General features: G+C 40.3%; 2 pseudogenes; both read left to right on the top strand.

Moving 5' to 3' along the window:
- The first annotated feature begins 28,225 nt into the window (after nt 1–28,225).
- On the top strand, nt 28,226–28,879 carry LOC148028301 (chaperone protein dnaJ 10 pseudogene; annotated as a pseudogene).
- An 8,550-nt stretch (nt 28,880–37,429) lies between these two features.
- On the top strand, nt 37,430–38,054 carry LOC148028300 (chaperone protein dnaJ 10 pseudogene; annotated as a pseudogene).
- Nucleotides 38,055–72,089: the final 34,035 nt, after the last annotated feature.

The raw sequence follows: 72,089 nt of genomic DNA, 5'->3' as shown, positions 1-72,089 counted from the left end.
GTGCCTTGCATTGCTAATCAGATGTACAAATGCAGCAATGCCTATTGCTGCCAAACTCTGATGAGACCGTTCTGTAAATCCTGTCAACAGATGTAAAATTTTCCCCACAATAGGGTTGACAACACCATAAAACTTCACAAAGAGATCAGCCACAAGTTGCAATGCTAGAGTGCAAGTCTCGTAGAGCCATGCTTCTACTTCAACGTCATTTTGTTCACCCTCAAGTTCCTCATCTGATTGTTTAGGAGCTGCATCGTCAAACCCCCTGGAGCTTGTGGAGAAGTGCTTAAGGGATCGCTTTGACGGCTCGCAAGTCCACAGGAGGCAAGGCCGCTATAATGCTACAGAAATTCAGGAATCACTTGTTGGACAGGGTACAGAATATGTGATAAATGAGATAGGAGAGCACTTGTTGGACAGGGTATGGAATATGTGATAAATGAGATAGGAGAGCTCCATCTCCTTCCTATTCACTCTTCGAACCATCATTTAGTCATCAGTATGCAAATCTTTGTGAAGACCCTCACATCAGCTCTTCCCCTTGCCTTTCAACAAACACTCTGACTCTGTACTTCTAGCTTCATTGCACTCCAGTTTTCTCACAATGGGACTACTGATGTTCTTACTGTCTCTAAGTCAGGAGACAAGGTCACTGTAGATAATCTGTCTGAATTGTCAATCAGCAGAGCTTCTGTCTCGAATGGTGAAGGTAAGGGAAGGAAAGATGATGATACTACATCTGGGATGAAAGCTAGAAACAGAGTGGCAATTTTTCGGGATCGTGAAAAAGATAAGAAAGTTCCACAACCAGAAGACTCTGATGGTGGAGGATGAAGATGACGACTCAAAGTCTGACGGAGAGGAGCTCGATGAAATTCCTGTCCAGGAATCTCGCTCCAATGCAGTTTACAACTCCATCGTCCTCCATGAAAAGCTTAAAGAGATCAGCTGGCCTGGTGACTTAGACTGGTTGCAAACTCTAACAATCGCATACAGCGAGCCTGGTGACATCGATGTTAACGGCGACTTAGTCTGATGGTGGAGGAGGTCCTGGTTGCGAGGCCGGATCATCCACAGATCGCACCAGGATGTCCATCACAAATGGCCTTCGTCGCACCTCGACGTTAACAAGGACCTAGTCTGATGGTGGAGGAGGTCCTGGTTGCGAGGCCGGATCATCCACAGATCGCACCAGGATGTCCATCACAAATGGCCTTCGTCGCACCTCGACGTTAACGAGGACCTAGCCTGATGGTGGAGGAGGTCCTGGTTGCGAGGCCGGATCATCCACAGATCGCACCAGGATGTCCATCACAAATGGCCTTCGTCGCACCTCGAAGGACATCATGGACGATTTCCAGACCCTCCGCGAGAAGATGATGTCTCAGTATAAGGACACCATTGCAAGACCCTCCGCGAGAAGATGATGTCTCAGTATAAGGACACCATTGCAAGACAGTATTTCACAGTCACAGGCAAAGAGGCCGACGATGCCACCATTGAGCGCATGATCGACACCGGTGAGAGCGAGACCTTCTTGCAGAAGGCCATCCAGGAGCAAGGGAAAGGGCAAATCATTGAGACGATTAAGGAGATCCAAGAGAGGCACGAGACCGTGAAGGAGATTGAGAAGAATCTGATGGATCTGCATCAGATCTTCTTGGACATGGCGGCCCTGGTCGAGGCACAAGGTGAGCAGCTGAACAATATCGAGGCCGCGGTGCAGAATGCCTCATCCTTCATCGACAAAGGCAACAAGAAACTCGAGGAGCATGGCTAGCTTGGCAGGAAATAACAGCAGATGCACGACACACAGTCCACTGTCACATGTACAATCGAAAGAGGCTCTTGCATCAGCATCCAAAGCCAGAAGGCTTTCCTTTATGAGGCGAGCTTCTATGAAGGTAGATACTCTGGTCTCAAGGAGCAGGCACAGCAGAAGAAGCAGAACATTGAGTCGGTGAAGAAATGGAGGAAGATGAGACAGGACAACAATTTTGCTTTCTCTTCACCAAAATACCTCCAGCCATAGTTGTGTAAACTCCCAAGAAAGCTGCCATTAATGCTTCTACATGCAGTCCTTGTGGTCCAGAGATGTTGTGTAAACTCCCAAGAAAGCTGCCATTAATGCTTCTGCATGCAGTATGCCTTCAACTCCAGTTACATAGAAATGATGCATGTAATTAGATCTTCCATGAAAATGACCTCCCCAGCCAAATCATAATCATGAAAATGATGGAATTAAAGCATGCCTTGGATCAAAGCAAGGCTCTGATACCAATGTAATGAAAGGTCCTAGACTGCCATAAAATCTAACTATGGAACAATGGAAAATGAAGAAATCACCACATTAACCTATGGTGAAAACATGAATACAAGAAAGGATTCTTGGAACACACCCCAAGCTGGTGCCATGGAAACTCACCTCCATGTAGGTGAAAGACAAGAAAACCAATGTGACTACCAAGAAAACTTACATGAATAACATGTCCAAATGGCAAAAGGCCCCTAACTTTGGCTAGGGCTGCCTATTTATAGCAAACCCTCAGCCCTAGACCTCTAGTTTTATCACAAAGGCATTTAGCCTGCTGTCATTGTTTTCCATTGGCCTAATTTGCTTCATTACATCATGTGGCTATTTTGTAGGCCATTTGATATGCCCATAAAGCTACCATAAACTGTTGTCCCAGTCACTATGTGAGGCAGAGACAACTTTTGTTAGAATACCTAGCAAGATCTTGTTTGTGGATTCATCTTGACCATGTTCTTGTAGATAATATGGAGAGGACTTCCTATGGATTATTGGGAAGGTGGATAACAAGTGAGCGATCACTTCGTTGATAAAGTGTGTGCCTTGGTCACTAACCAACTCGATGGGGCTTTCGCAGACCCTGAGATTAGTTGCTCCTTGGTTGTGGTCCTTGCATCATTTTTGTGAGTTGCTCGAGCTTCTACCCACTTGGTGAGATAGTCTGTGGGTGGCAACAATGATGTATTTGGCTTGAACACAATATTAGTGAGTTTGGGGATCTCCCAAAATTTCCATTTTTTGAATATTTAAAAGGTGGCACTTGAATTATATTCCCATAATTTCTCAAAACCATATGATTGACCTATCATTGGAAAGCGCTTGAAAAATGAAATCTATTGAACTATATAGCGCTTGATTTGGAGTTATAGTGTTCAAGTTATGACAAATCCAAATATTTGACCACATGTCCCAAACTTATGGGAAATTTCCATATTTCCCAATATGGTGTTCCTGGGAGTATTGAGTTGCATGATTGACTAGGCCAATGAAATCGATTCTCTATTTCTTAAATGCTTGGTGTGTGATCATTGGGGTCAATTCCATTTTGTCCTTATGAGTAGGAACTTTAACCCGATGGCACTCATCACAATGCTTTACAAACTTAGCTGCATCGTGGAATAATGTTGGCCGCCACAATCTGTACTGGAGCACCTTGCATGCAGTAGTGTCCCCACAAAAGTGCCCTCAAGCTATTCCATTATGTGCTTCTTTGAGTACCTGATATACTTTGTACTCACAAACACATCTCCTTAAAAGTCCATCCTGTCCTACCCGATACAGTTAACCTACAATCAAGTGATATGGTTGGATGTTCAAGATGAGTCTTTTTACTCTATCTTTCTCTATTGGTCATTCCGGTAGTCTATTCTCGAGTATGTGGACTATGTCATCCACCCAATATGGTGTGAATTATGCTCTAAACAATTCTTGTTTGTTTGAGATTTTAAAAAGATGTGCATCTGGTAGGTTATCACTAATTCCTTGTCCACCACAACCTCTCCTGTGGGTATGTAAGGCATATGATCTACCATATAATGTTGTTTTCCATTGTGTACGACCATTGAGAAGTAAAATTCAAGAGCAAAAGAAATTATCGAGCAATGCATCCCATTGTGCAAGGTTTATTCATAAGATAAAAAAATGCTTGATGGTACATAAATAAGGTAAAGGGAGTCACTAGAAAATAGTGTCTAAACTTTTTTATAGCGAATACCATTGCTAACACTTCTCTCTCTATTGTGGAGTAGTTCATTTCCGTCTTAGTGAGTTTTCTACTTCTAGCAAAACTCACTAGATAGTCTAGGTTATATTCGCCAGGTTGGCACAACACTGCTCCCATTGTAAATTTTGATGCATCAATGTGTAGGTGAAAGGTGGTGGACCAATTTGGGGCTCTTAAGATAGTAGCTCAGGTCAGAGTTTATTTAAGCCTTTCATAGACCTATTAACGCACTTTAAGGGGTTCAATGAGAGACTGTATTTTCGACAGCATTCAAAGACTATTCAGAGCTTTTCCAACTGGTCTTCCTAGTTGATCTGAACACATAGGTCATTGAAAAAGACTTCCAATCATTTCCTGAGCATTTCCTTGAAGATGGCATACATGAGGCACTAAAAGGTAGCAGGAGCATTAGTTAGTCCAAATGGCATGACTATGTAGGCAAACACCCCAATTCGGTGGCGAATGTTGTCTTGTGCCTATCGTCCAGATAGACTTGCACTTGGTTATAGCATGAGAAGCCATCTAGAAAGTTGTAGGCTTCCTTTCCTACCACTCTATCTAGTATGTGTTCCATGTATGGTAGCAGATAATTGTCTCATTTGGTGTTGGCTGCATTGACTGTCTTATAGTTTACGTACACTCGAATCTTTCCATTATTTTTCATGTTTATGAATATGGGTGATACCCAGTCCATATGCTCTATCTCGTAAATGAATCCTGCCTTCAATAGCTTATCAATCTCTTTTTGAAGGACATGGATCTCGAGCATGATTGTAGCTATGGAGATTGGAATGTAGTAACTAAAACCATGACAACATAGGTAAATGACACTAACTATTACTTGATTGAATTAGATTTCAAGATAGAATGCTTGGACTCATAAACACAATCTTGAGTAGGACATGGCAAGGACTCACAGTGAAGTACAAAGTACAATAGCATTTTTTTCAAAGGTGAACCAAGTACATGCTTTTATAGCTTTTTAGCTTCTCCACTCTCCTCACTTTGCTTATGGGATACAACTCTCCTCATCATACAACATACATCATTTGACCTATTTTCCAACCCCCCCCCCCCCTCAAATGATGAAATTATACACTTGCTGGCTTCCCCTCCCCCCCCCCCCCCCCCCCCACATGATGACATGGTCCAAGACACTAGCTCACGGGCAGCCGAGTCAAGTCAAGCTTGAAATTTTACATTTTGGCAAGGGTTTTCTTTCAATACCAATCCGCTAAGGGAAAGAAACATCCACTATGGGAAAACCATGATTCATTATGGGAAAGATACAATGAAAATTTATTTATAATAATCTATCACAGTTTTTGATGGTGGTGGAACCATCTTCTTCTTCTCCTTCATTCATAAACTGACCTTGATGGTGATCATGTTGCACATGTTGTGCTCGCTTCTTGTGGAAACATTCACTAGCTACATGGCCAGTCTTGCCACAGTAATGACAAATAATTTGGTCCTTGTTGTTGTTGGTGGTGAATCCTCGACCACGTCTTTTTTCTACATATGTACCCTTTGTGTACAAGAGGTTATCCCTTGAGCTAGTTTCTTTTGTTACAACTATATATATCATCTCTCACTTGACTTGGGTCTCACCTATATATACTAACTCTACATCAATATGAATCATTCTTTGGGAGCATGTCTTGTGTATCTCTCTTGTACTCTCTCTCTCTCTCTCAACATGGTATCAGAGCTATGGATGCGTAGCAACAACAAGGAAGATAAGTTGTTTCATTGTTTATACTTGATTGAATTCTTTGCACAGGTGATGATTTGATACATGAACTTGTTCAAATTAGAAGTATTAGTTAATCTTCTCGTCTTTCTTATCCTAACAAACATTGTTCTTATTGTGATAAGAAAGGTCATGTGACTTCTGATTGCTAGGCACATCAATATGATGAGGAGCATGGAGTTACTACAAAGCAACCTCGCTCGTCCAAAAGTTTTCCTCCTTGTGATTATTGTGCACATACAGATCATCCATCTCGTCATTGTTATAAACGCAGATATGATGAAGAACGTTCTCGAGCTTATATTGTTCAACAAACTAAAACTGATGATGATCATACTCATCAGGAGCTCAATTTCGTCCATTATGATATCTCTCCAGAAAAGGTACTTCATGTTCATGATGGTTCTCTATTCATCATTGATTCAAGTGCCACTGGAAACATGACATACCAATCGCACTGGCTTCACAATTATCATTCTCTTCCTATCAAGAAGTTTGTTTACCTTGTGGATGATACGACTTGTCAAGTGAAAGGAGTGGGTGATTTATATCTAGGGACTGTTTCATCCACTAGAATATTAAGAGGAGTTCTTCATGTTCCAGATTTGCAAAGAAATCTTCTTTCTGTTGCTCGTCTAGTTGATCTTGGTTTGTTTGTTGGTTTTGATCATAATCAATGTCGTATAGAGAAAGACGGGCACACTATAGCAGTGGCTCCTCGACATGGTAATCTATTTGAGTTATCATTGAATGATATAGTTGCAAATGTTGTTACTGCCCCTGGAGATGCAGATTGCAAATTATGGCATCAACGATTTGCACACTTCGATTTTGCCAAAATTCTTGATCTTCATCCTCATGGTCTTGTGCAAGGTATGGATCTTAAATCTCATCCACGTATGGGAATATGTGAGTACTGTGCACTTGGAAAACACCATCGTTCGCCTTTCCACACTTCTACCTCATCACATTCATGTGCTCTCTTGGATTTGGTTCATACCGATATTTGCGGTCCTTTTCCTGCCTCAAAGTCTCAATATCGATATTTTATAACTTTCATTGATGATTTCTCACGGTACACACATGTCTATCTTCTTCGACATAAGTCTAAGGCTTTATCTATATTCAAACAATACAAGATAAGTGTGGAGCTTCAAACTGGATTCTCTATAAAGACGCTTCGCAGTGACAATGGCGGTGAATATGTATCCAATCTATTTGATGACTTCTATAAGGATCAAGGTATTCATCATGAGTTTACAGTTCCTTATTCTCCTCAGCAAAATGGTGTTGCTGAGCGCAAAAATCGCACGATTCTTAATGCTATACGTTGCATGCTTATACACTTTGGTTTGTCTCGAAAGTTTTGGACTGAAGCACTTCTAACAGCTGTTTTTATTCAAAATCATATTCCAACTACTGCACCTGCTGGTAAAATTCCTATAACAATTTGGACAGGGAAGACACCTTCAGTCTCTCACTTTCTCACATTTGGCTGCATTGCTTATATTCATGTGCCCAAGGACACTCGACATAAGTTGGATCCTCCAGGTTTGAAGGTTATTTTTCTTGGTTATTCAGATCATTCCAAAGGTTACAAATTTTATGATCCTTCTTCTCAAAAGGTTATCATTAGTCGTGATGCTATATTTGATGAAAAGACTATGGGTGGCACATGGTCGTCAGATGTTTCAGATGATACACAATCTTTGCTTAGTGCATTTCCTTACTTGCTTTGTGATTCTACTAATTCTTATGATCATAAACATCCTCCACCTCCAAAGAAGATTGATGAAACTTTGGAGATCTATGTTGATCTTCCTATTGAGATAGAGCATGGATTCTATTCTATTGAATATGATGTCTTTGATGATGCTATGTCTGTCCAAGAGGATCCAATATCGTATATGGAAGCTATCAATTTGTCTCAAAGGGATCAATGGCAAGAAGCTATGCAAGCTGAGTACGATTCTTTAATCTCCAAAGGTACATGGATTCTTACTGAACTCCCCCCAAATCGTGTTCCTATCAAATGTAAATGGGTTTATAAAACCAAGACCAAAGCTGATGGATCGTTTGATGAGTTCAAAGCACGACTTGTTGCAAAAGGTTACTCACAGATTGCAGGAGTAGATTATCAAGAAACATTTTCTCCCGTTGTGCGCTCCACAACTGTTCGTATGATTTTGGCTTTTGCAACACTATTTGATCTAGAAATTCACCAAATGGATGTTAAAACAGCTTTTCTCAATGGAGATCTTGAAAAAGAAATCTATATGGAGCAACCTGAAGGTTTTATGATTGCAGGAAAGGAGCATCTTGTATGTCAGTTTCATCGTGCATTATATGGATTGAAGCAAGCCTCTCGTGCTTGGTATATTAAGATTGATCAGTTCCTCACATCTAAAGGTTTTGTTGCATGTTTTGCTGACCCAAATCTTTACATCAAAAGGGAGGACAAATATTTTATTATTCTTGCTCTATATGTTGATGATACTATTCTTGTGTCAAATAATATTGCTTTCTTGGATGCTATGAAGAAGCTTTTATCGACTGCATTTGAAATGGTGGATCTTGGTGAGATACATTCTTGTTTGGGTATTCAAGTTTAACGACACTGACAACAAGGCATTCTTCTTCTTCGCCAGACAAAGTTTATTAATGATATTGTTAAGAAGTTTGGGTTGACAAATGCGCACTCTACTAACACTCCCATTCTTTCAAGCTCTACCAAGGGTACATCTACAACACGCAATGAATAATCAGCCATTCATCAACCTTTTGCTAATCTTGTTGGTTGTCTTCAATTTATTGGTTTAAACACAAGACCAGATATTTTATTTGCAGCTAACTTTTTTGGATAGTATCTTTCTTCCCCTTCCACTATTCATTGGAGTGCTGCAAAATGTATTCTTAAGTACCTCAAGGGTACTAAGGAATTTGGTCTTATTTATCGTCGTCGAGAGGATTCTTCTTTATCTTCTTCAACTTCTCTTGACCTTATTGGATATACAGACACTGATTGGGCAAGTTCACACTTATCCATGCGATCTACAAGTGGGAATTGTTTCTTTGTAAATGGATGTTTGGTTTCTTGGTCCAGCAAGAAACAACGATGTGTTGCAGTTTCTACAACTGAAGCCGAATATGTTGTTGCATCATTAGCAGCTCGCGAGCTAGTTTGGCTTCGACAACTACTTGCAGATTTGGGACATCCTTCATCATCTAGTACACCTCTTCGATGCGATAACCAAAGTGCTATTAGTCTTACCAAAGACTATATACAACATAGTAAATCAAAGCATATTGCTATTCATTATCATTATGTTCGACATGAAGTCAAGAAAGGTTCCATTATGGTGGAGCATTGTCCCAGTGATCAAATGGTTGCAGATATCTTCACAAAAGCTCTTAGTGAAGCTCGCTTTAGCTCATCAAGACATGAACTTGGTATTGTTCCAAGTTCTTGTCTCACTGATTGAGGCATGTATCATTGTATTCAAGAAAATTTTATAGTAAATCATTTTTGTATCGTAGGTATGTGTAGGGGCTCGGGTTTTTCCCTTGTTCTCCCCAAGGGTTTTTTCACTCGCAGCCAGAGACCTTTGTTTGAGTGGGGATGTTACAACTATATATATCATCTCTCACTTGACTTGGGTCTCACCTATATATACTAACTCTACATCAATATGAATCATTCTTTGGGAGCATGTCTTGTGTATCTCTCTTGTACTCTCTCTCTCTCTCAACATCTTTTACATCCTTGCTTTTAAATTTGCTTTCTTCATCAAGCAGTGAGAGTGCTCAATGTCTTTGGGTGAGAGACTAGGAATATTACTTAGTGTGGACACAAGATTCTCATATGGTTTATGATTAACACTAGCAAGTAGCACTGCTATTGCCTCATCCTTAGTGTGGACACAAGATTCTCATATGGTTCATGATTGACACTAGCAAGTAGCACTGCTATTGCCTCATCCTCATCAATGTTCTTTTTAAGAGTTGCAAGATGAGTTTTAAGGTTCTTGAACTTATTGATGTGTATAGTCATAGATGAATTGCCTTTAACATCCAACTTATAAAATTGCATGAGTAATTTTACATTTAAGCTCTTTGCTTGTGTACGAAAGATCTTGTCAAGCTCTTCCCATGCTTTCTTTGCATCATTGATGCTAGAGATGTGGTGTAATACATCAACTGATAGACCCCAGGCAATAATACCTAGAGCTTTGTTGTTAATATTTTTCCATTCCTTTGTCTTAGGCTAGACTTCTGCAACACCTTCATCTTTAGCATCTTCCTTCTCGTCATCTACATCTTCTTCCTCATCTTCAAACAAGTCCCACAAGTCTTTCTGCATAAGGTGTTTCATGGTCTTCTCCTTCCAGGCATGAAAGCATTCTCCATTGAACTTGGTTATTTGTTGAAGCTTTGCCATGCTGATCAGCTTCAACAAAAGAGTTGTAGTTCAATGTGTCAAGAGACACAAGAAGATCAGTTTCAATTGAAACTAGTTGAGTATCAAGAGATACTAGTTATGATGAGCTTGATTGTTGACTTGATTCTTCCAAATCTTCTTGAAGATTTTCCGTTTGTTGAAGAACATACAGGTATGAATGATAGAGGTTTCAATAGGATAGGAAGAGTAAGTAAATGAGGTGAGAGAGAAATCTTGGTTTGAGACAAGCTATGGCTGTCTTTGCTAGGGTTTTGTTCTCTCGTTTAGTTTTTAGCTCGTATTTGCATGACCAGTGGTGTATTTGTGCCAAGAATCGGTGAGAAGGTAGCTTATATGATAGGCTAAGAAAGCCTTATGGTCACAAAGTGTTTTACTTCACGTGCTGGATAAACTGACTGCATGACCAATGACAAGCACAGATCTACAGATGACGACAAAGTTGAGCAATGTCGAGTGCTGCGATGGAAAATATCGAGCTTTATCAAGCCAGATAGGTGCGCCCTAACCAAAAGGATATTTTCCTACATGAGATCATAGAAAAATATGGTGTGTGGAGAGAGATCCAAGAGCTCCAAGATAGGTAGATAAAGCTTGGTTGTGGCAAACAATAGGAAGAAGGACTGTAAACTAAGAGATGATATTAAATGCTTAACCTAGATTGACTAGATGTTATGAGGAACTGGAAAAAGAACTAAGCAATGCTCGACTGGCTCCGATACCATGTTGAAGGACATGGATCTCAAGCATGACTAAAGCTATGGAGGATGGAATGTAGTAACTACAACCATGACAACATAGACAAATGACACTAACTATTACTCGGTTGAATTAGGTTTCAAGATAGAATGCTTGGAAGCATAAAAACAATTCCGAGTAGGACATGATAGGGACTCATAGTGAAGTACAAAGTACAATAGCATTCTTTTCAAAGGTTAACTAGGTACATGCTTTTATAGCTTTTTAGCTTCTCCACTCTCCTCACATTGCTTATGGGATACAACTCTCCTCATCCTGCAACATACATCATTTGACCTATTTTCCAACATCTCCTCCTTTACAATGTGTGCATACTTAGGATTCATTGCATATGGTCATTGCTTGACTAGTGTTGTGTCAAAGGTCATCATTAGGAGAAATATGGACTCTCTTTTTTGCCCCTTAAAGGGTTTCTCTCACCTCTCTCTTTCTAAAAAGAGATTCCAAAATAATACTAGAATAAGAGATCTTCTACAATCAAGAGAATCTCGTATTTGTATTTTCAATAGATTTCACCTATTATTTTATTCTCAAACTATAGGATAAGGTCAGTTTTTCTCCAAATCCTCATAACTAAAAAAATGCAATTCAATTTTTTGTAAAAATGGATCCAATCATTAATATATGACTCTTTAATGCCCTCATGACTTTTCAACATGAAAATATATTAGAATCATTCTCATTTTTGCTTCTTAAAAGGGTGGAAGTTAAAAAACGATATAAAAGGACGTACACGTCATATTTTAAGATTATTTTTTACCTAGAGACGCCTTTTTGACTCGAGATTTTCCTTGTAAATTTTTATTGTTTTTGGACAAGTATATGCCCATTTCTAGGCATTTCTTCATTCTCTCTCAAAGCTCTAGTTTTGTCCAAAATTTTGTGTAAAATATTGTTTCTTGCATACGAATTCTTTTGAAGTAATACTGAGTACTATCTACAACACTCTCTACCCTACTATAAGTAATCTCATGAGAGGTTTTGATAGCATTTGCTGAAATAAAATAATCTCTATCTACAACACTCTCTACCCTACTACAATAAATCTCCCTCTTCAATATTGTGCTATAAGATATCTTCCTCTTCAACACTCTATATTGCAAGCAATCAAGTGATAATGGAGGTATCTTTATTTTTTAAATCTCTGTGATGTTATTATTCTTCATATCTATTGTTTAATCCTTAAGTGTCAATTTGTAGAGAGAGAGAGAGAGAGAGAGAGGGGGGGGAGAAGGGAGGGGGAAGAGAGAGAACGATGTGAGATAAACTAAGAAAATAAGTGATAGAGTGACAGAGAGTAAATTAGGATAGGAGATAAGATGATATTATTGTTCTCCACCAGCCAAGCTTCTGTATAAATGTGTTTAAATATATTTGATCAATTCTTCTTGAGAGAGAGAGAGAGGGAGAGAGAGAGAGAGAATATTTTGGATAGAGCGCAAGATAAGATTGGATGCTAATTAGAGGTAGATTAAAAGCTAAGATTACATGCAGATTAGGGGCTAGTTAGGGTCTATCATGACTGAAATCAAGAGAAAGAGACAAGATCCAATTGGGTAAAAGATAACACAGATATAGTGAATCAAAGGGGTGGAATTGTGTGATTTGAGGCAATCCAGAATTAGTTGCATACTATTGGATTGATGCTAACCTGTTGCTCCTAGATATTTAGATGTTCTTGCTATTGATTAAAAAATTGGCATCGACTCCTTAGCTTACTATTAATCAAAGGGGTGTAATTGTGTATTGTTAAAATTGGCATATATTTTTCTTTATAGGATGCAGGTGCAGGATGTACCAAGAGAAAGAGAGATATCCACTTTCAATTGGAGGATGAATATGCACCAATGTTCAAAACAATTGTAGAAAGAGATGATGCAATAAGATATAGGATGCAACAAGAAAGAAATGCACGGAAAAAAAACATGGACCTTTGGGTTGATGGGTGCATTTATCCACCCGATCCAGTCACACAAAGGCTACCACAATTTAAAGGGCTTACATAATTTGTAAAGTTTATTTGTGAAGGCAATGAAGGATTGTATGGATACACATGCAGACTTGTCACACAAGGATTAGCAGGGGTTCATCAAGCCTTGACAAATATGCAGACAAGATTACAAGGGAATATGCAGTCTTTGATGGAAAATGATAGATTATTGGCTAAGAAGGATAGGGAGAACCATAGCCTACAACAAGCAATGTCTGTCATTGAAGATGCTATGCAGGCTACACACGTGCAAAATATGGAGCTATAGTCTAAAGTTATGGACTTGGAGAATGAGAATCAAAACATAAAGAGGAAGCTCACAAAAACTTTGGAGATTGGGTCCACTTTAAAAACCAAAGAAGCATGTTGGCGCATCCAATTAGTTAAACCAATTCACCAATTAACCAAAGGAAGTGGACAATATCATAGATGGATATATGCTCAATCTGCTACAATGAGAAATATGTTCCCTCATGTAGAGAATGATACTATTGCCAAAGTCCTAAGCAAGGATATGGTAAAAAATGCATTGGAAAATTGTAAATTCAGGGACATTGTAGATGGTGTCACAAGTGAACATCTTAGGGATGAGAGTAACTTGTTTACTGCTACAAATGCTCAAGGGTTATGTGACAAGGTGGGAATGAGTTCTGAGTCATATAGTATGCTCTATCAACAATTGGATACATGATTTAAGAAAGTCTTCAAAACTAAGCGAGTAATGCCTCTGCCAAAACCATTTCACGTGAAGAAGGCTTGAAAACAACTAAATGAAAAAGTTTTAGAACTAATTGGTGAGCCAACGCATTTGGAAAATACACACAAATTGAAGTATGGTTCCAAAGAAGTTGCATTGTATTGAATGCATCTAAAAACTTTGTATTAGGATATATGTAGGGTTCAAATTGCCATGGTCAAGTTCTACAATATGTCTATGGAAGAATGTAGAGGCAAGCTTAAGTTTTTCCTCAAACTTGATGAGAGTGAGATTATTAAGGGGAAAAAACTTGAACGTGTGACTATAACACTTATGAATCGAGCATTGGATCCCAACATCGATGAAAACCATCCTTTATACTTCAATGTATAGTCAGAGAATGAAATATGGTGGCTTGGAATACTCATTAATAATAGCAAGAGGCACTTCCCAGATGGAACACACTTGCAATAACCCGATCGTTGGACCGCCCAAGCCCTCCTTGCACTGTAGGAAGCTGTTGAAGCTTACGTCATTGGCTTGTTCGAAGACTCAGTCTACGCAACAGTAAATGCAAGGAGAGTCACCATCATTAATAGGGATTTGTGGATAGTGAGGTTCTTCTGGAGATAGAAGGACAATCCTCACAATGATCAACAATGATAGGGGTGTACTACCAAATTATATACGTAATGTAGCTTCCAAAGAGATTTTGTAAAACCTTGGTTGTAATGGATCCCATGTGAAATGTTATGAATATGAATCCAATTTTTTTGGCACATCTTATTTTTGTTCATTCACTTGTTATTTATTTTATTTATGTCTTTGAGTTATCGTTACATGCGTTTGAATGAATATATATTCCGCATGAACTCAATAAAGCACTATGTATTAAATTTCGGGTACGAATCGTGTTGCATATAAATCTAATAAATAAATTTAATATTCAAGTAAAAAAGAATAATAAATGATGCGTATGATAACCTATATTGCACGCAAATCCAACAAATATCGATTTTCATTACTTCAAGTGAAGGTTACAAATTACATTACATTGGTGATGAGATATCATTTAGCACTAAGTACATCTACTCTCTCCTAAGCTTCTTTGAGCTAGACTCCCCATGGTCAGAGTTATTATTGATTACATGCAGCAACATTTTACCCTAGTAGTTCCTACCTAATGAAATTGGGGACTTCAACACCAGCAACCATGCCAGACCTAGTACTAGAGAATACGTAGAGGAGCTTCGAACATCAAAGCAACACTACTTTCACCAAGCTAGAGTTTTTTGGGATGGTCTTGAAGGGCCCAGACTTTGTTTTTTCCCTCAATTTCAAAAAGTTCTCAAAAAAAGCTGGAGAGGATGTCTTATGGAATACAAAAATGTCACTCATAAGCTGGCTGATATACTCCTTCAATGTCAAGTCCTGCAACCTTCCTTGGCTACTGGATTGGCCACCTTGTCTAGATCAAAATTCATCTATATAGACAATGTGCTGCATCACACAAGTTCATTGTTAGACTCATAGTGTCAAACTCACTATGCATGGAGTGTGGTAAAGATAATCGGATTTGCCTTAAAATTTACTAGTGGGCCTCTAGGGCATCGGGAGTGTACACTCAAATTTTGCTGGGATCGGGCCCCTAGAGCTACCCTGACCGGAGGCTCGCGTTTGGGGGTCTGGCTACTCTAGGGGGAGCTGCCTTGGCAAGAGGCTCGTGTCTAGGGGATGCAGGCTCTCATCTGGGGGACTGATCCCCCAGACGTGGGCCTCCGCCTAGGGCAGCTCTAGGGGCACATCAAATTTTGTCGGGATCGGGCACCTAGAGCTCCCCTAGCCAAAGGCTTGCATCTAGGGGCCTGAATCTGATACCCTAGCCAGATGCAGATTCAAGCCCCCAGACGTGAGCCCTGGGCGCAAATTTAGGTCTCTCAAATTCGAGCTCTAGATAGGGCAGCTCTAGGGGTCCGATCTCGGCAAAATTTGATGTGCATATGACCTAGGGCATAGAGACCCTATTGGTAAATTGATAACATTAATGCAATAACATTACCTTCTTTGCATCATCTATTTGTTGGTGTAATGGAGCATCCAGGTCTGCTCCTGCAGCTCGGCCACCCTCGTCTCTCTCTCGGGAAGGTACTGCATAGTCGAGTCGAGGTCCAAAAATGCTTTCTTGTAGCCGCTCGAACTCCTCATGTGAGATCTCATACTGTGGCGCCGCATTCTCAATCTGCTCTTGGATGCTCACAATGGTAGAGATGTCATCGACACTCATGCCATTATATCGAGCCACCTCATCAACATGTGATGGTGCATCTTGTATATCAAAATCTATAAAATCATCAGGTGCACCATGCACCATGATACAATATAGCTCTTCTTCCCTTAGCTCCAAAATTTCTACTACATCATGTAGAAGTAAATATTCCACCCTCGAGATTCCACTCCCTTGATGATGATAGCATGGAGAGAAGCAAGGGGTGACTCATCGCTTGTCGGCATTTCAGTAGGGCAAGGAGGTGAGTGCACAATGGCTAAGCTTTGTGATGCCTCTACTCTCTCGAATCGAGTGTGATCTCTTCAGGATCCCTCTTGAAACACTCTAGCTGTGGCCGAGAGGATGTGTTGATGTCTTTCTCACTATTGTATTGCACCTTAGTGCACAAAACATATATGGAAAATGCTGCATTGTGCTCGATGAGATCCATGGTGGCATGGTCCTAGGATGAGGTGGGCACTGCTCTTGGCACAGAGATACTACCCCACGTGCACGAGGGCTCAATTTATTACCTTTGCATGGCTTGATCAAGCACATAGACTATATAAGGAAATCTATGGGGACCCATCTGAGAGCAGAGTCCAGAATAGAGCACGTGAGAGGGTTTCTCGCATCACAAAATGATGCCAATATACTAGAGATAGGGTCTACGGCAAAAAGTATGCTCTCTAGACTCAAGGTTGCACAAAATCAAGGGTATATCTTGTCTCCTATGTGTGTGTAGCATGTGGAGCTAATCCATGCTGTGAAGGCCAAAGTGGTAGCCATTGCACACAAAGAGAGAAGGGAGGAGAGCACAAGTGTAGGGAAGTAGAGGATGAAAGTGAAAATGTAATATTCCCGCTCATGAATATTGACTTTCCGCACACCACGTAAACCTTGTGCAAAGGTTATCTTCCATATTGGAAGTGCCGCCAGTGTAATCTGTAACCCGCATGCGAGAAATCGAGACCTCCGCATTGGCAAAGCGAGCCCGGGGTTTCAAAATCCGCAAACCGCGGGTAAACAGCCTCTTGGGAGGGGCAAAAAGGATATTATTAAAGCAAATTTTTTTATGATTATCCCTTTCCCCCAGCCGATGCACGGCTGTGGAGGAGAGGGAGTGTGGGGGAATGGGCTTAGTGGAGTGGTGGTTGCATGAGGGAGGGGGGAAAAGCCATGCAATGGCCACGTGTGGAGCTCCCCTCTCCCCCCCTTGGGCTATATAAACCCCCCCTTAGCCTTGTGGGATGGTAAGAAGGAGGAAGTAGTGAGCTGCCATGCTACGTGGAGAGTGAGGAAGGAAGCTACAGTTGTCGCCATGCTGGAGAAGTCGCCACCGTGGAAGTCATTCGTCGTCGGATTGGGGGATGCCGCTGCCTGTAGCATTGATAGACGCCGCCATAAACATCCTCCCTCACGCCATCATTCCTCTTCCACGTCGTTTCCTTAGTACCCCCTCCCTCTTCCATGTGGATCTGCCCACAGACAGAAGCTTCCTTAAGAAGCTTCTAAGGGGGCTTCTATAAGCCCCTTTCACACAAGCCACCCATAAAGTCCATTCGCACTAGCCACCCCGGGGTTTTGAGGAAACCCATTTTGGTGGAAGATTTCCTACGCACGGGGGAGGGAAAAGACCCAGCGTCTTTAAACCCTATTTTCCGCGTGGTCACCCGGTTTTAAAAGAGGCGCGTAAAACATCGTTTTCGGGAGCCTTCTTGTGAAGCTTCATTTTCACAAGCTTCCTTGTAAAAGCCCCATTTCCCAAAGCAAAGCTCCAAATCCCATACATCCAAATCCCATAAGCCCAAGTCTCGCAGGTCCAGCCTTTTAAAGATCCGAAGTCCCATGAAGGTATCTCCTGAGTAGAAGGGAGAAGGGCAAGATCTTGAGGCCGCATACCAAGGTGAGTAAATTCGTAGTCCGCGAAGGCAAACCGAAAGCCGAAATCACACCTACGATGGCCCCTAAAAAGTCACAAGGCGCGGCTACAGGAGGTTCATCTCCTACTATTCACGTGGATATTTCCCCAAGCCCACAAGTCCAAGTTTTTACTAATTTTGATTCCACGCAAAAGTATTGCATTAATCACAATAACTTCATGGATTAGGAAGCACCTATGCATGCCCAAATTCACCTAGTCAAGTTAAATGCAATTGGAAGTAAATCGACTATTTGATCAATGATTAGAATTAGTTCATGACATGAAATTGGGTCATTGGTATTTTCCATATAAAGAAATTGTCTATCCATTTAACGTCCTTAAGAGTATGTTGCCATGTCGTGCATGTCAAAGTGACGACCTAGAACACCTATTGCCTATCATTATAAGGTTGAAATTATTAAAGTGCACCTTTGACTAGGCATGGAAAGATTAATCGTATGTTGCATTTTTAGACAAATCTTCTTTGTAATGATTCATTAGGGAAAGTCATTAACCCTGTAGGAAATAGAAGAGCGCACAAATGGTTCTAGGAATTTGCGTGTGGCATGTGATTGTAGATTGGAATAGGTTAACTCTAGTTTTTTTTTTTGCATGAATTTCACTACATTGTAGTTAGGAAAGGATTGCATGTAGCACATTCGTTGTACGAAAAATTTCATTCATCAAGAGTGTACTTAGGGAAAGGCTGCATGGTTTATTGAAGTATGAAATCTTGAAAGCTTAGAAAAAGAATTGTGGGCATGATGCTTGAATGCAAGTCCTAGTAGGATCAATGGAAGTTATGCCAAAATTTAACATGTGTTTTGGTCTTAACAAGAAAAGTTCTGGATTGTGAATCTAGTCATACGTAGAAGCAATGAATCGCATGCTTACGTGAATTGTGACATGTTGCAACTTTTTTTCTTGTTTAGATCAAGTTTACATCTCTAGGAATGGTTCTTCCTTGTCGCAAGACAAGTAGATCGAATTACCTAAATAACCTAACACGCAAGGGATTCGCATAGGTTGGTTCAATCGATACGATAAATACCCCAAGTGCTAACTAGGGTTTAGCAGGATAAAGACTCCACCTAGTTTCCCACTTATTGCCAAGTCGAAACCCTCATACCCAAAGGTCCTACCTACATTCACGGAATGTAGGGAAAATTGCAACGTCGCATGGTCTTGTGGTTTGATCACAAGAAAGCTGCCATTCCTTGGAATGAGGTTGGCAAGTTCTTGCACAAGTTTAACTTGCAAGAGGTTGAGTAGTCATCCTGGTATATCACCTTTCTTGGGAAAAATCTCCAAGTTAAGGGAAATTAGGTATTTACTTGGAAGCAAAGGATCAATCAATAATTTGGGAGCGACATGGTCACCAGGATTTACTATTAATAAAACCTTATAAGGTATTGGTTAAGTTGGGTTAATAGGGTACGGCCCTAACCCAAGGACAAAAGAGTAAACAAACAAACCCCTGGGAATCTTGCCATGTGGCAATTGATCCCGGATTGAATGCTGGACACATTCCGAGAGAAGGATTCACTCCTTAGTAGTTGGCCAAGTAAACGATCACTGGAATTGATTGTGCTTGTAACAGTTTAGGAGCACTATTTGCATTATTTGCTCAAGGAACTAAAGGATGGAAAGATATTTAATGCTTCAGGTTGAAGGCCTGAAGGGAGAGGCAGCATCAGTTACCCCGGATTGTCTGCTTGACCCTAACCAAGGGGGTTGTTATCCGTGCCGGGAATGAGGACCGAACCCGCCGCATGAGGTCTCTCCGTTGAGCGCTACTTGGAGCAGGAGGACGCTTGGGTGCCAGGGGGGGCTCTGGCTATAAATCCCTTGCCTTCTGGGCCCTGCAAAAGAGGCCAACATGACTCAAGATTGGATCTCGAGGCCCGCATACTAGTTTACAGGTAGAATCTTGGATTAGTAATCCCTATGGATTGTTGGATAGCCTTTGGGCAGATTATGGATTACCTTTAGGCAGATTATGGATTAGCCTGTGGGTTGGACTTTATGGATGTATTCTTAAGATAAATAAGATAACCTGTTGTAAAGGAACTTGTTTGACACTGTTTTTCTATGTCAAGTGCTAAGGTTACATGAAGGAACCAGTGTCAAATGGACTAATTAAGGAAGCTTCTTGATGCATGTCCAACTAAATGTGGTAGGTAATTTGACAACTAAAGCAACCTTGAGGAAAGTGCGGTGGATGTGGCCATGGGTCCATCCTACGGATGGGTAGTCCCACTTGGCCGGGAACTTTTCTCAATTATAATGGACAACAAGGAGCTCTTGTCAAAGGAAATGAATAGCAAGGGAGCTGACCTACTAAAATCCCGATTTATGCTATTTTAGGGGAACAGAATGGGACTATGCCTTATGGGCAGAGAGGTTGAGCCTTGCATCCATCTGGTTTCCCATTCTCCTCGAACCAAGTGCAGCATGAATCCGCCTCGTCCCTGGCGTTCCTGCGTAAAGTAGTTTGCTTGGGGTTCGACGCTAGCTGTCTTTTAGGAAAATGACCATTAGGGCAACCCTGATTGAGGTCGGTCCTAAGTGAGAACAGTCAAAATACTTCTGCTACGTGGCAGACGTGGAAAGTCCTAGATCGCAAACCCTGTAACATTCCATGGGAGTGCTAGGCAGAGCTTTCTAGACTCTCTTTCTGATGGATTGCTAAGACGTGTCCTGAATGCGGACAGGTGGATATGTTAGAGTTTGTATCAGAGTGAACCAACGAAGGATCTCTCTTTATAAGAAATCTTAATAAGAAGAAGTAAAGAAAATGTTGCTGTTAAGAATATTTCCTTACTTTCGATGCTGTCTTGCTGAATTATGAAGCATGGAACAGGTTCTTAGTGTTCCAAGTCATATTTATGACTGCGATGCATTCCTCAAATTATCGACGAAGGATCGATATGATGAACATCCTAGACTGCATTTATAATCCATCACCCTTGTACGTGGAACGGAGATGGACTGGTGACTCAAGAATCTACTACATAGCTAGCCACCGGTTTGCATACCTTCGAACCAACCTAAAGAGAATCAAGTGGTTGGAGGACGTGAAGATCATGAAGCTGTTCATTTTTGTTGAGGCTCACGTAAACACAACTTTACATGTAGAAGATGAAAGGGTCGAGCTGAACTCATATGTATACGAGAAAGTGACCTGCATAATTTCCCCCAACAGGATCAAGGTATTGGGACGCTACGAGTAGAATGGGTACCAAAGGAAAGGATACCCTGATCTTCTGATGACTTATCGATTCCTGACCCCTACATCAAGTACGACCGTGATTCAGGAGAAGAAGTTTTTTCTCAAGCAGATCAAGCCACCAGAATTTGACACAAAAGGAAGGACTGTCCAAGCTGATGTTGAGGTTTGGATAGAGTCCATGGAAGATTACTTTGAAGCGGCCGGTACTGCACCCGCCAACCAGGCAATGCTCACCAAGCTGAAGCTCATTGACAAAGCCAGGCTTTGGTGGAAGCAATGGTGCAGAGATCAAGGGATCTCGGAAGGATCCGTTACCTGGGAAAAGCCGAAAAAAGCTATGCAAGGAAGATACTTACCACTTGCATATTGCATGCAGAAAATGAATGAGTTCTACGAGATGAAACAGCTGGGTCTGACACATACTACTCAAAGTTTGTCTCACTTCTGAAATATGCGCCACAAATGGATATGACACAACAAGTGTCGAAGTTTTGTGCCGGTTTAAACCCACCTGTGAATAGCCACCTTGAATCTATGTGCCCAACAAATCTATAGGACGCACTCATTTGAGCTCCGCCCATAATTCAGGAGGTGCAAGCTAGGCCAAGAAGTAACGAGACTTGGTCTTCTAATGATCACAATAGAGGAGCATATAGGCCCCAAGCAAAGAGAGTTCAAGGTCAAAACCAAGGACAAAGAAAGAAAGCAAGGACTAATAATGTCAATAACTTTGTCCCTACCCAAAGTCATAGCTGCAATCTCCGTTGTTTCCACTGCAACAAGCCTGACCATTTCAAAAGGCAATGTCCCAAACTTGGCGGAGGACAACGTCAAAGTCCTTTCCAAGGAACTAGTCGTGGCCAAGGAGCCACCACTCGAGGAAGAGGAAGAACCGCCTGTGTTGCCAATAGGGAATTGTGCAAAGAAGAAGACCCGACCATGGAATCAGAGTTTGAAAGGGCAATAGTCCATGCTGCACTTCACAAGAAAGGCCCAAATTGCCAGTTTTTGGTGATTCAAACACCATTAGACTATCAAGGTAAAGGCTTCAAAACCTTGATTGATTGTGGCAGTACGCATTCCTTTATCTCACCAGCTTGTGCAAGAAGATTAGGAATAGCCATAGTAGAAGCACCTACCTTGCTTGTGGAATTAGCAAATCGTCGTGAGGTCACTTGTACCAGGAAAACTGCTAAGGTGGAATTCTTTCCGGGAGGAAAGTCGACTTCAGTCAAATTCAGGGTCATAAACCTAGGTATCCATGAGTGTTTGCTCGGAATGGATTGGCTTAAACCTAGTGATGCCCACATTCATTGTGGAAAGGGCCAAGTTTCCTTTTGAAACTCTGAAGGGGAATTGGTCATAACTCAAGGAGAGGCTGGAAAGCCAAAAATTCAATTGGCCAAAGCATCTCAGATTATAAAGAGAGTTAGAAAGGGACTACCTATCTACTTGATTAAGCTTAATAAGCTAGATCAGAAGCAGGAGTCTAGTGAAGAACCTTCATGGCTAAAGGAGTACGCAGACGTATTTCCTAAAGAGATGAAAGAATTTTCACCTCAAAGGGAAGTGGATCATGAGATCAAGCTAGTGCCAGGAGCTGCGCCAATTGCAAAGAGGCCTTATAGAATGTCCATCCTGGAAGCAATTGAGCTAAAGGAGCAACTCAAGAAACAGTTAGATCAGCACTACATCTATCCCAGCAGTTCACCATGGGGAACTCCAGTGTTGTTCCAGAAGAAGAAAGATGAAACGCTTCAACTATGTATTGATTATAGAGGGTTGAATCAATCAATTGTTAAGAACAAGCACCCTATTCCTAGAATAGATGAGCTTCTTGACCAAATTCAGGGTGTGAAGATCTTCTCCAAGATTGATCTCAGGTCTGGATACTATGAGATAAGGATCAAGGAAGAAGATATCCCAAAGACGGCTTTCAACACAAGATATGGACACTTTGAGTTCCTAGTCATGTCATTCGGGCTTATGAATGCACCTGCCACCTTCAACAGGTTAATGCAGGATATCTTTAGGCCATATCTTGATGACTTCGTACTCATCTTCTTCAACGACACCTTAGTCTATTCCAAACAGGAAGACAATCATGAACCCCAACTTCGCATTGTCCTTGAGACAATGACGGCACACAAGCTTTATGCTAAGATGAAGAAGTGTGCATTCTTCAAATGTCAGATTAAATATCTGGGATTCATTGTATCAGTGGAAGGAATCTCAGTGGAACCGAGAGATGTTCTAGAATGGCCAATACCAACGACTATCAAAGAATACATAGTTTTCTTGGATTGACAAGATGGTATAGGGTCTTCATCAAAAACTATGCTTTGATTGTAGCAACTCTGACGGATTTATTGAAGAAGCAAACATCGATTGCATGGTCAACTACCGAACAATCTAGCTTTGATATATTAAAGTAAAGTTTGGTATCAGCACCTATCTTGAAACTTCTGGACCTCAATAAGGAGTTCGAAGTAGTAACTGATGCTAGCACACTTGCCTTAGGATGTGTGCTCATGCAAGAAGCTCATCCTCTAGCATACTCTTCAAGGAAACTGAAGAGCCATGAGAAGAATTATGCTACCCACGATCTAGAACTGTTAGTTGTCATCCATGCTCTAAAGCTTTGGAGACACTACCTATTGGGTAACAAGTTTACTCTAGTGACGGATCATAAAAGTCTCAAGTGGATCTTTACCCAGAACGAGCTCAACATGAGGAAACGTCGGTGGATTGAAGTGCTGGAGGAGTATGATTTTGAAATCAAATACCAACCTAGGAAGGAGAATGTGGTTGCTGATGCACTCAGTCGCAAGGCATTCCTTAATTCTCTAATCTTGCAAAATCCATCAACAGCTAGATCTCTAGCCACAAAGGTATCCATGCCAAACAACCCAATACTTGAGCTAGCTAGAGAAGAAGCATGCCATGATCCAACCTATCAAAATATGCTAAGGGAGATCCTTATCAAGGATCAATACCTGAAGCTATAGGCTAAGTATCAAGAATTCTCTATCAATAGTGGACTTGTCTACTATAGAACGAGATTATGTATACCGACAAGCCAGTCACTCAAGCAAAAGATACTATGGAAAGCTCATGATTCCCTTTTCTCAGGACATCCCGCCTATGCCAAGACCCTCAATGCAGTCAAGAAGAGCTACTTTTGGGATAGGCTTAAAGGTGACGTTCTCAAATATGTCACTGAGTGTTTGTCTTATCAACATATCAAAGCCGAACATGTCAAAATGCCAGGAAAGTTGCAACCACTTGACATTCCCCAAATGAAATGGAAATTCATCAGTATGGACTTTGTTGTTGGTCTACCCTAAGTTCAGGGAGGATACAACTCCATTATGGTTGTGGTTGATATGCTTACTAAGGTTGCACACCTTATTCCTGTTAAGAAAAACTATAAAGCCTCAAACATTGCAAGGTTGTTTATCAAGGAGATATTCAAGCTACATGGGTTGCCCAAAAGAATCATTAGTGATCATGATTCTCTCTTCACATCACACTTCTGGAGAGCTATCTTTGAAGCCATTGGGAACTCAACTCTGTTTTAGTACAGCCTACCATCTCCAAACTGATGGTCAAATGGAGAAGTCAATCAAGTCATCGAGGATATGCTAAGGGCACACTGCTGCTGTGAACCAAAAAGGTGGATTCAATACTTGCCTTTGGTTGAATTTGCCTACAATGCTTCTTACCAACAAAGCATTCAGATGACCCCTTTCCAAGCATTGTATGGGCATGACTGTCAAAGTCCCCTAAACTTCTCATATCCAACCTTGAGGGTTGAAGCTTCAAGGCAAATGCTGGAAGAGATGGATGACCAAATGAAGTCAATTAGACAGGACATCCTTGCTGCCAAGGATAGATAGAAGGCATACATGGATTTGAAACGTCAAGATAGAACCTTCGACGAAGGAGTCATGGTCTTCATTCGCGTACAGTCAAAGAAGAGTTCCCTATCCTTAGGAGATTACAAGAAGCTAAGTCCGAGGTATTGTGGACCATACAAGATCCTCAAGTGCCTAGGATCCAATGGTTATAGACTACAACTCTCTGAGAACCTAAAGGTTCATAATGTATTCCATATCAGCCTACTGAAGAAGTATGTACCTAATCCTAGCCATGTACTTGATGACCAACAAGTTGTAATGCCTAGCCAAGGAGTCCTTGAGCTACGGCGTGACAGGATCTTAGATGTTAGGGAGAGACAACTGAGATCCAGAACCTTGAGAGAATGCCTCATCCAGTGGAAAGATTATCCCAAGGAGGATGCCACTTGGATGGATGAAAGCACTCGCAACCAAGAATACCCCCAGTTCTTCTCGAGATGAGGACATCTCGATTTCTCCAAGGGGGAGAGAATGTAATATTCCCGCTCGTGAATATTAACTTCACGCACACTGCGTAAACCTCATGCAAAGGTTATCTTCCGTATTGGAATTTCCGAAGGTGTAATCTGTAACCCGCACGCAAGAAATCGAGACCTCCACATTGGAAAAGTGAGCCCGGGGGTTCAAAATCCACAAATCGCGAGTAAACACCCTCTTGGGAGGGGCAAAGAGGGATATTATTAAAGAAAATGTTTTTATGATTATCCCTTTCCCCCAGTCGATGCACAGTTGGAGGAGAGGGAGTGTGGGGGAATGGGCTTAGTGGAGTGGTGGTTGCATGAGGGGGGGGGGGGGGGGGGAAGCCATGCAATGGCCACATGTGGAGCTCCCCTCTCCCCCCTTGGGCTATATAAACCCCCCCTTAGCCGTGTGGAGGGGTAAGAAGGAGGAAGTAGTGAGCTTCCGTGCTGTGTGGAGAGTGAGGAAGGAAGCTGCAGTCATCACCATGCTGGAGAAGCCACCACCGGTGGAAGCCATTCGCCGCCGGACTGGGGGACCCCGCCGCCTATAGCATTGATAGCCACCGCCATAAACATCCTCCCTCACGCCATCATCCCTCTGGCCACGTGTGGAGCTCCCTTCTCCCCCCTTGGGCTATATAAACCCCCCCTTAGCCTTGTGGGGGGGTAAGAAGGAGGAAGTACTGACCTTCTGTGCTATGTGGAGAGTGAGGAAGGAAGCTGCAGTCGTCGCCATGCTAGAGAAGACACCACCGGTGGAAGCCATTCGCCGCCGTACTGGGGGACGCCACAGTCTATAGCATTGATAGCCGCCGCCATAAACATCCTCCCTCACGCCATCATCCCTCTTCCACATCGTTTCCTTAGTACCCCCTCCCTCTTCCACGTGGATCTGTTCACAGACAGAAGCTTCTCTAAGAAGCTTCTAAGGGGGCTTCTATAAGCCCCTTTCACACAAGCCACCCATAAAGTCAATTCCCACTAGCCACCCCGGGGTTTTGAGGAAACCCATTTTGGTGGAAGATTTCTTGCGCACAGGGAAGGGAAAAGTTACAGCCTCTTTAAGCCCTATTTTTTGTGTGGTCACCCGATTTTAAAAGAGATGTGTAAAACACCATTTCTGTGAGCCTTCTCGTGAAGCTCCATTTCCGCAAGCTTCCTTGTAAAAGCCCATTTCCCAAAGCAAAGCTCCAAATCCCATACATCCAAATCCCATAAGCCCAAGTCTCGCAAGCCCGGCCTTTTAAAGATCCAAACTCCTGTGAAGGTATCTCTTGTGTACAAGGGAGAAGGGTAAGATCTGGAGGTTGCATACCAAGGCGAGTAAATTGGTAGTCCGCGAAGGCAAACGGAAAGCTGAAATCACGCCTACGATGGCCCCTAAAAAGTCACAAGGTGCGCGTGCAGGAGATTCATCTCCTAGTATTCACGTGGATATTTCCCCGAGCCCACAAGTCCAGGTTTTTACTAATTTTGATTCCACGCAAAAGTATTGCATTAATCACGATAACTTCATGGATTAGGAAGCACCTATGCATGCCCAAATTCACCTAGTCAAGTTAAATGCAATTGGAAGTAAATCGACTATTTGATCAATGATTAGAATTAGTTCATGACATGAAATTGGGTCATTGGTATTTTCCATATAAAGAAAATTTCTATCCATTTAACGTCCTTAAGAGTATGTTGCCTTGTCGTGCATGTCAAAGTGACAACCTAGAACACTTATTGCCTATCATTATAAGGTTGAAATGATTAAATTACACCTTTGACTACGCATGGAAAGATTAATCGCATGTCGCATTTTTAGCCAAACCTTCTTTGTAATGATTCATTAGGGAAAGTCATTAACCCCGTAGGAAATAGAAGAGTGCATAAATGGTTCTAGGAATTTGCTTGTGGCATGTGATTGTAAATTGGAATAGGTTAACTCTAGTTTTTTTTGGCATGAATTTCACTACATTGTAGTTAGGAAAGGATTGCATGTAGCACATTTGTCCTACGAAAAATTTCATTCATCAAGAGTGTATTTAGGGAAAGGCTGCATGGTTTATTAAAGAATGAAATTTTAAAATCTTAGAAAAAGAATTGTGGGCATGATGCTTGAATGCAAGTCCTAGTAGGATCAATGGAAGTTATGCCGAAATTTAACATGCGTTTTGGTCTTAACAAGAAAAGTTAGGGAAAGTGAATCTAGTCATACATTGTCGTATTGCTGCGCATTCGAGGTGTGAAAACCACCCAAACGTTGTGTGTGTGATTTGATACTTTGTACATACTTAGTCGTTATGTTTGCTCTTTCATTCCATGCAGAAAATATAGTGAAGAGGGTTTGGAGCAAGAGGAATTAATCAACAATGCTCTGGTTGACATGTATGCTAAATGTGACGTAGAAGAACAAGGAGTTTTTGATAGATTGGTAACTCGATATGGAATCTCATGGGCTACACTTATTTCAAGATATGCCGATTATGGGCTTTGTGAGGAAGTACTAAATTATTTCCAAGAGATGCAAATTGAAGTACATTGGTGGATACGTATGCCAAATGTGGGAGCTTGCTTGATGTTCAGTACACCTCAGAATGGTTCAATACAGCTGGTAGGAGCATCAAGATAGGCTTGATTGCGAGTGTCATTGTATCACAGTGGACTTGGGCAGCTACTATTTTGCAAAGCTCTAATGTTGCATGGGAGTATGGTGTCAGTGGCCCTTTCTGGTGTGCGAGTGGGGATATGGTGAAGGAGACCGAGTTCTATGATATCCTAGGCGTAAGCCCTGATGCGAGCCTTGCTGCCATCAAGAAGGCTTACTACGACAAGGCAAGAAGGGTGCATCCGGACAAAAATCCAAATGATCCTCAAGCTGCTTCGAATTTTCAGTTGTTAGGAGAGGCATATCAAGTATTGAGTGATCCTCAACAAAGAGAAACTTATGACAGATATGGAAAATCTTCTCTTACCAAGGAAAGCATGTTGGACCCTCTAGTTGTGTTTGGAATGTTGTTTGGCAGCGAACTCTTTGAGGAGTACATTGGCCAGCTGGCAATGGCAACTATGGCATCTCTAGATTTAGGAACAGATGATCCAGTCAGAGCTCAAGAGAAGATGAAGGAGGTACAAAAAGAGAGGGAAATGAAACTTGTGGAAATTTTGGAGAAGAAGTTAGAATTGTTTGTCAATAATAGACAAGCATTTATAGAATGGGCAAAAGAAGAGGCTCATCGTCTTTCAGAAGCAGCTTTTGGAGAGCCTATGCTGCACACAATAGGTTACATCTACAAGCGACAAGTGGAAAAAGAGCTTGGGAAAAATATATTTCTCATGGGTGTTCTTTTTTTCGTTGAATGGGGCGCAGGGAATCTTGGAATGGGGAGGCTAATTAGCTGATTCAAGAGCTAATTTTGACAATGAAGGGGATCGACTGTATAGGAAAAAGCGACGCGAATTGAACAAGATTAGAGGAGAATGTTTATCTCGGCGACTGGGAGAGCTCAGAGGAGAAAAAAAATCTTGACCAATAACAAACATAAGGGCTTTTCTGGTTCAGAAGGGGCTGTGTTATAGGCCGCTTGATGGAGAACGAAAGGAACGACTGGAAGAACGAAAGGAACGACTGGGAGGACGAAAAGGACGCGAATTCAACGGAGATGGGGGGGAATGTTTTTCTCTGTTGACGAGGAGGAAAGCACTGGGTTCCGGCTTGACAAGCCATGGCTATCTTGTTGAAGGATCAAGCCAACAGAGGGCAACAAGGAGGTCGCTGGCGAAACTGCACAAGAGCTACTCAAGGAGAACAGAAGATGACGATCGAGTAATTGGTGATGTTGTTGCTGATTAAGAAGCCAAAGTTGATGACGAAAGTGGTGTGAGGACTGAAATTGCTGCAACGACGGACACCATGGAGCTTTCCCTGACTGGCTGAAGCTGTTGCAACAATGTCATCAAATTGAAGAGTTCGTGAACTCCGAAAGGCCCTACTGGTCTAAGCTTGTGCACTTACAGAGAGAGAGAGATAGAATTGGAATCTTCTTCATTGCATATGAAGCTTCCACTGGTTGGTTTTGTGGAGTTGAATGAACCTTTCTCGCACTAAAGAAGAATTGCCAATTTAGGATCGCTCTCCTCCACACTCAGGATAATTGTGCTCTTTTCCCCCCCATACAATTTTTAACAGAGAACTGGAGTCACGGAAGACAGAGAACCAGCACAAATTTCTACACCTCTTTCTGGAATCCGAAGACACAAAATTTTTCTCTTGTGAATGACATCATGACAAGAGAAAATGAGAGATTTTGATTGATAATTATTGCTCAAAAATAGTCCAGACTTTCTATCAAGTGCTCTCTGTATCTTCTCTTTAAGCCCATCAAGAGTGCAATTGAAGAATTAATATCAAAAACAACACTTTGAGACTTCAATTCTTGTATAAACAGAGGCCACTAATTTCAGTCACATTAAAAGACGATTCTTAAGAGGATCTGAATGTATTGTAACAAACAATGCTGCAACATGGACATTACATTTATCTGAACATGTCTGCAAGGTCTGAGGATGTTCACAGCACCACATGAAGTCCTAATACTCTCCACTAGGAAACAGAAATGTTCTATCATGCTGCTTGCTCATCAAAATGTTTACCAAATCTCTGAAGAATGTGTTGTAGCTAATCAGACTTTGTTCTAGTTTTTTTTAAAAAAAAATTTGAAAAGAGTTCTACCAAAGGAGACTGTAGAAAAAGTTGAGGGCATATCAAAGGGACGTGAAGGACTTCAGTTTTTGAGCAGCCAATTTATAAATCAAATTTGTTTTCTTTATGAAGCTGAAGCTGTTGAAGTTGAATAGGGTTGTAAATGTCACGCTTGATTAATCTTTTATCCTGAAATTTATGAAGGACTTCTGAAGTTGCGACATTGCTTTCGAAACCCTTTGACATCTTTGGTGAGCCCGACATGAAAGCGTCGCAGAAATTTCAGGATGGGAGATACTTCAGCCTCTATTTCAACCTCTTCTACAATTCCAGCTACGTCTACTTCAGCTCCATCAATGACTGCTGCGTCAAGTACTTCAACAGAGGATCTAAAGTAGATTTTGCAGAATATGTCCATGTATATGCAGCTCCAAAATCAGCAGACACAATTGTATATGCAGGAGCAGCAACAATTGCATCAACAGCAGTTGTCTTAGCAAAGGCAACTCTATTTGGAGCAGGAGAATGCAAACAGCGCGACTAAGGCTATTGAAGCAGTTGAGAATGAGAAGAAGCTATTTGACGGCCGTAATGTTTCAGCATATTTGAAGACATATGAGATCAAGATGGGGTTTTTTGGAGTTCCAACTGGACTTATGAGTAAGTATTTCCTTCGTCTTGTCACACCCACCTTGAGGGCAAAAGTGACTGATCTTTTTATTCAAAATACACATTGGCAAGATTTTAAGAAGGCCCTGAAAGAAGAATATTTCCTTGAGGACTTTGGTATGGCTACTCGACGGTCATTCCGAGAGTGGATCTACATGCCAAACAAAGGTCTAGCTGCTTCAGAGTTGATTCGAGAATTTGAGGAAAGGTATAGTCAGCTTGATGCCATTGAACAAAGAGCATTGGATGTTGAAAAAGTTGAGCTTTTCTTGCAAGCTGCAGATCCTGCTCTTCAAGAAGAATTGGATGAGCTTCTTGAGGATCGCACGAAGCCTATGGGTCTTAAAACGGATTGGCAGGATGCTCAGGATGCAGTCTTGACTTTGACCAAGAGGAGGATATGGAAGACTCGCCTACAGAATGGTTTCATGATACCTACACCATCATCTGCTTCTATGCCTGCTTCTATCCCTGTTATTTCTTCTCCTCCTCAGCCAGTTTCTTGGCCTATGCTAGTGCCTACTATTTCCACTCCACCTATTCCTCCTGTTCCACGACCGATGCCTACACCTTCTGCTCCAAAACCATCCGCTCCATCGGTGCATACTTCTCTTGATGACATAATCAAAGGCATAACAGATTTGACACTGGAGTCAGTCAAAGCCGAGTTGGTGGGAAAGTTGAAAGAGCAGTTTGCTTTGACTGCGCCTACTACTTCTTCCAGTGCTCCTACTGCACCTAGGAGTGCTCCTAGTGCACCTAGGAGAGATCGGAGATGTATTTGGTGCGATAGTACAGACCATCAGCATTGCAGGGATTGTGAATCTTTTCAGGATGCAAGGAGAAAGAATTTGGTATATTGGGGGCAAGATGGTAAGATTTGGTTGAGTGAGACAGGAGCTCCACTTGCTACCAACTTTGGTAAAGGTGGAATGAAGAAGTTAGTGGATGATATGGCTGCGTGTACTTCTTATGTGACAGCTAGAGGTGATGCTTCTGCATATGGAGTCCAGATTGAGAAGGGATCAGAGACTCAGTTAGCACTATGGACTTATGCTATGGAGACTGCAAACAAGGGGAAAATTCAGCAAATTGTTTTGATTAGTGCAGGCTCTAGCATCAAATCAGAGACAGGTTGGGATTCGCCTATTGACAAGTACTCTATTTATGCTTATTTGGCTAAGTCTCAGGGAGCAGATGCACTTGTTGAGGAGAAGCATAAGAGGGATGAAGAAAATCCAAGTGCAGCTAAGAAGACTAGAGGGGGTGAGTTTGTTACTCCACCTACTGCAGGACCGTCTTCAAGACCAGGGCCAGATCGACAGATGGAAGATGCTCAAAAGAGAGAAAAGAGGCAAGAGCCTAGAGAGAGAAAGCAGCCAGCGTTTAGATTGATGTCCGATTTTGAGACATCTACAGACATGAAGAAAATCTTTAATGACAAGATACTTGGCAGTGAGGTGACTTTCACTATTTCTGAGGTTTTGGGCATCTCGAAAAGAGAGTTTCAGGATCAGTTTCAGGAGGTTTTAAAGAGGAAAAGACATGCATTGTCTACCACTGATACACAGGGAGTTTTGATTGGGGAGTTGGATGAGGATGAGGATGAGGTTATGGTTGAAAATGCTTCTGTTTTTCCGTAGGTAGAGAAGAGGGTTCAGCCTATGCATTATGTTGAAATTGATGAGTCTGTCTTGATACCACGTAGTCACTTTTCGCGGAGCCATTAGGCTAGGGAAACTATAGAGACAATGGTAAAGATTGGAGAGAAACAAGTGCCTTATGTTGCATTGGTGGATCATGGTTCAGAGATTAATCTCATAGTTCGTGGAGTTTATGAGAGTAACAGATGGCCTATGGATGTAGAGCATGGGTGGCGTATGAGAGCTGCCAATAACACTGTAGGTGATTTGTATGCTGCCTGTCCTAGTGTCAGGGTTTCTATTGGTGATGTAGAGGAGGATTTTCATTTCTTTGTGCAGGATTCATGCTCTTATCCCATAATTCTTGGTCAGCCATTCATCACAGAGATGCGCATGGAAACAAAGGTAATGGATGATGGATCTGCTTATGCACGGATTCGCAGTAAAGATGGCATGAGAGCAGTTCAGTTTATGACTATGTGTGTGAACCATGTTAGAAACAGGGATACTCTCAGAGATGTACCTTTGCCCACTGTGAGGGATTCGGGTTTTCATTAGGTGCCGCCGTTTTGCGAGACGACGGTGGTACAGAGCAGAGGAGATTGGAGTTCTCACCTCTTGGCAGCAGTGTTTTCTCCTCCGGTTTTGTTGGGATTTCAACAAACAGTTCAATGAGCTATCAGAAGACTTCTAGGTTGCCTAGAGCTGCCAGGCAGTATATATGCAGGAAGGAGAAAAATTTGAAAAATGCAAGAATTTTGGAGGATGATGAGCACATAGATGGGATGTATGACAGTGTGATTTGTGCAGATACGATCACAGAGATGGGAGATATGCTAAAAACTGATATGCAGAATTGTCACAGTAATGTATTAGTGCAGTCCCTGGACATGTTTCATGAAATTGCAGATTTTGTGTCACAGATTGAGTCAGAGGCGGAGGTAACTCAGCAAAGAGTGTTGAGTGCTGAAGAAATTTAGCAAACAGAGTTTCCAGCTGGTTATGATCAGCTTTCAGAGACATAGAGGGCTGAAAACTTTCAGCCAACAGAGTTTACTGCTGAAATATTTCAACATCCAGAGTTTAGGGCTGTTCCTATGCAGTCCATAGAGCAGAGGGCTGAGGATATTCAGCCATTGGAGTGTAGAATTGCTGATTTACAGCAAAATTTGAGTAATGCAGAAGAGCATAATGAAGCCAGGGTTGACACGAAATACAAAACTGTGGATAAGAAGGTGAAGCCGGTAGCTGTATCGCTTCCACCTGACAGTGATCAGCAAATAGAGAGGGCTGCCAAACAGCCAATTTTGAGGAATCCGGAGCATATTGGTCATAAATTTTCAGCAGAGACTCTTGCTGAATTGAAAATTGGAAATGGTGATTTCTTGCTACCCATAGAGAAGTAATGCTTTCAGGAGATGCTTGAGCGACATGGAAGGGGATTTGCTTTTTTCCCACATGAGATTGGATGTGCGAATCCTGATATTATTACTCCTATGGTCATTTTTACTATTCCTCATATTCCATGGAATTTCCAACCTATTCCAGTGCCTAAAGCACACTTGCCAAAACTAATTGATTTATTGAATGAGAAAATCAGGATGGGAATTCTTGAGCCTTCATCTGCACCATACTCAAACAGGTGGTTTACAGTTCCAAAGAAGAATGGTACTCTCTGATTTATTCAGGACATGCAAGCTGGTGAACAGAGTTACTATCAGGAATGTTGGTATAGGCCCAGTTGTGGATGAGTTTGCAGAGGCATTTGCTGGATGTGCCATCTATTCTTTAGGTGATTTGTATTCAGGATATGATCAATTTCAGCTGGCTTTGGAAAGCAGGGATATAACCACCATGAGAACTCCTATTGGGCTTGTCAGGATGTGTACCTTGCCTCAATGTGCCACTAATTTTGTTGCGCATATAATGAATGCCATGCATAAGGTCCTTCGAGATTACATACCTCAGCTTACTATGCCTTTCTTGGATGATGTGCCCATTAAGGGGTGTGCAGAAGAAGAGAAGAATGAGAGTCTAAATGAGCAGGGATGTAGATACTTTGTGGCTGATCATATTTCAGCATGTGAGAAGATTTTGGCCAGGTTAGAAGAAGTGAACTTGACACTTTCAGGGCAAAAATCTGTTTTTGGAGTGAATGAGGTTGTCATTGTTGGACATATGTGTGGATATTATGGCAAGAAACCCTCACCTGATTAGGTGAATGCTATAGGCAAGATTGCGAAGCATTGTTCTACCACTTCAGAAGTACGGAGATTCATTGGAGCTTGTGTGTTTTATATGATTTGGATACCTCATTTTGCACACATAGCAGATTGTTTGTATCAGCTGCTTCGAAAGGGGCAGAAATTCTATTGGGATGAGAGCCACACTAGAGCCATGCGGAAATTGAAGAAGTTATTGTAGAATGCTCCTACTCTCAGGAAAGCGGATTATAATTGTGGAAAGCTTATTGTATTGACGGTTGACACTAGTCCAATTGGCATAGGTTGGGCTGTGGGTCAAGATGATGCAGATGGAAATAGGTATGCTATTCGGTTTGGGGCAAAACTCCTAAATGAGAGACAGAGGAGATATCCGCAAATCAAGAGGGAGCTACTGGGGATTGTCACGGCTCTCAAATGTGACAAGGAGTACTTTATTGGAGCTTCAGTTGTGGTAGAGTCAGATTGCTTGCCATTGATTGGTATGATCACGAGTTGCTCTCCTCCGGATATAGCCATGTTGAGATGGATTGCATACATCAAGTCATTAAATCTGGAATTTAAACACATAGCATGGAAGGATAATCCAGTGGCAGATATATTGTCTAGAGCCAGATATGATGATGAGGAGACTCTACTTGTGCAGAAGAGGATGATGCAAAAATTTCAGCCACTATGGTTGATCATGTTTGTCATGTCTATGATATTGTGGCTTTCATAGAAGAACTCTATGTTGGAGATTGGTTGCAGATTGGCAGGTACCTTAGTACACTAAGCAAAAGAGATGAATGGACAGATGAAGAGTTCAAGTAGATCAGAAGGAAAGCCTATGGTTATTTTCTCAAGGACGGATTTCTTTGGAAGCATCCGAAGAAAAGAGGCGGATTACCTTTGCGGGTGTCTGCGATAGAGAGACACAGTTACAGGTGATGAGGGAGTTTCATGAGAGTCCTTGGGCTAGTCATAGAGGAGTGTGGGCTACTTATGAGAAAATCAAGGAGAAATATTGGTGGAAAGGCATGTACAGAGATGTTTCTCACTTTGTTGAGACTTGTAGAGACTGCCAGATGTATTCGGTAGTGCGTCATCGAGATGAGCTTCATCCAACCTATCCACTATGCATTCATTATAAGTGGGTAGTTGATTTGGTTACTATGCCCATGGGTCTATGGCAGATGAGGTATATTGTTTTGGCTAGAGAGGATCTTGCCAATCATGTTGAGGGCAGATCTTTGAGAATGAAGACCACTAGTGCAGTGTGTAAGTTCTTATTGGAGGAAATTTTCTACAGGTATGGTTGTGTGGGTAAGATCACTGCGGATCGTGGTGAATTGGATGCAGATGAAGCTAGGGAGTTTTTCTCTTAGCTAGGAATCAAGTTGGCTCTAACTACAGCATATAATCCAGAGGGAAATGGGAAGAGTGAAAGAGGGCATCCGCCGATAGTGAAAGCATTAGCCAAAGCATGCAGAGGACTGATCGGAGAATGGCCGAGACTTCTACCATTTGCTTTGTGGGCTGATCGTACGACTCATAGTGTTACCACAGGATATATGCCTGCAGAGTTGATGTATGGTCAGAAACCGGTTATGCCAACTGAGACTTGTGCTTTGACTTGGTCAGTTTTACCTTGGCAGGAGGATTTGACGAGAGAGGAGCTCTTAGCTCTTCGGATTCGACAGTTGGAGAGGAGACCAGAGGATATTCAGCTAGCTATTGACAGGTTGAAGGTTATTAGACTAAGAAATATGGTAGGTTTGACAGCAGGCATTGCTTGCGGCCTAGAGCAATAGAAGAGGGAGATTGGGTATTGGTCTTTGATAGCAGCCTTGAAAATCAGCATACTGCACTTCGAAAGATGGTGAAAAGATGGTTTGGGCCGTACATAGTCAGACATGTCTTTGATAATGCAACATATGAGTTGACAGAATTGGATGGGACAGTGCTTAGAGTGCCTATTGCTGGAAAAAGAATCAAGATTTTCAAGAAAAGAGATGATGAGGATTATGCATTGGAAGAATTTTCAAGAGAAGAGCAATGAGAAGAAACTCCAATGGAAGAGACAAATGATATGACAGATAATCTTGTTGATATACCGGAAATGCATAATGAAGAGATTGATATATTTGTGGATCTCGATGATAATGATCATGGGTAGTTGGCCCATCCGGAGGATGCGCAGGATTAGAAGGGGTGGATGTCGTATTGCTGCGCATTCGAGGTGTGAAAACCACCCAAAAGTTGTGTGTGTGATTTGATACTTTGTACATACTTAGTCATTATGTTTGCTCTTTCATTCTATGTGGAAAATATAGTGAAGAGGGTTTGGAGCAAGAGGAATTAATCAACAATGCTCTGGTTGACATGTATGCTAAATGTGACGTAGAAGAACAGGGAGTGTTTGATAGATTCGTAACTCGAGATGCAATCTCATGGGCTACACTTATTTCAAGATATGCCGATTATGGGCTTTATGAGGAAATACTAAATTATTTCCAAGAGATGCAAATTGAAGTACATTGGTGGATATGTAAGCCAAATGTGGGAGCTTGCTTGATGTTCAGTACACCTCAGAATGGTTCAATACAGCTGGTAGGAGCATCAAGATAGGCTTGATTGCGAGTGTCATTATATCACAGTGGACTTGGGCAGCTACTATTTTGCAAAGCTCTAATGTTGCATGGGAGTATGGTGTCAGTGGCCCTTTCTAGTCTGCGAGTGGGGATATGGTGAAGGAGACCGAGTTCTATGATATCCTAGGCGTAAGCCCTGATGCGAGCCCTGCTGCCATCAAGAAGGCTTACTACGACAAGGCAAGAAGGGTGCATCCAGACAAAAATCCAAATGATCCTCAAGCTGCTTCGAATTTTCAGTTGTTAGGAGAGGCATATCAAGTATTGAGTGATCCTCAACAAAGAGAAACTTATGACAGATATGGAAAATCTTTTATTTCCAAGGAAAGCATGTTGGACCCTACAACTGTGTTTGGAATGCTGCTTGGCAGCAAACTCTTTGAGGAGTACATTGGCCAGCTGGCAATGGCAACTATGGCATCTCTAGATTTAGGAACAGATGATCCAGTCAGAGCTCAAGAGAAGATGAAGGAGGTACAAAAAGAGAGGGAAATGAAACTTGTGGAAATTTTGGAGAAGAAGTTAGAATTGTTTGTCAATAATAGACAAGCATTTATAGAATGGGCAAAAGAAGAGGCTCATTGTCTTTCAGAAGCAGCTTTTGGAGAGCTTATGCTGCACACAATAGGTTACATCTACAAGTGACAAGCGGCAAAAGAGCTTGGGAAAAATATATTTCTCATGGGTGTTCTTTTTTTCGTTGAATGAGGCGCGAGGAATCTTGGAATGGGGAGGCTAATTAGCTAATTCAAGAGCTAATTTTGACGATGAAGGGGATCGACTGTATAGGAAAAAGCGACGTGAATTGAACAGGATTAGAGGAGAATGTTTATCTCGGCGACTGGGAGAGCTCAGAGGAGAAAAAAAATCTTGACCAATAACAAACAGAAGGGCTTTTCTGGTTCAGGAGGGGCTGTGTTATAGGCCGCTTGATGGAGAACGAAAGGAACGACTGGGAGAACGAAAGGAACGACTGGGAGGACGAAAAGGACGCGAATTCAACGGAGATGGGGGGGAATGTTTTTCTCTGTTGACGAAGAGGAAAGCACTGGGTTCCGGCTTGACGAGCCATGGCTATCTTGTTGAAGGATCAGGCCAACAGAGGGCATCAAGGAGGTCACTGGCGAAGCTCCACAAGAGCTACGCAAGGAGAACAGAAGATGACGATCGAATAATTGATGATGTTGTTGCTGATTAAGAAGCCAAAGTTGATGACGGAAGCGGTGTGAGGACTGAAATTGCTACAACGACGGATGCCATGGAGCTTTCCTTGACTGGCTGAAGCTACTGCAACAATGTCATCAAATTGAAGAGTTCGTGAACTCCGAAAGGCCCTGCTGGTCTAAGCTTGTGCACTTACAGAGAGAGAGATAGAATTGGCATCTTCTTCATTGCGTATGAAGCTTCCACTGGTTGGTTTTGTGGAGTTGAATGAACCTTTCTCGCACTAAAGAAGAATTGCCAATTTAGGATCGCTCTCCTCCACACTCAGGATAATTGTGCTCTTTTTCCCCCCATACAATTTTTGACAGAGAACTGGAGTCGCGGAAGACAGAGAACCAGCACAAATTTCTACACCTCTTTCTGGAATCCGAAGACACAAAATTTTTCTCTTGTGAATGACATCATGACAAGAGAAAATGAGAGATTTTGATTGATGATTATTGCTCAGAAACAGTCCAGACTTTCTATCAAGTGCTCTCTGTATCTTCTCTTTAAGCCCATCAAGAGTGCCATTGAAGAATGAATATAAAAAACAACACTTTGAGACTTCAGTTCTTGTATAAACAAAGGCCACTGATTTCATTCACATTAAAAGACAATTCTTAAGAGGATCTGAATGTATTGTAACAAACAATGCTGCAACATGGACATTACATTTATTTGAACATGTCTGCAAGGTCTGAGGATGTTCACAACACCACATGAAGTCCTAATACTCTCCACCAGCAAATAGAAATGTTCTATCATGCTGCTTGCTCATCAAAATGTTTACCAAATCTCTGAAGAATGTGCTGTAGCGAATTAGACTTTGTTCTAGTTTTCAAAAAAAAATTGAAAAGAGTTCTACCAAAGGAGACTGTAGAAAAAGTTGAGGGCATATCAAAGGGACGTGAAGGACTTCAGTTTTTGAGCAGCCAATTTATAAATCAAATTTGTTTCCTTTATGAAGCTGAAGCTGTTGAAGTTGAATAGGGTTGCAAATGTCACGCTTGATTAATCTTTTATCCTGAAATTTATCAAGGACTTCTGAAGTTGCGACATTGCTTTCGAAACCCTTCGACAACGTAGAGGCAATGAATCGCGTGCTTACGTGAATTGTGACATGTTGCAACTTGTTTTCTCGTTTAGATCAAGTTAACATCTCTAGGAATGGTTCATCCTTGTCGCAAGTCAAGTAGATCGAATTACCTAAATAACCTAACACGCAAGGGATTCGCATAGGTTGGTTCAATCGATACGATAAATACCCCAAGTGCTAACTAAGGTTTAGCACGATAAAGACTCTACCTAGTTTCGCACTTGTTGCCAAGTCGAAACCCTCATTCCCAAAGGTGCTACCAACATTCACGGAATGTAGGGAAAATTGCAACGTCGCATGGTCTTGTGGTTTGATCACAAGAAAGTTGCCATTCCTTGGAATGAGGTTAGCAGGTTCTTGTGCAAGTTTAACTTGCAAGAGGTTGAGTAGTCATCCTCGTATATCAAATTTCTTGGGAAAATTTTCCAAGTTAAGGGAAATTAGGTATTTTCTTAGAAGCAAAGGATCAATCAATAATTTGGGAGCGGCATGGTTGCCAAGATTTACTGTTAATAAAACCTAAGGTATTGGTTAAGTTGGGTTAATAGGGTACGGCCCTAACCCAAGGACAAATGGGTGAACAAACAAACCCTTGGGAATCTTGAAATGTGGCAATTGATCCCGGATCGAATGCTGGACGCATTCAGAGAGAATGATTCACTCCTTAGCAGTTGGCCAAGTAAATGACCACTGGAATTGATTGTGCTTGTAACAGTTTAGGAGCACTATTTGCATTGTTTGCTCAAGGAACTAAAGGATGGAAAGATATTTAATGCTTTAGGTTGAAGGCCTGAAGGGAGAGGCAGCATCAGTTACTCCCAACTATTTTCCTGACCCTAACCAAGGAAGTTGTTATCCGCGCCGGGAACGTGGACCAAACCTGCTGCGTGAGGTCTCTCCGTTGAGCGCTACTTGGAGCAGGAGGATGCTTGGGTGCTAGGGGGGGCTCTGGCCATAAATCCCTTGCCTTTCGGGCCCTACACAAGGGGCTAATGTGACTCGGGATTGGATCTTGAGACCCGCATACTAGTCTACGGGCGGAATCTTGGATTAGTAATCCCTGTGGATTGCTAGATAGCCTTCGGGCGGATTATGGATTGCCTTCGGTCGGATTATGGATTAGCCTGTGGGCTAGACTTCATGGATGTATTCCTTATATAAATAAGATAACCTGTTGTAAAGAAACTTGTTTGACACTGTTTTTCTATGTGAAGTGCTAAGGTTACGTGAAGTAACCAATGTCTAATGGACTAATTAAGGAAGTTGCTTGATGCGTGTCCAACTAAATGTGGTAGGTAATTGGACAACTAAAGCAACCTTGAGGAAAGTGCGGTGGATGTGGTTATGGGTCCGTCCTACGGATGGGTGGCCCCGGTTGTCCGGGAACTTTTCTCAATCGTAATGGATAGCAAGGAGCTCTTCTCAAAGGAAATGAATAGCAAGGGCGCTGACCTAGAGTTTAGGTTACTAAAATCCCGATTTATGTTGTTTTAGGGGAATGGAATGGGACTATGCCTTATGGCCAGAGAGGTTGAGCCTTGCATCCCTCTCATTTCCCATTCTCCTTGAACCGAGTGCAGCATGAATCCGCTTCGTCCCTGGCATTCCTGCATAAAGTAGTTCGCTTGGGGTTCGACACAAGTTACCGTTAAGAAAAAGACCATTAGGGGAAACACTGATTCAGGTCGGTCCTAAGTGGGAATGGTCGGAATACTTCCGCTACGTGGTAGACGCGGAAAGTCCTAGATCGCAAACCCCGTAACATTCCATGGGAGTGCTAGGCAGAGCTTTCTAGACTCTCTTTCTGATGGACTGCTAAGACGTGTCCTGAACGGGAACAGGTGGACACGTTACAGAAAATGAGTTTGGAGTTATAGCTTTTACGTATCTAGGGTTTTAAATAAAGGTTCTTTTTTAACCCTAAAGTTTCAAATTAAAACTCTTACCTTAGTTTCTTTATTTCAATACTTTAAAGTAACCGTTAAAATTACTCATAGAGACAAATGCTTCATTCTACATTACTATATCCTCGTATATACTTGGATCACTAAGTATATGCAAGTCCAACTACATAAAATATAGAACATTTTTAAGAAAAGAAATTTTAAAGACCTTCAAAATCCCTTGGATCTTATTTAATATTTAATTTTGATAACTAAGTACAAAAATGAGCTATAATATACCATTATGCAAACACAATATTGCATAAATTATAGAACTTCAGCTTCCAATTAAATTGTGATTTTAACGAGCATGATTGACTAATTATAGTATATATTATCGCACGCTTGGATCATAGTAAACTAAGATTATCTAAATTGAAAGTACTCAGAATTTTAAAAAAAAATTATATTGGTTCTTTATAAAACAAAATTACAAGGATTCCACTATCTCAAGGATGTGTGGAGAAGCACATTGTTTACATGTCATGGTTTGCTCACTACGAATCCTGACTTTTTTATTATCTAACTTGAAATAGAAGTTACATAGGGGCTTATTGGACATTAATTGGATTTCTTATCTCAAAAAAGAAATGGGCCAATGGCTCTCTGCGGTGCTTACCACAAAAGAATTATGACGATTCCACAAGATAATGACATCTACGAGAGCTATATGTGTCTCATCTCGGGTATCTTGATCCAAGCTGATCCACTCCCCTCGCAAAAGTCGCCATCTTCTATACCGAAAGAAAATGTACAAAGTTTTTCTAACGATGAAATACCTATAATAAAGACAAAAATAATGGTAAGTAAATGATAATAACACAAGAATTCATCTAAGCAAGACTTATGTCAATTAAATCAAGGCATTCAAAGTAGTAAAAAAGATTTATGTGAATGTGAGATCAGATTGGTTGACCCTGCATTCAATCATCTCATCAAAATGTGTTCTTTTGACTTGCCAAGACTCACCCAATAGCTGACTCATCCATTCCTTGAATGGACACTTGCATTGATAAGTAATCTTTGTTTTCTTCAAAACATCACATGAACCAAAAAAATGTGCAAACAATGAGAATGGAATAAACCAACTAATATGCACATCTTTGGAGCCTGTGGTGGATTTTATAGCACTATTGTGTGAGATTTTATCTTAGACTTACATGCTCCTGACAACTCCAAGCTACCAATCAACCATTCACCACTAGATAGTGGTGGCAATGAGATATGCTACAATCTTTGGCTTTCTACTACATACAATGAATTATAAAAATATATATTTTGAGTTGCAAGTTGACTTGTAGAGTTATTATTATAGATCAAAGAACCTATGTCTTCATGCCAAACATGTATCTTGCCGCTCAAACATTCCACATTCTGCCATTCATGCAAAGTTGATGGATATAGAGTTATCAGTAAAATAAGATTGAATTAGAACACGGCAAAGATTTTTAAAAACAACTCTAATGCAAAAGACTAAACAATGATAAAATTTAAAAACTTATTGTTTTGTTTATAATTTGCAATGTAGTTCTTGTCGTGCACAGAGATTTGTTTATGCGTATAAACATGTTGGATCAACGCTTCTGTTACTATACTTGTTCCATTGAACACTTTTTTGAGCTCTAAAATTCTACCTTTTCAATGTTTGCGAGGGTTTGCAACATCCTTACGCCTCACCTTGAAACTCCCTCAAGTACTTGGGTGCATCAAAATCCAATCCAACTTAAAGTACTTATCACAAATCCAATTACCACCACTATCTTTCCTATTGACGACTTCCACTGCAAGTATGTTACTGATGTTTTTCCTTCGTGAAGATATCTATGATAAACAAATAGAAAAGTTACCTATCAACATGTGTATAATTTGCAAATGTTCTCTCCAAATGAAATGAAATTTAAATAGAGAAATTAAAAAAAAAACATTGTACCTGCAATTCTCTTCACAAAGAAGGCCATAGATGTTGAACAAGAAGTTGACTTATAACAAGACCATTGTTCCTCACTGACAAATTCCTAGAGTAAAAAAACAAAAGAAATATTGAGTCAAAGCATACATATAACTTACATAGGCTTTTTCCAAATGAGTTGAAACTTAACCATAGGGCAACAGAAAAAAGTGGCAATATACTTGTGGCTCTCTTTGCAAAGAAGCCCAAGGATATTGAAGAAGTTGAGTTTTTAAAAAATCATTGTTCTCCACCCTCAAAGACTTTGGGAGTTAAAAAACAAAGGAAAACTCAGTATGCATATAGCTTGCATACATTTTTTCCAAACGAGATAAAATTTAACCATGGAGCAACAAAAAAACAAGACAACATATCTGTAACTTTGTTTAGAAAGAAACCGTAAGATGTTGAAGAAGAAGTTGAGTGTTTAAAAGATCATTGTTCTTGACCATAAGAGACTCCTAGAGTACCAAAACAAAAGAAATTACATGTTAGAGAATGCACATAACTTGCACAGGTTTTATCCAAATGAGATAAAACTTTACCATAGAATATCCATGGAAGACAACAATATACCTGTAAAGTTTTGTGAAGAAAATCTTAGGGCTTTGGTAGAACAAGCTCTACTCTGATAAAATGTGTGAAACTCACTTTTTGTTTGTGTAGAGGAAATGAAATTTCATAGGGTTACAGATAGGGCAAGCAACAATGAGGCTATAAGATTTCGTGAGGGGAAAGAAAAAGCGCAGAAAGAGAAATGATAAATTTGAGATCTACCTAAGAAAGAGGGGGAAACTGAGAAGGGGAGAAATGAAAAGTAAAATATAAAAATTTAAGAAAATGAACATTTGAGTCACGAACTTCTAGGAAGTGTCACCATTGTATTCCCCATATTTTTCCTTATTTTATTGCTAAGGGAAGATTTCAGCCAAGATATGACTAGAAGATTCATGCTACATGAATCTGGAATCCTAGCTCTCCCATTGGTTAGGCCTATATTTCTTTATTCACTCCTTAAGGGGCAAAAAAGAGAGTCCATATTTCTCCTAATGGGAAATATTATGAGTCACAATACTCGGATTCATTCCCTTCAGTTTGTTTAAAGACCATGCAAACACATTAGTGAATTCCCTTAGGAGATTTATGTGATCATGCTCTTCCTTCTCGGTTACGTTGTCCACTATGTACACTAGTTAAGGCTTGTCCACCCCTCTCACCAAGTTGATCTCATTCGCTTTGGTTGGTCCTTTGATGGGTTCACTTGCTTGCCCTTTCCGTTTGGCTCCTACCAGCACCACTATTTTATCACCCTTTTTTTACCTCGTGAAGTGCTTGGGCATGTCCTACGTTTTCTTCTGCCATTCAGCTTCTATCGACCTTTGCTATTTCCTTTTTTCCTCCTTTCACCTCCTAGGCCTTAGGTGGACTATCAATTCTTGCCAAAGTGAGAGGTTTTGTCTAATCAGTTCTAACAATGACAATGTCATAGGAGTTGTTATAAGTGTGGCTAGTCCATCTCTCTTTCCCTTCTCAGCTTCATGGACTCCTTTCCATTGTCCTTGAATCATTTGTGTATTCCTGACCCTCTCATTTTGCACATGCAGCTATTCATGTGGTGGCATCGTCTCTCTTGCTCTGAAATATGTGGGTGAGACTGGTGGGCTCATGGTTGAGAGTTCCTCAATCTCTTCCTCAACTATAGGTTTGCCATCTTAAAGGTGAGCATGTGCTTCTTTTATCCACTCCTTGACCTTATCTACAACCTTCAACTAGTGGTTGGGGTCAGGGTACTCTCCAACCTTAGGGATTCCCTTCTCTCTCATCTTAGGAGCGGATGTTTTTGTGCTTCCGCATCCGTAATTTTCTTTCCTTTGGTTAATGTGGTCTTAATCTTGGTTTTGACCGTTCTTTTTATATCTATTCTCTTTTTCCTTCATCATCAACGCTTCTTCCCTATGGAGAATGCATCCAGGTTGCTCGGCCCAAGTAGTGAGATACCGGCTTGCTTCTTTTGAGCTCATATCATGACTTTTAGGGGAATATGTATAGCACCATTGTCGTCTGACTTGACACAAAAAGACCGAATGGCACAAATGGTACAATTACTGAGCTAGTGGAGGGCTTCTGCCTAGGGCAATCACAAATGGATGTGTGGCTCCACATTCGGGCACCTCATGTCAGTCTTCTCTCTATTTTCTTGCTCCTTTTTAGGGTAGGGAGAGGAAATATTAAATCAAGAAACAGTTATGATCTCACAAGAGGACACACGGTTAGAACCAATTGACCAACCTTTACTTGCTCGAAGGCATCCCTTTCCACACTCTACACATAGGAGTCGTCATGGTGGTAACTTCTCTCATCTCAAGTTTTCTAACAGACATTGTTCTTATTGCAATAGAAATGGTCACACTTCATATGATTTCTGGGCAAAACAATATGATGAAGAACATGGTATTATAGATAAAGAACCATGTTTATCTAGATATTATTCTCCTTGTGACTACTGCAAAAAGAGCGATCATCCAACCCATCTATGTTTCAAGAGGTGTTTTAATTCTGGATCGTAATAGAGAATATATTGCTATACATCAAAACTATTGAAGAAGCAAATTGTGTGAGTTATTCTATATCTCTGGAAAGGATTCTTCATGTTCATGATGGATCTCTTTTTATTATTGATTCTAATGCTACAGGAAACATGACATATCAATCCCAATGGTTACATAATTATCGTTCTATTTCTGACACAACAACCTGCCAAGTCAAAGGTATAAGTGATTTATATCTCGCTACTCTTTTTTCAACAAGAATTCTGCCTGGAGTTTTACATGTCCCAGATCTACAAAGGAATCTTCTTTCAGTTGCAAGACTTATGGATCTTTGTCTCTTTGTCAGTCTTGACCAGACCAAGTGTTGCATTGACAGAGATTGCCAAACCATAGCTGTTGCTCCTCAAAAAGGTAATCTTTTTTAGTTATCTTTAAATGAATACGTTGCAAATGTTGTTAAACATGGCATTATCACTTTGTTCACTCTGATTTTTCTAAGCTTGTCGATCTTTATCGATGTGACCTTGTTCAAGGAATGGAATTCAAAGCTCGTCCTCATATGAGTGTTTGTGAATATTGTGCACTTGGAAATCATTTTCGTAAACCCTTTTCCATTTTCACCATAACTCATTCTAGAGCTTTATCTTATTCACACTAATATTTGTGGACCTTTTTCTCCATCAAAATCTCAATATCGGTATTTCGTGACTTTTATTGATGACTTCTCAAGATACACCATTGTTTTTCTCTTGCGACACAAATGAGAAGCCTTATTATCTTTTAAGCAATATCAAAAATATATAGAATATACACTTCCCTACTCTCCTAAACAAAATGGTATTGTTGAATGTAAAAACAAGACTATTCTCAATGCCATGCGATGTATGCTCATTCATTCTGACTTATCTCGATGTTTCTGGGTTGAAGTTGTCTTAATAGCAGTATTTGTGCAAAATCATATTTCTACAACTACTCCTTCTGGTAAAATACCGATTACTACTTAGACAAGTGAAACTCCTTCTCTTTCATATTTTTGAACCTTTGGATGTATTACTTATATTTATTACCCAAAGAGACTCAAAGAAAACTTAGTCCTCCTTCGATTTGAAAGCTATTTCCATTGGACATTCAACTTTTTCTAAGGGATACAAGTTTTATGATCCATCTTCAAGAAGGTATTCATAAGTTGTGATGCCATTTTCAATGAGTAACTTATGGGCAGCACATGGTCTCAGGAGGATGTTGGGCAGACATGGTGAGTAGAGGACATTGATGATACAAATTCATTACTCACTTCTTTTCCTTTTCTATTTGATGATGAACCTCCTTCACAAGATAATATTGACTCTTCAAATCAAGATTCACAACCTGCACCTATTATTGCTTATGATAACCTTGGTGTTGATCTTCCAATTGATAATGAGCATGGTACTTGTCATGTTTATGATGCTGATATTCTTGAGAATGCTCTCAATATCTATGAAGACCCTGTCTCTTATAGTGATGCCATGTCATCCCGACAAATGAAACAATGGCAGGTGGCCATGAAAGCCGTGTATGAATCTCTTCTCTCTAAAGGTACATGGGTTCTAATTGAGTTACCACCTAGACGTATTGCTATCAAATGAAAGTGGGTTTATAAGACTAACACAACAACAGATGGAACATTTGACAAATTCAAAGCAAGGCTAGTTGCCAAAGGTTTCTCACAAATTGCAAGAGTTGATTATCAAGAAACTTTCTCACTTGTTGTTTGTATTATGAGTATTCAAGTCTTGTTATTTTTTGCTATTGAGTTTAATTTGGAGATTCACCAAGTGGATGTGAGAACTACTTTTCTTAATGGTGATTTAAAGGAAGAGATATACATGGAGCAACTAGAGGGATTTGTAGTCAAACACAAGGAAGTTCTTGCTTGTAGACTTCATTGTGCCCTCTATGGTCTCAAATAATCTTCACGAGCTTGGTATCAAAAGATTGATCTCTTCCTTACAAAACAATATTTTATCTGTTGTTCTTTAGATCCTAACTTATATGTCAAGCGCTCCAATGATAGGTTTGTTATTCTTGCTCTATATGTGGATGATACCATATTTGTTTCTTATAATCATCCTTCAACGAGTGAAGAAGGTTTTATCTTTTGTGTTTGACATGGTTGATCTTGAAGGCATACACTCATGTCTTGGTATTCAGATTCAACGCTATCGGGAAAAGGGTGTATTATTATTGCATCAAACAAATTTCATTGAAGATATTATTCAGAAGTTTGGTTTGGGATCTACACATCCTACTAGTACTCCTTGTCTTGTGAGCTCTATCAAAAACTCTCACTTTCTAAAAAATGATGGACAACTAGCATTACATAAACCTTATGCTAATCCTATTGGATGTCTTCAATTTGTTGGCTTAAATTCTTGCCCGACATTCTTTTTGCTACAAATGTTCTTGGACAACATCTTAGTTCTCCATGCCTTAAACATTGAACTGCAACTAAACAAGTTTTGAAGTGTTTGAAAGGCACTAAATATTTTGGGTTGGTTTATCGGCATCAACAAAACTCTGATTCTTTACATTCACTTCAAATTTTGGATTATGCAAATGCAGATTGTGCAAGCTCTCACTTATCTATGCATTCTACAAGTAGAAATTGTTTCTTTATCAATGGTTGTCTTGTTTCTTTGACTAGTAATATATAGTACATCAATATGGGATCTCCTTCTTCATCCGTCATCATAAGAAACATAAGGGTTAAAATAAGAATATTCCTCTAGAGGTTCCTCCAGAAAGTGCACTGGAGATTCGCTTGGTGGATGGATAACAATAGGTGTTGAAGGTCAAGGGATTCCCATAGGGTTGATATCTATCGTCAGGGCGCGGCTTGCTTTGAATCGTTGGCCGCAGAGAGGGCCAAAGGAGTTGTCTAACCCCTAGATAATATGATTGCCTATGTAAGGTTGTTGGTAAGGCAACCATCTTGGCAATCGATAGTGTATGGCGTCATGCTCAAATCTTCAACAATTGGAACAAGGCCTTGATCTGGAATCAAGGCACTCAGATGGCATGTAATTTCCTCCCTCCATAGTGTACACAGTGCAGGTGGGTTTGCATAGGTCATCGTATTGACTCTTGCAGTTTAGCCACCTCCTCTTTGAGATCGGCTATAGCTTGGGTGTACTCAACACTCTTCCCTTTCTCCTATTCATTTGAGATTGCTCGTTCACCAGTTTCTACCATTCTCTCGGTGTTCCTAATGTAATTGCTACCTTGTTGCACGGTCCAAAAGCTTCTCTCCCTAAGCAAATCCTCTACCCATGTAGCTTCCTCTCAAAGACTCTCGCCACACAATCATGTCTCATATGTCCTCTTTGTCTTTCTTAATGACATTCATCAGCTTAAAAATAAGGATATCTGAGTATCCTACCTGCAAGAATCTCTTGATAAAGAGATCCTTCAACTAGGTGAAGTCATTACGTTTAGCATTGTGTAGATTGGTGAACCTAGTCCGCGTCCCTTGTCTCCCAACAAGCAAAGACTGAATGCCTATGCCCACTGAGTGGGATCCATGAGGTTATTAGCCTCACGTACTTGCTCAAACTACTCCAGGAAGCTGCATGGGTCATTCCTCACCTGGTATTTCTCAAGTTTCTTTGCAACTATGGGTATTTTTGTTTGACTCTTGGAATTTGGGGTAACTCCCAGCCTAGCTAGCAATGATGCCACCAAGGCTGCCCCACTCTACTTAGTGCTAGTAGTATCTAGCAATCTCTTGGTGAGTAGCTCGCTAAGTGTAAGAAGATGAGCTTCTAGAACTCTCTCCCTATGGGCATTGTCTCCCACTCTATTCATACTCAATATGGCTAGGATCTTGTGAAGCTCATTGAGCTCTCTCTCATGACACAGCCTCTAAGGCTTCTGGTCCTAACTACAACTTGCCATGTGCATTGCAATGCCATCCTTGGTAGTTTCCTCTCGTCCTCAAGGTCAGCTATTATGTTTGCCACGAATCTTCCATGGTAGGCTATCCTTGTCTATTGGTTGTATTGTGTGACGAGTTGCTAGATGTCATTGGGGTGCTCAACCATGCTAATGTCAAGTAGAAAATTCTCATTCAAGATGGTGCGTGCCATAGTAGCTGCCTTTGAACCCACAATTGACCAACAAGTATATCTTTGGAATCAGACAAGTATCCCTCAATGTATCTCTTAAAGTGAGGCACATGTGTCAGTAAGAAAGGTGTACGAATTGTCATTTAGCACGATTAAAAAGGTTGCATAAGATGAGGAAAAGAAAAGATCATGCTTGTCCTTAGCTTCTCTAAAAATTTGTTGAATATTGCATGAATATCTTCATGTGTATAACCCACCATGAGAAACCCAAGCAGGATCATCTTGAATGTCCCTCGTGCAACAAGCAATGAGAGATATGCAAAGAGATAGCGATTTTCTGATCCACAATTATCAAGTTGAAGTGGTAAGTTATTTGGCAATCGTTTGAAACAATGATGGCCATCCTGTGGTGTATTATCTTCCATGCATGCTTTATTTTGTGTAACACCTTGATGGTGGTCTAGTTCTTTTCTCAAGTTGAGGGCTTTTAGTAGCATGGAGATTGATCTTGACATTCCATCTATATGTAGATTACCATTTGCATGCCTATGTAGTTGCTCCAAGCTCCTAAAGCACAAGGACAATGAGGCAATTGTGAAATTAGGATCACGAGGCCATAGATCAAGTGAAAAATGTCCATATTTGCCTTCTCCATGCCCATGTGTAATCATGCATGTTAAGGAAACTGGTAGTTGAGTAGATCTTTTAGTCTCTTTTTATCAAAGCCTTAACCTAGGGATAATTTTCTTCTGCTGGTCCATCTTATCATATATGATTTACAAGTTTTTCTCTAAATCTAAGGCCAAGCACCAATCGTAGTATATGTTCTGATAACTTTGTTGTTGTAGCATGTGACATTGACACTTTTTAGAAGCACATTTTGCTCTTGAAGACACTTCGTTATTGCAGGTTGCTCTTTAATCTTTGAGAAATAGTATATTTAGAGAACTCACTTGTCTTTGCTAAGGCTACATGCTTGAACTTTGTGTTCCAAATACAATTGAAGGTGGACAAGGACATTTACTTACATCCAATACCATCCAATGTTGCATTTACTTTTGCCCATATATCTACCTGCTTGTAAACATCTGGGATGACCAATTGTGTCTCCCTTGATCCATCTTGCATTATTCTACTCTTATGTGGCATTTTCTTTGCATTCTTCTTGATAAAGTATCTAAGGATGGCTCTTTCCATCTCTGTGTGATTCCAAGCTGCTCTTATTACCCCCTTGTTTTCATACATTGCCCTCCTCACGACATGCTCAAATTGTATTTTGTACCTATAAAAAGATGTCTTTGGGATTCCATGAATCTCATACCTTGCCCTTCCACATACCACTTGTCCTTGTTCCCACATGATCAATCCTAGATGATGATGACTCAAACTTGTCATAAACATAGTTTGTTCAGTCTTTGAATTGCAATCCCCAAAAGTATTTACATAGTTGTTGCATTGCTTCTCTACTAGCAAATTGACAACACTTTTCTTGGCAATAATCAATTGTGGAAACCTATGAAATGGAGGCCATAGAAGTTCTGAAGTTTTTACCTATAGGGGAAAAAATTTTAGCCTTTCTATTGACCATAAAATATGATTTTTTTTGAATAAAAATTGATTTTTTAATAGAAATAAAATCTTCATTGGTACCTTCCATGTTTTTTACACAAGTATTTGTAGAGATAAATTGCATGTATGATTTCTATGGTAGCAGCAGTGTTCCATCATCAAATATTACCTCTTTAAGTGGTCATCTTTTCAAAGTGACATAGTAGAGGTTGTCACCTATACATGTTCCTGTGATTTGATCAAGGGCTTCATCTACCATCACACCAACATCCTCTTCTCCCAATAATTCAAAGTTTATCACATCATATAAAAAAGCCAATAATATAACCCCTATCCCAATACACATCGTGTTGCCTTTTGTCCATAGCATCACTCTATGTTCATTCCAACTTTCACGAATGGTAAGCATATCAATATCCTCATAAGGTAGGATATGGTTTGATTGGTAATCATCTCCTTCATTGTGAATTGTCATTGAGTTTGACACAACCACTACATCTTTCTTTCCCCATTTTGCAAAACCGCCTATACAGCTTCATGAACCTTCATTGCATCAATTGGTGGGAATGGCAAATATACCGCTACATTTAGACATTTATCAAAATAGCCTCTGAAATATATCCACCTTGAAGTGTTTTTCCATGGCATGTCTCATTTGGATGTATTGCATGCACTCTCCCAAGTGCAACAATCTCATGATCAACTAACAAATTCACAGTTTCTCCAAAAAAAATTTCCTGATCCATGACACCTATACAAGTGAGAAAATGGAGATTTTATAATTTGTATATTATCACCTCTCAAAAAAAAAAGTAATGAAATTGCTAAATACAATGAAGTATCAAGTTTCATTGAAATGAGTTCAACATCCATAATACAAAGTATTAATGGATACATCTTACAGAAAGGGGATAGATTTGACCATATGGCCAAAAATTAAATTTCTCATGAACTATGCCCTAAACTAAAGAAGAAAAGATTCTTCTATTATTTTTGGTTGCCATTTATTTTACTTTATTTTATTAGCTACTCTTTGTGTAAGCAAAAAGTTCTTTGTGTGTTCTCATTGGGAAAGGATATAGTAGATGGTCAAAACTTGTACTATATCTATTTGACATGAGAACAAGGATTAAAATCCTTTATAATATATATAGGAAAATATTTAGTCACCTGGTAAAAAATCTATTGTATAAATTCCACACCAAAGCAAATATAAAAATTCTTTGTGATCCCCATGAGAAAATACATAGTCAAATGATTGAAACCTTTGTTGTATGTATTTCATATGATAAAAATGATGAAAGTTTATTATGATCTCCATATAAAAATATTTAGCTAGATGGTCAAAACCTCAAGCAATATACATACAACAATGATAAAAAATCATTGTGATCTTTATAGAAAAATATTTAGCTAGATGGTCAAAACCTCTATTGCAAGTATTTTACACAAGAGTTAGGATTAAAAATCATTGTGATGTTCACAAGAAGAGATTTAGTCATATGGTCAAAATATGTATTGTATATAACCTACATGTCAACAAGGATAATAATTATTTGTGATGTCCATAGAACAAGATTCAGCCAAATATTCAAAGCCTCTATTATATGTATTCCATATGATAATAAGGGTAAACATTCTTTGTGATCTCCATAAGAAAATATTTGATTAAATTATCAAAATCTTTATTTCATGTATTCCAAACGACAACAAGGATAAATATATTTTATGAGAAACATTGATCTCGTGCTTAAATGTTGAAACTACAAGGACCTCCAAAGACTATGAGATTTCATTTTCTATGACATGAAGGTATAAAGATTGAGAAACTTTTACCATAAATTAGAAGCTATTTGAGAAGGAAAAATAACTTGTATCATGGTTAAATATTTATAAATCTTATAGTACCTACTTGTTCATAATAGTAAAATATATCGTACTGCATTTTATTTTTATGTTATACTATTTTATTCTAAATCATATTATATTTATATATCATATTATGTATATATCATGGAATATAGTATCAAAATATACGTCAAAATATCAAAAAATAATTTTAATTTTATTTTATTAATAATACATAAATATAATTAAAATATGTTAAATCATATTCTCTAAGATTATGTGTATTTAATAATGTCTAATGTGTAATGTGTAATATCATTGGAGATTTTGAAGCAACCTTAGTGATTGTTGAAGAGTAAAAACACTACAAGGATATAGGGAAATAGCGATGGGTAGTTGCGACATATATCAACAATGTCGCTATTTGCATCGCAATAGCAATGCAAATAGTAACGGTATTCAGAGAGAAAAAAAAGGGGCCGAAATCTGAGCGCGATATTTTGCCAGGAAGAGCAAAGGAGATTGGGCATTTGGGAGGGAGAGGCAAAGAAAGAAGGAGAGCTTCTCATCGCCGTCGTCGCCGTCATCGTTGATGTTCACGAAGAAAAGGAGGAACTGCACGAAGAGCAAAGAGGAGACAAAGAATCCATCCTCAGGCCTTTGCGGTGAGTACATTGCTCCCTCTTGGTTTGCTCTTGTTCTTTCTTCTTTTCTTTTGTTTGTTTTTGTTGAGAATGAGGTGCATTGAGGGAGAAAGAGAGGAAGTGAGAGAGGAAAAAGAAGAAATAAAAAGGGAGAAAGAACAAGAGAGAGAGAGAGAGGGAATAAATATGAAACATAATAAAGAAAGAGAGAAAGAGAGAGAGAGAGAGAGGGAGAGAGAGAAAAAAATGAATGAGAAAACACGAGGAAGTTGAGAGAAACAAAGAGAGGGCTTATTCTTGTTCTTTCTTCTTCTTCTTTGTTTGTTTTTTTTAGAATGATGTGCATTGAGGGAGAAAGAGAGGAAATGAGAGAGGGAGAAGAAGAAAGGAAAAGGAAGAGAGAACAAGAGAGAGAGAATAAACATGAAAGATTGGAGAGAGAGAGAGAGAGAGAGAGAGAGAGAGAGAGAGAGAGGGAGGGAGGGAGGGAGGTAGAATAAGTGAGAAAACACAAGGGGGTAGAGAGAAACAAAGAGAGGGTTTTTCTTGAGAATGACGTGCATTGAGGGAGAAAGATAGGAAATGAGAGAGGGATAAGAAGAAAGGAAAAGAAAGAGAGAACGAGAGAGAGCGAGAATAAACATGAAAGATAACAAAGAGAGAGAGAGAGAGAGAGAGAGAGAGAGAGTGTGTGTGTGTGTGTGTGTTTGTGAGTGAGTGAGTGAGTGAGTGAGTGAGTGAAGGAGAGAGGTGAATGAGTGAGAAAATGTAAAGGGGTGGAGAGAAAGAAAGAGAGGGATAACAAAGAAAGAGACATAAAGAAAGAAAGATAGTAAATGAGAGAGGAAGAAGAAGAAAGAAAAAAAAAGAGATTGAGAGAGAGAGAATAAACATGTAAGATAACAAAGAAATGGAGAAACAGAGAGAAAGGGAGGGAGGGAGAGAGGAGAATGAGTGAGAAAACGTAAGGGGATGGAGAAAAACAAAGAGAGGGGCAAAAAAGGAAGAGAGAAAGAAAGATAGAAAATGAGAGAGGTAGAAGAAGAAATAAAAAGGAAGAGAGAATGAGAGAACGAGAGAGAGAGAGAGAGAATAAACATGAAAGACAACAAAGAAATGGGAAAAGAGAGAGAGGGGGGAGGAAGAGAGGAGAATGAGTGAGAAAACATAAGGAGTGGAGATAAACAAAGAGTGGGGGGGGCAATAAAGAAAGAGAGAGAGAGAAAGAAAGAGAAGGAAGAGAGAACATTAAACGAAGAGTGCAAAGAAAGAAGCAAAGAAAAGGGGAGAAACAAAGAAACTGTGAGAAAACCAAGACTTTAGTTGACGTTGATTTTGTTGAGTTACAAGAGAAAAAATCCCATGGAGACATGGCTCGCTAGGTATGAGCAAGCCAGGAAAGATCGAGAAGAAGCGTGATCCAAATTTTGGCATAGTATGCACCTTTGATCAGTTCAATATCCTAAGAGCATGGAGGAGATGCCGTGGTTTATGTCTACGCCAAGGTTACATGGAGCTTTGATCATTGTAGCCTCTCGCAAAGGGGTAGAGGTCTCTATTGAGGAGTGGGAACTCTCTAGGGGATGTAGTCCAAAGATGACCACATGTTTTATAAGTTGTCGTATCTAGATTTGATATGTGACAACTAATTAACCATTTTCATGTATAGTACAAAATATATAGTGCGGGGTGGTCCCGCGGAAGACAATATTTTCGCATGGAGCGTATCGACAAAATGCGCTCCACAACGGATTGTGGTGTCATGGCAAAGTTCAAGCAAGAGAGCCGACGGCGAGCCACAGATCAAAACACCATTATAGATGAGATAGAGTATTTTGGAAACTTGCAAAGTATTATCACGGTGGATTATCGTAGCTTCTCCATAATCATATTCGATGTGCAATGGTTCAAAGTGGTATTGGAAGGAGCTGAGGCAATCGTTCAATGAGGTCCATCTGGATTTCTCGAAATAGATTCCAAAAAAAGATAGACGGATTTGCACGACAATTTTGTCTTGCTAGCGATTGTGAACATGTACATGAATTATTTTATTTTATTTTATTATGACATGGTATATATCACAAATGTGAAATCTTTCTTTTATGTGATTTTGAACATGTAATTTTCTATCCAAACCCCTGAAAACCTTGATGGTGGTATGATGTGTCGTCAACTTCCCAAAGTGAGAGAGTATATGATGAAAGCAATGTTCCCAGTATAGATGAGGACAATATGCAGATAGAGGGGTCGATATTCCAAGGAGTGAAGATCGCCCAAAGCTTGGAGCATGTAGAGAAGGCAGAATTGGTGATGATGATGGAAATATAAGAGGCCAAGAATTCTTTGAGAATGAGGTGAACTCATCCTTTTGTCATGACCTTTCTATCAACCTTCTAGTGTATGTGGATTTGTGTCAGTAGAAAATGATATGGGACCATACGCTACATCATACTTGTAGCATCCACATGCTCAATTCATTGATGAATCTCTTATAAGGGTACTCTAGAATATGCCTTTTAAGTAATATCATTTTTTAAAGAGTTATACTATCATGCTTTGCTTGAATCTTTATATTGATTATGCTAGCATTAATTTTTATGTGTGCAAGTGACCTTTGGCAATATTTGGAGAGCACGATGAATCCAAGGATGAGAGATGAGGAGCTCTAGCACATCCTCACACGTATGTCTCTAGATTATGCTAACATTAATTTTTATATGTTCAAGTGACATTTGGCAATATTTGGAGAGCACAATGAGTCCAAGGATGAGCGATGAGGAGCTCTAGCACATCTTCACATGTATGTCTCCAGATCAGATGGCCCGATTCAGAGATATGGTGGATCGGGAGCTGTCTTGGACACCATCAAGCCGTTCCGTTAGATCTACTTTGACACGCTTTGATGCTTGGATTTCGAGTAGACTAGGTCGACACTCGAGACTTGGGCCAGACGGAGGGAGTGGTTCTAGGGGATACTAAGGAGACGTGGATACAGTGAACCTGCGATCGGCTTGAGATAGAGTTGCTACTCCTTGCTCTCATGCAGGTTCAAGAAAGGGTGGCTCAAGTGGTTGTTGTGACCTCGTACCGACATAGTGTCTCCATCTTGTCGTTATGGTGGACTTGCATCACCTATAGAAGTTATCACACCTGTGGGGACGTCTACTCCAATGACTTACAAAAGAAATATTGAGTCAAAGTGTACATATAACTTACATAGAATTTTTCCAAATGAGTTGAAACTTAACCATAGAGCAACAGAAAAAAGTGGCAATATATCTATGGCTCTCTTTGCAAAGAAGCCCAAGGATGTTCAAGAAGTTGAGTTTTTAAAAAATCATTGTTCTCCACCCTCAAAGACTCTGGGAGTTAAAAAACAAAGAAAAACTCAATATGCATATAGCTTGCATACATTTTTTCCAAACGAGATAAAATTTAACCATGGAGCAGCAAAAAAAAAGACAACATACTTGTAACTTTGTTTAGAAAGAAACCGTAGGATGTTGAAGAAGAAGTTGAGTGTTTAAAAGATCATTGTTCTTAACTATAAGAGATTCCTAGAGTACCAAAACAAAAGAAATTACATGTCAGAGAATGCACATAACTTGCACAGGTTTTGTCCAAACGAGATAAAACTTTACCATAGAACATCTATGGAAGAGAGGAATATACTTGTAAAGTTTTGTGAAGAAAATCTTAGGGCTTTGGTAGAACAATCTCTACTCTCATAAAACATGTGAAACTCACTTTGTGTTTGTGTAGAGGAAATGAAATTTCACAGGGTTACAAATAGGGCAAGCAATAATGAGGCTGTAAGATTTCGTTAGGGGAAAGAAGAAGTAGGAAAAGAGAAATGATAAATTTGAGATCCGCCTAAGAAAGAGGGGGAAACTGAAAAGGGGAGAAATGAAAAGTCAAACATTAAAAAAATAAGAATATGAAAATTTGAGTCACGAACTTCTAGGAAGTGTCAACATTGTATTCCCCATATTTTCCCTTATTTTATTGCTAAGGGAATATTTGAGCTAAGATATGACTAGAAGATTCATGTTACATGAATCTAGAATCCAAGCTCTCTCATTTGATAGGCCTATATTTCTTTATTCACTCCTTAAGGGGCAAAAAAGAGAGTCCATATTTCTCCTAATGGGAAATATTATGAGTCACAATACTCGGATTTATTCCCTTCAGTTTGTTTAAAGACCATGCAAACACATTAGTGAATTCCCTTAGGAGATTTATGTGATCATGCTCTTCCTTCTCGGTTAGATTGTCCACTATGTACACTAGTTAAGGCTTGTCTATCCCTCTCACCAAGTTGACCTCCTTCACTTTGGCTGGTCCTTTGATGGGTTCACTTGCTTGCCCTTTTCGTTTGGCTCCTACCAGTACCACTATTTTATCACCCTTTTTATACCTCGTGAAGTGCTTGGGCATGTCCTAGGTTTTCTTCTGCCATTCAGCTTCTATCGACCTTGACTATTTTCTTTTTTCCTCGTTTCACCTCTCCTGGGCCTTAGGTGGACTATCAATTCTTGCCAAAGTGAGAGGTTTTGTCTAAGTACTTCTCCCAATGACAATGTCATAGGTGTTGTTATAAGTGTGGCTAGCAAGTTTCCATCTCTCTTTCCCTTCTCAGCTTCATGGAATCCTTTCCATTGTCCTTGAATCATTTGTGTATTCTTGACCCTCTAATTTTTCCCATGCAGCTATTCATGTGGTGGCACGGTCTCTCTTGCTCTGAAATATGTGGGTGAGACTGGTGGCCTCATGGTTGAGAGTTCCTCAATCTCTTCCTCAACTATAGGATTTCCATCTTAAAGGTGAGTATGTGCTTCTTTTATCCACTCCTTGACCTTATCTACAACCTTCAACTAGTGGTTGGGGTCAAGGTACTCTCCAACCTTAGGGATTCCCTTCTCTCTCATCTTAGGAGCGGATGTTTTTGTGGTTCCGCATCCGTAATTTTCTTTCCTTTGGTTAATGTGGTCTTACTCTTGGTTTTCACAGTTCTTTTTACATCTATTCTCTTTTTCCTTCATCGTCGACTCTTCTTCACTATGGAGAATGCATCCAGGTTGCTAGGCCCAAGTAGTGAGATACCGGCTTGCTTCGGGGGAATATGTATAGCACCATTGTAGTGTGACTCGACACAAAAAGCCTGAGTGGCACAAATGGTACAATTGCTGAGCTAGTGGAGACCCTCTGCCTAGGGCAATCAAGAAACAGATGTGTGGCTCCACATTCAGGCACCTCATGTCAGCCTTCTCTCTATTTTCTTGCTCCTTTTTAGGGTAGGAAGACGAAATATTAAATCAAGAAGCAATTATGATCTCACAAGAGGACACAAAGTCAGAACCAATTGACCAACCTTTACTTGCTCAAAGGCGTCCCTTTCCACACTCTACACATAGGAGTCGTCATGGTGGTAACTTCTCTCATCTCAAGTTTTCTAACAGACATTGTTCTTATTGCGATAGAAATGGTCACACTTCAAATGATTGCTGGGAAAAACAATATGATGAAGAACATGGTATTACAAATAAAGAACCATGTTTATCCAGATATTATTCTCCTTGTGACTACTGCAAAAAGAGTGATCATCCAACCCATCTATGTTTCAAGTGGTGTTTTAATTCTGGATCATAATAGAGAATATATCGCTATACATCAAAACTATTGAAGAAGCAAATTGTGTGAGTTATTCTATATCTCTGGAAAGGATTCTTCATGTTCATGATGGATCTCTTTTTATTATTGATTCTAGTGCTATGGGAAACATGACATATCAATCCCAATGGTTACATAATTATCATTGTATTTCTGACAAGAAATTTGTTTATCTTGTTGATGACACAACAACCTACCAAGTCAAAGGTATAAGTGATTTATATCTCGCTACTCTTTTTTCAACAAGAATTTTGCGTGGAGTTTTACATGTCCTAGATCTACAAAGGAATCTTCTTTCAGTTGCAAGACTTATGGACCTTTGCCTCTTGGTCGGAACAGACCAAGTGTCGCATTGAGAAAGATTGCCAAACCATAGCTCTTGCTCCTTGAAAAGGTAATCTTTTTAAGTTATCTTTAAATGAATATGTTGCAAATGTTGTTAAACATGGCATTATCACTTTGTTCACTCTGATTTTTCTAAGCTTGTCGATCTTTATCGGCATGAGCTTGTTCAAGGAATGGAATTCAAAGCTCGTCCTCATATGAGTGTTTGTGAATATTGTGCACTTGGAAATCATTTTTGCAAACCCTTTTCCATTTTCACCATAACTCGTTCTATAGCTTTATCTTATTCACATTGATATTTGTGGACCTTTTCCTCCATCAAAATCTCAATATCGGTATTTCGTGACTTTTATTGATGACTTCTCAAGATACCTGTTTTTCTCTCGTGACACAAATGAGAAGCCTTATTATCTTTTAAGCAATATCAAAAATATATAGAATATACAGTTCCCTACTCTCCTCAACAAAATGGTATTGTTGAATGTAAAAACAAGACTATTCTCAATGCCATGCGATATATGCTCATTCCTTCTGGCTTATCTCAATGTTTCTCGGTTGAAGTTGTCTTAATAGCAATATTTGTGCAAAATCATATTTCTACAAAACTGCTCCTTCTGGTAAAATACCGATTACTACTTAGACAGGTGAAACTCCTTCTCTTTCATATTTTTGAACCTTTGGATGCATTACTTATATTTATGTACCCAAAGAGACTCATAGAAAACTTAGTCCTCCTCCGATTTGAAAGCTCTTTCCATTGGACATTCAACATTTTCTAAGGAATACAAGTTTTATGATCCATCTTCAAGAAGGTATTCATAATTTGTGATACTATTTTCAATGAGTAACTTATGGGCAGCACATAGTCTCAGGAGGATGTTGGGTAGACATGGTTAGTAGAGGACATTGATGATGCAATTTTCAATGAGTAACTTATGGGCAGCACATAGTCTCAGGAGGATGTTGGGTAGACATGGTCAGTATAGGACATTGATGATACAAATTCATTACTCACTTCTTTTCCTTTTCTATTTGATGATGAACCTCCTTCACAAGATAATATTGACTCTTCAAATCAAGATTCACAACTTGCACCTATTATTGCTGATGATAACCTTGGTGTTGATCTTCCAATTGATAATGAGCTTGGTACTTGTCATGTTTATGATGCTGATATTCTTGAGAATGCTCTCAATATCTATGAAGACCATGTCTCTTATAGTGATGCCATGTCATCCCCACAAATGGAACAATGGCAGGTGGCCATGAAAGCCATGTATGAATCTCTTCTCTCTAAAGATACATGGGTTCTAATTGAGTTACCACCTAGACATATTGCTATTAAATGAAAGTGGGTTTATAAGACTAAAACAACAACAGATGGAACATTTGACAAATTCAAAGCAAGGCTAGTTGCTAAAGGTTTCTCACAAATGGCAGGAGTTTATTATCAAGAAACTTTCTCACCTGTTGTTTGTATTAGGAGTATTCAGGTCTTGTTAGTTTTTGCTATTGAGTTTAATTTGGAGATTCACCAAGTGGATGTGAGAACTAATTTTCTTAATGGTGATTTAAAGGAAGAGATATACATGGAGCAACTAGAGGGATTTGTAGTCAAACATTAGGAAGTTCTTGCTTGCAGACTTCATTGTGCACTCTATAGTCTCAAATAATCTTCACGAGCTTGGTATCAAAATATTGATCTCTTCCTTACAAAACAAGGTTTTATCTGTTGTTCTTTAGATCCTAACTTATTTGTCAAGCACTCCAATGATAGGTTTGTTATTCTTTCTCTATATGTGGATGATATCATATTTGTTTCTTATAATCATCCTTCAACAAGTGAAGAAGGTTTTATCTTTTGTATTTGACATGGTTGATCTTGGAGACATACACTCATGTCTTGGTATTCAGATTCAACGCTATCGGGAAAAGGGTGTTTTATTATTACATCAAACAAATTTCATTGAAGATATTATTCAGAAGTTTGGTTTGGGATTTACACATCCTACTAGTACTCCTTGCCTTGTGAGCTCTACCAAAAACTCTCACTTTCCAAAAAATGATGGACAATTAGCATTACATAAACCTTATGCTAACCTTATTGGATGTCTTCAATTTGTTGGCTTAAATTATCGCCCTGACATTCTTTTTACTGCAAATTTTCTTGGACAACATCACAACATCTTAGTTCTCCATGCCTTAAACATTAGACTGCAACTAAGCAAGTTGTGAAGTGTTTGAAAGGCACTAAATATTTTGGGTTGGTTTTTCGGCATCAACAAAACATTGATTCTTTACATTTACTTCAAATTTTGGATTATACAAATGCAGATTGGGCAAGCTCTCACTTATCTATGTGTTCTACAAGTAGAAATTGTTTCTTTATCAATGGCTGTCTTGTTTCTTTGACTAGTAAGAAACAACGTAGTGTTGTTATTTCCACTATAGAGGCTGAATATGTAGTTGCATATTTGGTGGCTTGAGAGTTAGTATTTCTTTGATAAGTTCTATCAAATATTGGCCATCCTCCTCTCTCCAACACACCACTTTGATGTGATAGCCAAAGTGCTATCAGTCTTACTAAAGACTATACTTAACATAACAAGTCTAAACATATTGTAGTGCATTATCATTATGTTCAATATGATGCAAAGAAAGGCACGATCATGATTGAACATTTTCCAAGTGATCAGATGAGTACATATATATTCACCAAATGACTCAATAAAGCACGCTTCACTCTATTGCATTCAAAACTTAAAGCACGCTTCACTCTACTACATTCAAAACATAGAGCTGTCTCAACTTCAATAAAGCACGCTTCACTCTACTGCATTCAAAACTTAGAGTTGTCTCAACTTCAATCTTTGGGAATTAATCTACTATGACATTGTAGTGCCATTATACATACTCCTTGTAGGCACCATACACTTCATATATGCACATACACCTCAGATCTCTTGGTCATCTTTGTGCATATATATTCAGTTTAACTTCACATTCACAGATTTGCTTTATATGCACACAATATTTCTTCTTGATCATGTTTGTACATTTGTATATAGGAGCTGGGGTTTTTCCCTTGTGCTCCCCAAGGGTTTTTTCATCCATAGCTAGAGAGACCTTTGTTTGAGTGAGGGTGTTGGAGCTATATATAGCTCACCCTATCTAGACTAGGTCTTACCTATATATATGTAGATTGTGATCAACATAATCTAGTCTTTGGGAGTGTAAACAACCTATCTCTTCTCTCTCACACACACACACATCTCTACGTATCTTCTTGTAACATTCCCGAATCTGAAACACGCATTCTGCATACGAATCTCCTCTTAGGAGGCTAAAAGGTTAGAATAAGGGCAATTCTTTTAATTAATTATCCCTCTCTCCTCCAGCCGACTGTCATGCTGGAGGAGAAGGGAATAGTAAGGGTAAGCAAGCTCCTTGCTAGAGCTTGCCGAAGGTAGAAGGCCATGTATTATGGCCGTGTGGGGGCTAGAAGAATCCCCTCCCTCAGCTATAAATACCATGGGAGGGACCGTCAAGAGGGAGGCGGACACACACTGATGCTGCCATATTGGTGAGAGAGACAGAAAAGATTGTCATGCTACGGCTGAGAAACTACAATTGTGAGGGAGAGTGTGGATGTGGAGAGAGGTGGAGGGACAGACTACTGTCGTTTCCACTGGGGGAGGAGTCGAGACTCTACTATGCAGCCTTGAAGGAGAGAGAGAGGGTGGTCATGAAAGAGAGAGGGAGGAGCCAAGGCACTATTGTTGTTGTTGGGAAGTGAGATGTTGCCCAATTGCCATCGAAAATGTCGCTGTAGTTTGCTCCTACCCGCCATCACGTCGCCAAGCTGCCGTGTAGTCTGCCCTTGCCCGTTATCATGCCGCCATGAACTATTGTTCCCTTCCTCCCACGTGGACCTCCCAGAAGCTTTAGAAGCTTCTTGGGGAAGCTTCTAAAGCCCCTAAGAAGCACCCCTTCATGTGCCTCTTTCATACCCTTCCCCCCCCCCCCCCCCCACCCATACAAAATTCCCTCCTAAGGGCTCTTCATTCCCTCCTAAGGGCTCTCTCATACCCTTTTTCCCCCACACAAAATCCACTCTTAAGGGTCTTCTACACCCTTTTTCCCCCTTTCCTGAGGGTTTTTAGAAAGCCTTAGCTAAGTGGTTTGGTACCCCCTCCCCCTCATGATTCAAGAAAAGCCCCCTTCTCGTGGCTTTACAAAGCCTTACCCTTGAAGGGTTTTAAAACCCCCCTTCTCGAGATTTAAACCTTTTCCCGTGGGTTTCTTTCCCTCCTCCATGGAGATATTCATTTTTAAGGAATTTGATACCATTTGGTCCCTTTTTCAATCTGTTAAAAGTCCAGTTAGTACCCCTTTCCCGGGAGTCCTATTCAAGGCCTTAAAGAAACCTCGTCAAGCCCTTTTTCCCTCTTGGATTTCCTTCAATCTCCCAATTAGGCTGAGTGCTAAACCCGCTTCCGTGTATACAATTTGCACCAGAGCTTCTATGAAAGGAAGGAAAAAAATTCATAAAGGATTGTGGAATTACAAAGGGAGTTTCACAAAACCGCATCCAAGACGGAAAGGCCACATTCGCAATGGCTCCTAAGAAACCACAAGGCGCCGCCACAAGAGGATCATCTCCTAACATCCATGTAGACATTTCACCACAAGTCCAGGTTTTTTTCTTCCTAATTTTTTATTTACGTCATTATAATCCAATCGTGCATGGATCATTTTTGGAGATAGGATGCATCTTTCATTTTAAATACTTTGACTAATTTAAAAGAAATAGCTCATGACGAAAGAATTCGGTCATTAGTATTTTCAATAAAATGAACAAAATAAAGTGAGCAGAAGATTGCTATGCATTTCTAGCAAGTAGTTTTTATGCATTGCAATGAATTGAAATTAGATTAAATGTCCATTTTTACAAAACAGAGTTATGATAGTACACGTCGATTAAGCATGGAAGAAATAAGCTGCATATTGCATTATTGAACATATTTTTCGAAATGATTCCTAAAGAAAGTTGCAAGCAACCGTAGGAAATTTCTAGGGTTGCATGAAAAAGATTTAACTATAGGTAAGTGGCCTAAAAAACTTAAATCAAGGAAAGGGTGTGTAAGTTCAACATACGACAAATTCATTCAAAAAAGAAAGTAGAAAAGGCTGCATGTTTTAAGAATGAATCTTGTTTGCATGTTATAGGATGATCAATTGTAATTAGGCTATAATTATGCCTATGCTTTGATCTTAACCTGAAAAATTAGGGTTTGTAAATCAACTTATACGTAGACAATGAATCATGTTCAAGACCAGACAAGTTAAACTAGTATAAACCACCTAAAACTATGAAGTACTTGTTTAGGAAGGGTTAATTAATGCAACGTATCCCAAAGAGCTAACTAGGATTTAACATGAGAACATTACCTAGTCATTGGTATTACCAAAGCTGAAACTCCTATACCCTAAAAGACTTGCCTACATTCACACAATGTAGGAACATTGGAACATATGTGCGAGAAGTGATCTAGGGTTTTTCCTAAGAATCTCTCGCTAAAAAGATGAATTTTGAAACCCTAGGACCGACAATGTCAGCCTAATACAATCAGGAACAGATTGTTATATCTAATCATGATATCGTGATTAGAAGACACAGTTGATGGGTAGAATAGTCCCATAGTTTAATGCGACACTTGTGCAATAAGTTGAAGAGTTGCATGATCTTGTGATTTGATCACAAGAGAATGGTCAATTCCTTGGAATGAGATTGGCAAATTCTTGCGCAAGTTTATCTTGCAAGAGAATGAATAATTGTTCTTATATAGTATCTTTCTTGGGTAAAGATAATTGCTTGGAAGCAAAAGACCAATCAATAAATTGGAATAACACATTAACTTAAGGTATTGATCAAGTTGGGTTAATAGGGTACGGCCCTGACCCAGGATATAGGGGATCTTGCCAAGTCACAATTGATCCCGGATCGAGTGCTGGATGCATTCGGATTCACTCCTTAGCAGTTGGCCAAAAATAATGACCAATGGAATTTTTTGTGCTTGTAACAGTTTTAACAGCACTGTTTTGCTTTGTTTGCTCAAAGAATTAAAGGATAAATGGATATCTAATGCTTCAGGTTGAAAGCCTGAAGGGAGAGGCAGTTTAGTTACCCCCGACTACCTGCCTAACCCTAACCAAGAGGGTTGTTAACCGCAATGGGAAGGTGGATCGAACCCACCGCGAGAAGTCTCTCTGTTGAGTGCTATTTGGAGCAGAAGGACGCTTGGGTGCCAGAGGGGGGTCTGGCCGTAAATCCCTCACCTTTCGGGCCCTACACATGAGGCCAACGTGACTCGGGATTAGATCTCGAGGCCCATATACTAGTCTATGGGCGGAATCTTGGATTAGTAATCCCTGTGGATTATTGGAAAGCCTTCAGGCGGATTATGGATAAGCCTGTGGGTTGGAATTTATGTATTTCAAAGATAAATATGATAACCTGTTGAAAAGGAACTTGTTTGACATTGCTTTTCTATGTCAAGTGCTATGATTACGTGAAGGAACCAGTGCCTAACGAGTTAATTAAGGAATCTGATTGTTACATGTGCAACTAAATGTGTTAGGTAATAAAATAACTAAAACAACCTGAGGAAAGTGCGGTGGATGTGACTATAGGTCCGTCCTACAAATGGGTGGTCCCGGTTGGCCGAGAACTTTTCTCAATCATGATGGACAGCAAGAAGATCGTTCAAAGAACACGAACAACAAGAGCGTTGACCTAGAGTTATAACTTATGCCGATTTGTGTTGTTTCAGGGGAACAGAATGGGACTATGCCTTATGGCAGAGAGGTTGAGCTTTGCATCCCTCTCCTTTCCCATTCTCCTTGAATCGTGCAGCGTGAATCCGCTTCGGACCTGGCGTTTTTGCGTAAAGTAGTTTGCTTGGGTTCGATGCTAGTTGCCGTTAGGAAATGACCAATAGGAAAAACCCTAATTTAGGTCAGTCCTAAGTGGGAACGAAGATGGACGGGTTCCTCAGGAATCTACTATATAGCGTCCCATCAGTTTTCATACCTTCAAACCAACCTAAAGAGGATGAAGTGGTTGGAAGACCTGAAAGTCGTGAAGCTGTTCATTTTTGTGGAGGCTCACGTAAATTCAACTTTACATATTCGAGGTTGGAGGGTTGAGCTGAACTCATATGTATATGAGGAAGTAACCCATGTAATCCCCGCCCGACAGGATTAAAGTGTTGGGGCACCATGAGAAGAATGGGTTCCAAAGGAAAGGATACCCTGATCTTCCCATGACTTACCGATTCTTGAAGATCCATGACTTGAAACCATACTATTATCAAGTTCCCGTAGTTAAATGTAATACAACATTATTCTCCCCAAACTAAATGTAAACAGTTGTTTTATCATCTCTGGAAATGTTGTATTCCGAAAGGGCTATGCCCATATAAATACAATAAGACTTCTTTTTATGAATGTCTATTTTGTCGATGAGAATTGATAAAAAGTTAAGAGGTTAGGATTCTTGGATTGATAGCTGAATTGGAAATGTAATATAAATCATAGCGTTCATCGTGTAATAACATTAAGAAACCTCTATCCAGGCACAACCCCAGGTACAGAATCCATGTTCACCTCCTACAACAAGTACTGCTGTAATCCAGGAGAAGAAGTTTCTTCTCAAGCAGATTAAGCCACCATAATTTGACGGGAGAGGTAGGTCCATCCAAGCAAATGCTGAAATTTGGATTGAATCCATGGAGGATTACTTTGAAGCAGCCGGTACTGCACCCGCCAACCAAGCTATGCTCGCCAAGCTGAAGTTCACCGGTGAAGCCAGGCTTTGGTGGAAGCAATGGTGCAGAGATCAAGGGATCGTGGACGGATCCGTTACCTAGGAGAAGTTGAAGAAAGCCGTGTAGGGAAGATACTTACCACGTGCGTATCACACGCATAAAATGAATGAGTTCTACGAACTAAAACAGATGGGACTCACTCTTGACGCGTACTACTCCAAATTTGTCTCACTTCTTAAGTATGCGCCACAAATGGACATGACACAGCAGGTATCAAAATTTTGTGCTGGTTTAAACCCACCAGAATACCCATCTCGAATCTATGCGCCCATTGGATCTACAGGACGCACTCATTTGAGCTGCCCCTATAATTTGGGAGGTGCAGGCTAGACCAAGAGGTAACAAAACTTGGTCTTATAATGACCCGAATAGAGGAACATTCACGCCTCAAATGAAGAGAGTTCAAGGTCAGAATCAGGGACAAAGAAAAAAAGCAAGAACTAACAATGTCAACAACTTTGTTCCTACTCAAAGTAATAGCCAAAACCTCCATTGTTTCTACTGCAACGAGCTTGATCATTTCAAGAGGCAATGTCCCAAGCTTGGAGGAGGACATCGCCAAGGACCTTTCCAAGGAACGGGCCGTGGTCAGGGAGCTGCTACTCGAGGCAGAGGAAGAACCGCCTACATTGCCAATAGGCAGATGTGCAAAGAAGAAGAAGATCCGACCATGGAAGCAGAGTTTGAAAGGGCAACAGTCCATGTCGCTCTACACAAGAAAGGGCCGAATCGCCAGTTCTCGATGATTCAGACACCGTCGGACTATCAAGATAAAGGTTTCAAGACCTTGATTGATTGTGGCAGTACACATTCCTTTATCTCACCAGCTTGTGCAAAAAGATTAGGATAGCCACAGTAGATGCACCTATCTTGCTTATGGAATTGGCAAATGGTCATTAGGTTACTTTTACCAGGTAAACTGCTAAGGTGAAATTCTTTCTGGGATGAAAGACGACTTCGGTCAAATTCAAAGTCATGAATTTAGGTATCCATGAGTGTCTACTCGGAATGGATTGGCTTAAGCCTAATGACGAGCCAAATTTCCTTTCAAAACTTTGAAGGGGAATTGGTCACAACTCAAGGAGAAGCAGGGAAGCCAAAAATTCAATTGGCCAAGGCATCTCGGATTATAAAGGGAGTCAAAAAAGTACTACCTGCCTACTTGATTAAGCTCAACAAGTTAGATCAGAAGCAGGAGTCTAGTGAAGGAACTTCATGGCTAAAGGAATACGCGGACGTATTTCCTGAAGAATTGACAGAACTCCCGCCTCAAAGAGAAGTGTATCATGAGATCAAGCTAGTACCAGGAGCTACGCCAATTGCAAAAAGACCATATAGAATGTCCATACCAGAAGCAATTGAACTAAAGGAACAACTCAATCAACTGCTAGATCAGGGTTACATCCGTCCTAGCTATTCACCATGGGGAGCTCCCGTACTATTCCAAAAAAAGAAAGATGGAATGCTTCGACTATGTATTGATTACTGAGGGTTGAATCAATCAACTGTCAAGAATAAGTATCCTATTCCTAGAATAGATTAGCTTCTTGATCATCTTCAGGGTGCAAAGATCTTCTCCAAGATTGATCTCAAGTCTGGTTACTATCAGATAAGAATCAAGGATGAAGATATTCCAAAGATGGCCTTCAACACAAGATATGGACACTTTGAATTCCTAGTTATGTCATTCAGGCTTACGAATGCGCGTGTCACCTTCAACAGGTTAATGCAGGATATCTTTAGGCCATATCTTGATGACTTTGTACTCGTCTTCTTTGACGACACTTTAGTCTATTCCAAACAGGAGGAAGATCATGAGACCCAACTTTGGAGTGTCCTTGAGACAATGAGGGCACATAAGCTGTATGCTAAGATGAAGAAGTGTGCATTCTTCAAACGTCAGATTGAATATCTGGGATTCATCGTATTAGCGGAAGGAATCTCAGTGGACCCAGCCAAGGTCAGAGATGTGCTAGAATGGCCAATACCAACAAATGTTAAAGAAATACGCAGCTTTCTCAAATTGATAGGATGGTATAGGGTCTTCATCAAAAACTATGCTATGATTGCAACACTTTTGACAGACTTACTGAAGAAGCAAACATCCATTGCATGGTCAACTCCCGAACAAACTAGCTTCGACATATTGAAGCAAAGTTTGGTATCAACACCTATCCTGAAGCTTCCAGACCTCAGTAGGGAGTTCGAGGTAGTAAATGATGCTAGCACACTTGTCTTGGGATGTGTGCTCATGCAGGAAGGTCATCTTGTAGCATACTCTTCAAGGAAACTGAAGAGTCATGAGAAGAATTATGCTACCCATGACTTGGAATTGTTAGTTGTCATCCATGCTCTAAAGCTTTGGAGACACTACCTATTGGGTAACAAGTTTAATCTAGTGATGACTGATCATAAGAGTCTCAAGTGGATCTTTAACCAGAACGAGCTCAACATGAGGCAATGTTGGTGGATTGAAGTGCTGGAGGAGTATGACTTTGAAATCAAGTACTGACCTAGAAAGGAGAATGTAGTTGCCGATGCACTCAGTCGTTGCAAGGCATTCCTTAATTCTCTAATCTTGCAAAATCCATCAACAGCTAGATCTCTAGCCACAAAGGTATCTATGCCAAAAAATCCAATACTTGAGTTAGCTAGAGAGGAAGCATGCCATGATCCAGCCTACCAAACGATGATAAGGGAGATCTCTATTAAGGATCAAGACCAAAAGCTACAGGCTAAGTATCATGAATTCTCAATAGTGGACTTGTCTACTATAGAACGAGGCTATGTATACTGGCAAGCCAGTCACTTAAGTAGAAGATATTGTGGGAAGCTCATGATTCCCCTTTCTCAGGACATCCTGGCTATGCCAAAACTCTCAATACAGTTAGGAAGAGCTACCATTGGGAGAGGCTTAAAGGTAACATTCTCAAATATGTCACCAAGTGTTTGTCTTGTCAACGTATCAAAGCCGAACATGCCAAAATGCTAGGGAAGTTACAACCACTTGACATTCCCCAAATGAAATGGGAATTCATCAGTATGGATTTTGTTGTTGGCCTACCCCAAGTCCAGGGAGGATACAACTCCATCATGGTTGTGGTTGACATGCTTACTAAGGTTGCACACCTTATTCTAGTAAAGACAAACTATAAAGCCTCAAATATTGCAAGGTTGTTTATCAAGGAGATATTCAAGCTACATGGGCTACCAAGAAGAATCGTTAGTGATCGTGATTCTCTCTTCACATCACACTTTTGGAGAGCCATCTTTGAAGCCATTGGGACTCAACTCTGTTTTAGCACAGCTTACCATTCCTAGTTTATCTCAACATGAGGACATCTGATTCCTCCAAGGGGGAGAGAATGTAACACTCCCGAATCTAAAACACGCATTCTGCATACGAATCTCCTCTTAGGAGTCTAAATGGTTAGAATAAGGGCAATTTTTTTAAATTAATTATTCCTCTCCCCTCAAGCCAACTGTCGTGTTGGAGGAGAAGGGAATAGTAAGGGTAAGCAAGCTCCTTGTTGGAGCTTGCTGAAGGTAGGAGGCCATGCATTATGGCCAGTGGGGGCGGGAAGAATCCCCTTCCTCAGCTATAAATACCATGGGAGGGACTGTCGAGAGGGAGGCGGACACACACTGATGCTGCCATAGTGGTGAGAGAGAGGGAAAAGATTGTCACGCTACGACTGAGAAACTACAGCTGTGAGGGAGAGTGTGGGTGTGGAGAGAGGTGGAGGGACAGACTACTGTCGTTGCCACTGGGGGAGGAGTCGAGACTCTGTTGTGCAGCCATGAAGGAGAGAGAGAGGGTAGTCATGAAGGAGAGAGGGAGAAGCCAAGGCACTACTGCTGCCGTTGGGAAGCAAGGTGCTGCCCAGTCGCCATCGAAACTGCCATTGCAGTCTGCCCCTGCCCGCCATC

The sequence above is a fragment of the Lygodium microphyllum genome, chromosome 12 (genome assembly GCF_053477565.2).
Source record: "Lygodium microphyllum isolate KBCC chromosome 12, Lygodium_microphyllum_v1.1.10, whole genome shotgun sequence".
In the NCBI taxonomy this organism is placed as follows: Eukaryota; Viridiplantae; Streptophyta; class Polypodiopsida; order Schizaeales; family Lygodiaceae; genus Lygodium; species Lygodium microphyllum.
Note: the sequence above shows the minus strand (reverse complement) of the source record. Positions and strands in the feature narration are given on the sequence as shown.